Genomic DNA, 72,089 nt, shown 5'->3' with positions numbered 1-72,089 from the left:
CTAAGAATGAGTCTTGGGTTGTGAAGAAGATACCGGACACTAAGGTTTACCTTATGCAACAATAGGTCATTCAGGGCAATCTAACCACCAGGCTGATTGTGATGCAAGAAAGGGCGGGCTACTCAATCAATAAGATATACACATTACTTATGCCACAACACCCTAAGGTCAACTGGAAATGCTTACGTTACAATCCAATATCCACCCAAGATATGAGTTCAACCTACGATTAGCTGTACAGCAGAGGCTAGCCACTGTGGAAAGGCTCCAAAAGTTTGGAATCCATATGCCACTTGACTGTATTTTCTGTGGACAGGCAATGGAATCTTTTTCACCACTTTTTTTTACTGTAGGATCACGCATCATCTATGGGCAAGACTTGTTGTCTTTTTTCTATGTCCATTGCTTTGATCTGGGGAGAACGAAATGATGGTCGTTTCCAGCAAATAAAATTTAAAGCTGATAAAATATGCAGGGAAATTGAGAAGACAAGATTGCTAAGTAGAAGTAAGCACTACTTGAGCTCAAATCTTTTCCTCGAAGTAATTCTTAGCTACTATAAGTTTGGTGATTTTTACGGATGATTATCCTATTCTGTTTTGGTCAAATTGAGTTTTGGAGTTGCACTCCTGTAGCAATGTATAAAATAGGATAGGATTATGTTATGATTCGGACAAAATAAGCAAACCACAAGTAAAAGAAAACAAGAACAACACAAAGATTACATCGAAACCCTTGTGAGAAAAACCACGGGTAGAGGTAGAAGAGGTTTTACTATAATGGAAAGAGAGTACAATGTGGAGAAGGCTGAATTTTCTGAATAATAAAATAACCCACTAAATCACACTTATATATTACGTGCATACAAATAGGTCCTAGGCCTAAGAATATAAAGGTCCATCAACAAAATTTGGGTCACAACTCTAACAATCTCCACCTTGAAACGAATTCTAATTCAGAACTCAAATCCATTTCAAGACATAAACTCTCCATCTCTTCCACAAAGCCCTTAAGGGCATATCTTAACAACTAACACTAACCAAGTCCAAAGCAATGCTCAAACTTGGCACTTGGTAATATCTTGGTTATCATATCAACGGGATTATCATGAGTATTAATCTTGCTCACCACAAAATCACCACAAGCAATAATTTCACGCACAAAATAATACCTAACATTGATGTGCTTTGTCCTCTCGTGAAACATCTGATCTTTCGTAAGGAAGACAGCACTCTGACTGTCGCAAAAGATCGTAGTAATCTATAAGTCTTTGCTAAGTTCACCAAACAGACCCTTCAACCAAATAGCTTCCTTGAAAGCCTCTGTAATAGCTATGTACTCTGCCTCAGTAGTTGACAAAGCAACCGTAGTCTGTAAGGTAGCTTTCCAACTAATAGTACAACCACCAATGGTGAAAACATAGCCTGTAAGGGACCTCCCTTTATCATGATCTCCTACAAAATCAGAATTAACATACCCAATTACTCCATCTCTATTTTGCCTAAACTGCAAACAAACATCAGTAAATCCATACAAGTATCTAAAAATCCACTGAACTACTTTCCAATGTTCTTTGCTAGAATTTTCCATGTATCTGCTAACTGCACTGACGGTATAAGATAAATCTGGTCGAAAACACACCATCACATACATAAGAGACCCAATAATACTAGAGTATGGAACTTGAGACATATAGTCACGCTCATTATCTATTTTTAGAGATAAAGTGGCCGAGAGTTTGAAGTGAGTTGTCAATGGAGTACTTACAGGTTTGGTATTTTGCATATTGAACCTGTGAAGCACTTTCTCAATATATCTTTTCTGACTCAAATATAACTTACACTTTTCTCTATCCCGCATAATTTCTATGCCAAGGATCTTCTTTGCTGCTTCTAGATCCTTCATCTCAAACTCCTTACTGAGATGGGCTTTGACTTTTATTATCTCTCTCATATCTTTTGCTGCAATCAACATATCATCAATATACAAGAGAAGATACACAAATGAACAATCACTTACCTCCTTGAAGTAGACATAACGATTATAGCTGCTCCTCTAAAATATATGAGAGGTCATAAAAGAGTCAAACCTCTTATACTACTACCTGGGCGACTGTTTTAAGCCATAAAGAGACTTTTTCAACAAGCATACATAGTCCTCCTTTCCTGAGACTACAAAATCCTCTGGTTGCTGCATATAGATGTCCTCCTCAAGTTCTCCATATAAGAATGCAGTTTGATATCCAACTACTCAAGCTCAAGATCATGCATGGCCACAATACCAAGCGAGGCTCGAATTGAACTATGCTTTACAACTAGAGAAAACATATTGGTGAAGTCAACTCTCGGAACCTGACTGCATCCTTTAGCAACTAGTCTTGCTTTGTACCTAGCATCTTCAACTCCTGATGTTCCTTCTTCCTTTTTAAATACCCACTTGCAACGGATAATTTTCTTATTTTTAGGCAATCTCACCAAATCCCATATGCCATTCTTATGAAGTGATTTCATCTCCTCCTGCATAGCAATCATCCATCGGTCAGAATCATCATAACTAACTGCCTCTGAGTAAGAAGAAGGTTCTTTACCGAAATCAATACCTTCTGCTCTATTCAATTATAAGCAACCAAATCAGCTTCAACATACTTCTTAGAAGCTCTAATATCTCTTCTAGTCCTGTCTTTAGCAATAGAATATTGTGGCATCATTAGTGGTGAAGAAGAAATAGTACCACTCTGTATCTCCGGTCTAGACTGAGAAGTAGGCACTGGTGTAGTCTCTGCTCTAATCTGTAATTCAACATAGATGCTTGAATGTTGCTGATTCATGTCACTAAGCTCATTTGGAGGCAAAGTACTAGATTCGGAGGGAGCCCGAAGCATGGCAGTTTCATTAAACACAACATCCCTGCTAATTATAACCTTTCTGCTTTCTGGACACCTAAGCTTATAACCTTTAACACCAGGCTTATAACTCATAAATAAGCACTTGACAGATCTAGGTTCCAACTTTCCATTATCAACATGAGCATACACAGGACATCCAAATATCCTCAAATCAGAATAACTAGCAGGAGTACCAGACCATACCTCTTGTGGAGTCTTTTATCAATTCTAACTGAGGAAGTACGGTTAATAAGAAAACAATCCGTGGAAGCAGCTTCATCCTAAAAAGACTTGGTCAAACCAGTATTAGAGAGCATACAACGCACCTTCTCTATTATAGTTCTATTCATTCATTTGCCACACCATTTTTTGTGGAGTATGACGAACTGCCAAGTGCCTTACAATTCCTTCTGACTTGCACAAAGTATTAAATTCATTAGAACAGAACTCTAAAGTATTATCGGTCAGAAGGCATTTTACCTGCTTCCCTATCTACTTTTCAATCATAGTCTTCCACTTCTTGAAAGTAGGAAACACATCATTCTTTTGCTTCAGAAAGAACACCCAAACTTTTCTAGAATAGTCATCAATAATAGTCAATAAGTAATTAGCGCCTCCTGGAATAGGCACTACTTGAGCTCTTTGCTTGAAGAAATGCTTAGCTACTAGAAGTTCTGTGATTTTTACAGATGATTATCCTATTCTGTTTTGGTCAAATTGAGTTTTGGAGTTGCACTCCTGTAGCAATGTATAAAACAGGATAGGATTAGCTTATAGTCTTTTGATGTAGAGAAGTGGATGGTCCAATTCCACTCATGGTCTGTATTGTAAATACCAATTCGGTACTAACGAATGCTACTATTTAAGCAAAAATATCTATACCTATAATATATTAAAAGTGTGAAGACCCTTGAACTTTTTGTCCAACATTAAAAGACTTTTTTCATTATTTTCTTCAATTTATTATTTAATTAGTTTATTATATTAACCAAACTCCTAAATTATATGGAAGGAGAATCAATTAACATTTTCCTTTGTACTGATCAATTAAAACAAATACTCCTAAAATAGGATAGAAAATGCTACTAAAATAGGACTCTATTAAAAAATACTTCTATAAAGTGGGAAAAGTCATTACTCCATTCTTGTCTAAATAATAAAGTATTTCTTCTTTACCTTCCTATATGTTTTCTTTGACAATTAAAGTAACTATATTTGTTAATAATATAAAGACAGTGAACTGTTCTCTGGTAGATGTATGATCATTTGAATTCAAACCATGTTAACTCTTATGTCTTTTTTTTCTTTGTTTCACGTTTTCGTTTTGGTATCAGAGCCAAGGTTCTGTCTGAGTATGTTTTGTGGTTGCAGCACAGTGTGAAATTCCACATATGAAAAGAATTACTTTGGTTTTCTTCATTTTCAAATACTATTTGGAGTAGAAAAGGAAGAACAAGTAACGATGAGTTTCATGACGTTTAAAATTGATAAATTAAGTGCACACAACAATTTTAATTTTCTTCTTGTGTTACCAACAAGTCCAGAGCTGATCTTATTGAATGATACAACTTTTGTTACTTCAGAAGAGCAAATATACAATCATGTTTCACAAGGGAAGGCATATACTATACTATACTATATAATGGGAAAGTCATTACTCCATTCTTGTCTAAAGAATAAAGTATTACTTCTTTCCCTTCCTATATGTTTGCTTTATCAATTAAAGTAATTGCATTTGCCTTCAATTTTACTTATTCTATTCACCTTCTTTTTTACTTTTTCTTTTTGCCTTCTTTCAAAGTAGTGCTATAGATAAAGAAGAAACAATCAGTTTAATCTATCATAGCATTGTAATCAGAAACAATTGTTTTTTCTTTACCTTAAGAATTGTTCAATGGAAATACTTTTTAATGCAGTAGGTGGCTTTGTCGTTGAGGTGGGAAAGTTTGTATCTGAATGCATCTATCCTAACATACTCCAACTTCACAGGGTCCTATTACCCCCTAAACTCAATTTTAGCATATTTTGTCACCCTTTTGTGCTGATGTGACACCTATATTATATAAAATAGGGCCCACATCAAAGGAACCACGTCATCTAAAAAGGTTGTCAACGGTTGTAATACCTCGGGAAATTTTTTGTTGAAATTTTGTGCGTAAACGTGTTGGGTTCTATCTTATAGAATGAATTATAAATTTTTTCGTGCGGAATGTCTTAGATTATGACCCACCATTGTGTAGAGTATCGAATAAGCTTTACAATGATATATGGATCATCAAAAAGAACACCCGAGTGACGAGTAATGAATATTTCGATCGAACCGTGAATAGTCGTGAACAGTAAAACGTGCAGGAAAAAGTACTGAGGCCAAGCGTATTTTTGCTCCAAATTTAAAAGATCATAACTCCTTGTACATAATGATCTGGATGATATACTATATATCAACAGAAAGCTCTACGAATCCTCTTTCCAATGAAATTAGTTTTATCCAATTTTTCTATCAGAGCAAAAAGTTATGGTCGATCTAGTTCACCTTATCAAAAGTAAATTTTTGGATCAACTTCAAACGATCATAACTCCTCGTACACAATGATCTGGGTGAGATACTATATATCAACGTAAAGATATAAGAGTTCTATTTCTAATGAAATTGGTTTCATCCAGTTTGGATATTGAAGTAAAACGTGATGGTTGATCTACTTCAGACTATCAAAATAGTCCATCAAAGGACAGATTCGAGAATTATTTGATTTTTAGGGGCGTTTTGGTCATTCCTCCTCACCCAAAATCCGTCCAAACCCTATATTAAAGCCTATTAGAAGCATTATACATTATATTTCATTAAATTCCCTCAAAAAGAAAACCCTAAGCTCCTACATCCAACTTTAAGAACCTCCAAAGTTCACCATTAATTCTGCAAATTTATTCAAGATTTCAAGTTCCTAGTTCAAGAACTCCAATAACCATTATTCAAAGGTACGATTAACATCTCAAAAATAAGTATCGATCTAAAGTTCATCATTCAAGGTATGTGAAATTTTTCAACAAGAACTCTCTTTCGTTCTTGTGCCCAAAATTAATTTTCTTTACAAAGGCATGATTTTTATTTGATTTTTTACAAATTTGAAGCATGAACCCATATCTTATGATGATTATTATGAAATCTTGATGTTTATAATTTTGAAAGATGAATTTACATGTGTGGAGATATAAAGCATGAATCTTGAACGATGTTTATCATAATTTTGATATCTGGGTCGTGAATCCCCATTGGAAATTGTGTTTTTTTGAGAAAGTATTGTTATAAGCACGTTGATGTTGAATATTTGAGATATTTTGAATGATTTGACCTTTTGGTATTAATGGAGTTGTTTTGAACTCGAGTGTGAAAGAAATCCACAACGTGGTTGATTTTGATAGATGGGAAGCATGATGGCTCCCGATGTATATTTATATATTACTGAAATTGTTTTGTTGTGGATTGTCTTTGAAATGATCTGAGCTAAGTTCGGAAGAAATCTTTAGCACCGAGTGAGAGGTATAAAGATACCTTACTTTCCTAGAATTACGTGCCCCTGTAGGAGTGAGCCTGAGGCTGATTTATATAGTAATCACTAGTTTATGTGGATTTGATATCGATAGTCCTACTCTGATGGAAAGGATAGGACGGTTCTCCCCAACGTGGGTTGTACGTTGGACTCCATGTAGCTCACATGGTTTATGTCGGTTATAGGATCTCCCAGTATGTGTGTGTTTCCTTGTGTCTATGGTGAATGGTGAAGTGATTTGAAAGTGGAATTGTGAAAGTTATTCTTTTGAAAGATTTAAATGATATTTACATTATGAGAATTGATATTCTTGATGAACTGAAAGTGATTGACAAATTATATGATGACTCACATGTTTTATTGTACTTATTTCATCCTCTCATGATTATGATAATTTTCTTCGGGCTATGTGAGTCTTTCATACATCCTGCATATTTCTATAAATATTTATGATGATGATGTTTATACAACTGCATACACCCCCATATACTCGGTTCCTTTCCCTGGTATTAACCCACATCTTCGGATGTGGGTTGTATTTTCTTGAAATGTAGGTTCAGGTGCTCAGTTCCAGGTTCGACAGTGATTCTTCAGGCATGTTGTTCTACATCCTCTGTTGTGGTGATTCCTTATTTTTCGAGGACGTGATGTCTGATGTAGGTTTCATAGAATTATTTACATTTGATAACTGAGTATGAGTCAGTTGGGGCATGTCTCAATGGCTCGCTGGTTTTATTAATTTTCTTAGAGGCTTGTCAGACTAGTATAGATGTTGGGAGTTGACTAATAAGTTGTATTTTGTTATCTTTCTAAAATTCTTTTATTCTTGGATGATGATTACTCTGTTAGTATTTGAGGGTTATTTATGAAAACCCCATTGATTTGTGTTGAACTAAATGAAAATGGCTCAAAGGGTTAGCTTGGGGCTACTCGTAGCCTCAAGCACCGTGTGACGCTTCGGGACCTGTTTTCTGGGGCGTTACAACGGTGCCATGTCAGTTTTTTGTTTTCATTGCTCAACTGGGGGATATAATGTAGATTGTCATTTTTCAGTCCAACACTTCTAAATTTGATGGCAAAAACTCCAGGATCTACTTAAAACACATTTGAGGATCCTAATCCCGTTGTTAGCTAGCTTGGTTTTTGATCTACACCAGATTCTCTATATTATTCTTCTCCTACTTTAGTTATGAGAACAGAACTCAAGAAATAAAGATATGCTTGTAAGCAAAAGACTAAAGATAGAGTCAACTTACTGAAATTTAATGGAACTCTGTTGACTGTTATTCATAGTTTGTGGCTGCTGATTTTATAGGTAGCAAGATGTAACAAAATTAAACCATAAAGAGGGAATGAATAACTAGTATAACTCCTAAAAAACAGGAAACAAATTCATGATAAACTACTCTCCTAAAGACTAGGACAAAGCTGGAAACAGTACTTCATTTGCTTGATTTTATTTGCTAAAACTTTCAGGTTAACATTATCAAGTTGAAATCTTCCATCGTACCAATACCCAATGACCTCCTCAACTTTTGGAAAGGGAGAAACCTGAGAGATTTAGTAAAAATATTCGCCAACTGTTCTTCACTTCGTCAATATTGAAGCTCAATTGTTCCTTCATTGTTGAGATCTCGCAGGAAATAATACTTCACATCAATGTGCATTCTTCTTCCATGGTTCACAGGATTATTTGACAACTTGATTGAAGAATTGTTGTCACAAAATATTATAATATCTCTTTCCATCTTGAATTGCAGCTCTTTAAGGATGCTGCTAAGCCGAATTACTTGACAAGCACAAGCTATAGTAGCTACAAATTCAGCTTCTATACTTGATAATGTGACAACTGTTTGATTTTTGAAGGACCATGATACAGCCACAGTGCTCTTTCTACCATCTTGATCTCCTGCATAATCACTGTCAGTAAAGCCAATCAAATCTGCCTTTTTCTCTCTTCCTGTAGAAAATTCCAAAATCCTTGGTTCCTTGTAAGTAACGAAGAATTTTCTTCACAGCTAAGAGATGCATTTCAGTTGGGCACTCCATATATCTACTTACAAGACTAACAACATACATGATGTCTAGTCTTGTAGCAGTTAGGTACATCAAACTACCCACAATTTGCTTGTAAAAAGTGTTATCCATCTTCTTTCCGCTCCCAGATTTGGTTAGTTTCAAGCAAAACTCAACTGGAATTTTGGTTGAATTGTAATTCTGCATCTTAAACCTGTTTAAAATTTCTCGCATATACTTTTTTGGGGAAACAGATATGCCATCATCAGATTGCACTACTTCAAGAATTCCAGCCCCAAAGATTAAGAACTCATCCCTAAGATCAAGAATTCCAAGAAACATATCAAGATCCAGGTTGCATCTTTCAAAATAAATAGTCTAAGGTACGTGAGGTTATTGTAGAGAAGTATCAGGATTTTAGTTATTGTAGAGGAGTGGATGGCCAGGTTGCATCCAGGTTTAATGTCTTGCTCCTACATTAAACTTGCCTCTCTAACCTCCTCTACCTTAAAACGTCTACAATAACTAAAATCCCAACACTCCTCTGAGTGCTCCAGCTCCCCTAACCCAATAGCTCTATCCCCTTCTGATACGGGACAAATGGTCATCTTATCTTTTAATGACATTTTTGGAGGCCAACACATAGAGGCTCAATACTTGGTCACCTCGAGGATACAAGAACATGCATGGTGGACCCGTTTTGAGCATAACTTAAAGCAATCTCGCGTGTGGAAGATTGCTTGGAGAATTTAAGGTTGAGGACTCACGGTTTTAGACCTTAATTAAGGGTATTTTGGACATTACACATGGTGTATTTACACACCATTGCCGCCCCTCTCATTAAGGGCAAAGTGGTCTTTTTATCTTCATTTGTAATATATTATAAATAGGCCCCCTTAGTCTTATTTTTACTAGATTCGGAATGATGAAGAATTGAAAGACATATTTTCTCTCTTTTAAGAGTGTAACACCCTTAGTTGTAGGGCTTGGAAAATTCATCCTTAGCATAGGGCTTGGAAAAGCCAATATTGATCTTTGCTTAGAAACGGAAGATCTTGAGGTAAGTTCATTTCCTTGGTGGTCACCGTAAGAGTGTGGTTTTGATTGCTACATTCATTAGGGGTTAGTGTTGAAATACACTTGGTTCTTAATCTTGTAATAATCTTGGTCTCACTATCTATCTTTATTTTCTTGTAAATCGTGTATGTGTTGTGTAGTGGACTGTTTTGGGGTCTTCGTTGAATCCAAAACTTGTATTATTGTTGTTCATCACGTTTTGTAGTTGTTTTGGTGTTAAAATATACTCTTGTATCTTGTATTCTTATTGTTGGTAGCGAATCCGAGTGTGGTTTCCATCTTGGTCCTCGAATCCTTAAGATTAGTGGACTGATTTGGTGTTTGTTTCGTGCTTCCCTTGTCTTTCCCGTATCACCTTCGTCGATTGATCTTTAAATTAATGAGAGGGGGTCTTGCATGTTGATAATTGTTGAATGTATATAATTAAAGAATTGCATGGTTTGCCAAAAATTCATGACCACCACATGTTTGTTGAAATTATTGAAAAGAATGATCCTTGCCTAATTTAATAAATGTATTGAAGAATGAATCTTCTTGAATTATTTGAAATATGGTGGTCTGAACTTTATGTTTTGAAACAGAAAACTATGATATGATATTGTTTGGCTTAGAAACATGACTTGCAAGTCTTGGTATGACAATACCAATACAAAAAATGCCATAGTAATTCAGAGCAGAACAGAATTCAGATTTTTATTCAGATTTTCAGATTTTGAACATAGAATGATTCATGTTTAGAAAAGGATAAAATTGGGTTTAAAGAGATATAGGTGGTTACCCAAAGAAGGAACAAGTTCAGAAAACTCATTATTCGAAATCTTATTTTGCCGATACAGTTTATTATGTCCCCTAGAGGGATTATACGCTGGCCTAGTGCTCTGTGGTGTATCAGAATTAGAAACTCCAACCCTTACGGCAAACTTGGGTTGGGGGCTTGACTGCCGAGTTATGGACGGATTCCATTTAGCCCATGGACTGTTAGACTTGTAGGGTGGACCACCTAACTCAGAAGTAATACAAAGATCAGAACTGCATTGACAAGAATGTTTTATGATTTGTCAACTAAGTGCCCATGTGTTTTGAATTAAATCATGATGTTTTATGACCTGTTCTCATCTATTTTATAATATATATATATATATATATATATATATATATATATATATATATAAATGCATTATTTTAAATTTCTATGTACCAGTAAAACTGTATTGACCCCCTATCTTTCAGGGTCGAGACTCAGTCTAGAGGTCCTGTTAAGCCATAGATTTAATTCAGACATAAGTAAAGTGTGCAGTTGGTGAGACTTCTTTATTCCGTAAGGCCTATTTCCTTTCAGTCAGATGTTATTTATTTTAGTTTAGGTCCATTGAGGGCCTTGTCCCAAATTTCAGACAAGTTATTGATGTCTTATGTAGTAGGGATTTTGCAGACTGAGAAAGATGTTGTTTAGATGTTGATAAACTTATTTTTGTATTGTTGAACAGATTTTAGTATATGACCATGATTTCATCTATTTTATTTCCGCTTTCTTTCCTTTATTATTTGAGTATTATGCATGATTACCAGAAGTAGAAGGGCGCCCGGGCCTCCACGGTTCGGGATGCTAGTCACGGCCAGGGTCTTGGCTCAGGTCATGACAAAATTGGTAGCAGAGCATGGTTCGTGTTCCCAAGGTGTCTGCGGAATAGAGGCTTACTTATAGGTGTGTTGTGCACCACACTTATAATTAGGAGGCTACTGGTCATTTAGGAGTTATTTCTTATTCTTTCATACTCTAGTTTGTGCTATAGAGTTATCCATAAGAAAGCTATCTAAATTCATTCCTTCTTTACTCTAATTTCATGGTCCATGCCTCATTGTCGAGGCTATACAAGTCTAAGTGTTTAGCTCCCCCAGCGATGTGGTTCTTTCTAATTGAGTTGTCCATAAAATTATGAAATTGCACAAGGACTTTATAGGAGTCCATAAGTGCTCTAAAGTGTGTTAATTTAAGTGCATACCCCTATCTGTATCAGTTGTGCGGTTGAGCCTGAGATATAGAGTATATTCAGTCTTCTTTAAAAAAATTCTTGTTGGGGATGTGATGTATAAGGGTAATGATGTGTAGTAAAATGTTGAAACTGTATTTCCACCTGAGTAGTAATGTATATTAAAGTGTCATGGCCTATTGGTAGTGAGTTGGTCCAGAAGTTGGTGACATGAATAACAGTCAGAGTGAGGGTAACATTTGCATAAATAAATAGTTTTAGTTGTATAATCATGGATTGAGGAGTGGGTTGCCATTTTATAGTGATAGACTAATGTGGTAGCAATAATTGTAGATTGTATGGTAGTCTGTGAAGGAAGTGACTGGATATGATTATTATTTGTTCAAATAGAGAAGGAGCTCAAGTGGATAGTTATGGTGGTTGTAGAAATTATTTATAAGCGGTAAATAGAAAGGGATAGATTAGTTAATAAGTTGTAGGTGGAGGCTCATTAGTGTTTACTGAATTTTGAATATCATTGTGATGTATGATTAGGTAAGTAAGTATGATGTGAGGAATTGAAATATGTTGATAAGATTTAAATGGGTTATATTATAAGATTAAGATCGACTAATCCTATCATGTGACATTACCCCTTTGATGGTCCTTTCTTCAGTGGTAGTAAACTAGCACTTCAGGTGAGAAGGTATGTAGTGGATTTTGAGTTGTAATAGTGAGGTTATGGCAGGGTTGTGATTGTAGGTAGTAGTTAAGTGAAGTGAAGTATTTGGGATGACTTCCCAATTTGATGAACTAGTATAGTATATGGCATGCTTTACCGGCGGTATATAATTGAGGATAGACAACAGACTTGAACTTTAGATGTGGAGTTTAGGTATGGAGTGTAGTGGTGAGAATAATAGCTTAAGATTAATGATTCATGTTTTGTGGATTAATTAGTAGGCTTGATATGATGTGTGAAATGGACTAGGTTGGCAATTTATGAAAAAGGGAGTGGATAAATGGTGATATATATATATATATATATATATATATATATATATATATATACATACTTGAGTACTAGTGTTAAAAGCGATGAACTGTGGTTGAGTCATTAAGATGATAAGAGTGATAGTCTTATAAGAATAAGTTGAACCCAAGATAGAATGTTTCTAGATAAGGTTGTATGGTATAAGTGTCATGTGTACCCTACTTGTATTTTTGAATTTTGTAGTATGAAGAAGTCTGGGGAGTTGTTGTATAGTGTTCATTAAAGTTGAATTCAGGAAATGTAGGAAGGCAATATGCGCCTTTGGTATTGTTTTACAAATTTTGCTAAGTTGTAGGTTATGTGATTAGAGGTGTAATGATAGTATCCTAAGGAAATTGAAGATGGAGTGTTAAGTGTTTAGAAGCGTGGGTGTCTATGCACATGAAAATGTTTATCATAAGTTGATGACTTTGGGAATTAGAAAAAATTACAATTAGTGTCCTTGAAAAAAATTATCCTAGAAAATAATTTAGTTTCTTTGTAAGAGAGATTAATGAGAGGAGTTTGTGTTCATGTATATACTGATACCCCTTTTTATGATAAGGTGTGTGAATGCATAGGCTAATGAGAATGGGAGTTGTAGAGTGATGTCTAGAGAGACTACCGAAAGCTAAGAGTAGCATTTACGGAAAGCAAGGCCTTTGGAATATAGATCATCAGGGAGAGTTTAGAGTTTAGAGTTTAAGTATATGGTGATGTCTCATTGTGGAGAGTTGTGGTTATATATTTGATAAGGGGATATGTCCGTAAGTCTAGGATTGTGACTTTGATCTAAGGGGGAAATGGTGAATTAAGGGAGTTACCGAATGTTCTCAGTGTGACAAGTTATGGTGAGGAACCATGATGGACCTAATTCTACTCAAGCATAATCCTCCTACTTCAATTTAGGAGAGTATACTGCTAATGTCTTACGTCATCTGTTCAAGTCATGCCTATGCCTATGGTTCGAGTTCTCTATGGACTTATGTTTATGATCTGATCTCCAAATTAGAAGCAATTATGTCTCTCAGTAATCCAGTCTTTCAGGTATTTAAGCCATATGTTATGTTGTTCGTGATCCATGAAAATCTATGTCTCTCAGCATGCTTAGTCCAAAGGAAATATGTTTTATATGTCACCGATTCATCCTATGTCGGGTTTAGTCAAAGTGATAAAGTTTATGCAAACTCATGGCAAATCTCAGTTCCTTAAATGAGGAGCAATCGCTTCAAGCAAAAATATTTGCCTTAGTTGTAATGTAATACCCCGTAGCATTCTCGATTCAATACCACTCTTAGCTTCATGTATGGAGAGCTTACAACCTGAAAATTTTTCAAATTGTTAAAAGACTGAGTCATATTTATGAGATCTTAACTTCCATGACCTTCAAATTTATCTTCCCGATCTCGAGACGTAGATTTTTGAGTTGATTCATGATCAGGGGTGTATAGGGGGTGTCTCAGGAAAGTTTTGGATTTTTCAGACGATGTTTGAGGCATATTTGGATGATCAAAATAGTAGGCCAACACGATGTCAACACACTGCGCCAGGAATTGCGTTGGTAGGGACCGACGTGACGCGACGCTTAGTGCGTCGGGTGCCCAGTTCGTCTTACTGATTTCTGGAACCAAGAGGGTAATTTAGTCTCTTTCCCTCATTTTATCTTGATATGTGCACCAATGCGTTCTTACTGTGCTCTATCCTAAGAATTCATGTTGTATTGTGTTTCTTACGAACGACTCTCTACTTATGAACCAGACACCTGATATATGAAGCACTTCGTGTCTATTCTATCATATCTTCATTTTATGACCCTCCTTGTGTAGTTCAATAAGTACAAGTTATGGTCTAATAGTGTTACTTTCATTCATGACATTTATACTCGGGTCCCTTTATGTCCCTCCGTATGATAGTATAATGGTAGCTGTGGAAGCGTGGTGATGTTTTAGGTAGGGGAGTAGATGTTCTTGAAGGTGAAAATTTGATGTGATTCTTGGGCTAAGGTTATAGGTGAAAATGAAAGGAAGGAGATGCACTTTGGTTGTGTGAAATAGCTAAAAAGGAGGAATGTGGCAAAAATATTTGTGAGAGTGATTGAAATCGTTGGTCTTAGTGGGGAGATCCATATAGTGGGTATAGTAATGATTAGGCTTTAATGTTGTGGTTTCTGAAAACAGAAACCTGTGCGATATGTGGTTAGTACTCTCTAAATTAAAATCTCAATTATGTTTGATGATAGTGCTAAGGTGAAGAAATATTTTTAAAGGGATATAAAGTACAGGGTTCCATAGCTTAAGTTATCACCTTGTTACTCCGCGTTAGGCTTCATAATAAAAGTACTTTGTTGTGGGACTCAAACTCTTGTGGTTAGATGTGTGATGGGATAATTGTAAGTTGCAAAGTGTGAAGTATGCTATTATTTTTTTGGGGCATAGACGATAAGTGTCTCTAAGTTTAAGTCTATTCGTGGTACTTTGTAAAGTGGAGAATGCTTCTAATCCGATCTTCCGCGAAATTCTTATTTCATTATTAGTACCAATATAACTCAGGTCTATGATCATCAAATAAACCCCTGCCTTATTTTGTAATGATTATGATTCATAGAACCCACGTGCAAGATCATCCCTATGTAAAGTCTCATTATTCAATGTCTCGTGCTTTCAAGTTTCACTGGGGTTATCATGAAGCTCGTTTGATGCATTTGCATATTTTGTTAAGGAAACATGTTCAATACAAGGTTTCCTTCTTTATTCTACACTTTAATAACTTCAACAAGTCCTTACCTATCATTGGGGGATGAATGATCCCAAGGGGGAGATAATGTAAAGCCCCGCATTTTCGAGCTGGAAATAAGAACCGTCGTTCTTACATGTGTAAACTCTAATTTCATGGTTTATATTTAAATTCACGTGTCATGATCTTGCTCCTAGTATATGAAGTGACCATGAGGTGAAAAATATTCGTAGAAATGGCCTAAAGCAAAGTTAAGTTAAGAACCTTTCATTCATCCAAAATTGGATATTTAATTCTACAAGGGTCTACTTTGAATGTGTATAATTTTTGATACACAGAGAATTTCGCATCTCAAGACCCACCAAATTGTATATAATTGAATTAGCTTTCCAACGATACCATTTTTGTCAAAATTCGATAATCGGGCAAAAAGTTATGGCATTTTTCGTGTGAGACAGTAAGCGGACGCGATCTTGACGAGTCGCGTCGAATGCGCCCCGACACGAAACTTGACGTGTTATTTCAGTTTTCAATGGGTCTAGGGGCATTTTGGTCATTTTCACTCACCCAAAATCCGCCTGTAACATAGAATTTCAGCCCCAAGAAGCCAAATTTGCTTATTATTCACTCTTCCTCTCAAAATCAAAACCCAAACTCCATCCCCAAAGATTAAGAACTCATCCCTAAGATCAAGAACTCCAAGAAACGTATCAAGATCCAGGTTCCATCTTTCAAACTAAATAATTTAAGGTACATGGGGTTTTCCTAAAACTACATGGGCATAAAGAAATTGTTTCAACAATAATTAAACATTGTGAAATCATGAATTCTTGAAAGGTTTTGGAATTGTGCATTTTGAATTCATTAATGATATTATTGTTTTGGTCTTGAGGCCTTTCCCCCAAATTGATTTGTAATCGTATGTACATGTATGTATGTGTTTAAAGTTGATAATTGAATTGAGAGCATGACTATTTACGCGCCCTCTCATGTTGCAACACCTCTTGATTTTAGAATGTTATTTAAAAGTATGATATCTATGTTTTGACTATTGTTGAATGATTTAAGATTGATCTTTAAATTGATGAGAGGGGATCTCGCATTTTGATAATTGTTGAATGTATATAATGAAAGAATTGCTTGGTTTGCCAAAAATTCATGACCACCACATGTTTGTTGAAATGATTGAAAGGAATGATCCTTGCATAATTTGATAAATGTATTGAAGAATGAATCTTCTTGAATTATTTGAAATATGGTGGTCTGAACTTTATGTTTTGAAAGAGAAAACTGTGATATGATATTTTATGGCTTAGAAACATGACTTGCAAGTCTTGGTATGACGATACCAATACAGAAAATGTCATAGTAATTCAGAGCAGAACAGAATGCAGATTTTCATTCAGATTTTCAGATTTTGAACATAGAATGATTCATGTTTAGAAAAGGCTAAAAATGGGCTTAAAGAGATATAGGTGGTTACCCGAAGAAGGAACGAGTTCAGAAAACTCATTGCCCGAAATTGTGTTTTGCCGATACAGGTTATTATGTCCCCTAGAGGGATTATACGCTGGCCTAGTGCTCTGTGGTGTATCAGAATCAGAAACTCCAACCCTTGCGGCAAACTTGGGTTGGGGGCTTGACTGTCGAGTTATGGACGGATTTCATTTAGCCCATGGACTGTTAGACTTGTAGGGTGGACCACCTAACTCAAAAGTAATACAAAGATCAGAACTGCATTGACAAGAATGTTTTATGATTTGTCAACTAAGTGCCCATGTGTTTTGAATTAAATCATGCATGATGTTTTATGACCTGCTCTCATCTATTTTATATATATATAAATGAATTATTTTGGATTTCTCTGCGTACAAGTACAACTGTATTGACCCCCTATCTTTCACGATCTTAGGCTCAGTCTAGAGGTCCTGCTAAGCCATAGATTTAATTCAGACAGAAGTGAAGTGAGCAATTGGTGAGACTTCTTTATACCGGAAGGCCTATTTCCTTTCAGTCATGTTATTTATTTTGGTTTAGGTCCACTGGGTGCCTTGTCCCAGATTTCAGACAAGTTATTGATGTCTTATGTAGTAGAGATTTCGCAGATTAAGAAAGATGTTGTTTAGATGTTGATAAACTTATTTCCGCATTGTTGAACCGATTTCAGTATATGACCATGATTCTGTCTATTTTATTTCCGCTTTCTTTCCTTTATTATTTGAGTATTGTGCATGATTACCAGAAGTAGAAGGAAGCACGGGCCACCATGGTTCGGGATGCTCGTCGTAGCCAGGATCTCGGCTCGGTTAGTGACAAACTTGGTATCAAAGCATGGTTCATGGTCCCAGGATATCTGCGAAATCGTGTCCAGTAGAGGCTTGCTTATGGGTGTGTTGTGCACCACACTTATAATCAGGAGGCTACCGGGCATTTAGGAGTTATTCTTTTAAAACCAGAAGCAATACAAATTTATCACAGATAAACAATATGATCACACAACACGATTGAAACAAGATGTTAAATTACTTAGTATACAATAAAGCAATCAAACTATCAGACCAGTAAGTACAAACAAGTAACAGTTATTGACGTACAAAACTTAAGACATCTGACAGGAAATACATTACAACAACTTCGACTGATTAACTTCAGCTTGTAACTCTGGGGCTCTCCAGTGCAGGAATTTCCTTCCTCGGTTTTTCTACTTCCCTGAATGAAGCAACAAAAAGTCAAGCTCTGTACAATGTTTATCTTTCATGAAAAACATTTTCCATCATATCGAATACATTATATGTGTTCATCTTTCTTGGAAAATAATTTGAGCACTTAATCCAAAACATTAAAGCTACAGGTGAAATAACCATGAACATTATAAACCTTTTTATAAGAAGAACATTATAATACCATCAACAATTGAAAATATGAAAGTTAATTGGCACATCACCTGAGATGCAGCGGAAGCAACGGTCAACTTTGATCCTTCTGTCGTCAGTTATACCTTTCTTTTTAACAATGCTCTAAATTTGACTTGAAGTTGCCATCATCCCATTCCAGTTGGCTCCACCATTCTGATGTTCCTTTTATTATTTTGATGTTTTTGGAGGTTTGAATAGAGAGAGGCAACTTCCTTAATCCGTCACAATCGCTCACTATGAGTTCTTCCAAGTGTTCCCACATACTCTGTGGCTGCCCCAACGTTCTTAGTTCTGCTAAGTCGTACAACGTTAACTTCCTAACTCTTGGAATTTCTGAGTTGATAAGTGTCGCTTGATCACTTGAGTTGCATTGCACAAACAAGTCTACCAGATCTCTACAATATCTAATTGTAATTTCTTCCAAGTGCTTGGGTACAGAACAAGCTCCACCATCATTGAAAAGACATGTTAAACTTGCACATTGAGAGATATCCAGCTGGTGTAATTTAGAAAATCTTAGACCCAAATATTGACCAAAATCAGAAACACTCTTTAAATTTTTTACGAAATGGAGGTCGAGATATTCCAGATTTGGCAAAGGGTCAAATTGTCCACTTCCTCCTTCCACTGGTCCGAAAGAACAAGAACAGCTCTGTATGTTTAGTGATTTTAATCCATTAAAAGTGTTGTATGAAATCAACTTCCTGAGACCCATGCATTAGTTCAAGTACAGATCTGAAGCAAACTGCAACATGCCTGAGAGCTCTCCGTTACTGAAAATTTCACACTTGTAGACATTTATGGCCCTCATTGACTTGTTGTATGGTACATAAATTAAAGTTTCCCCAACTTCAATGAGAAATCCTTTCAATCTAGTCATCCAGGTGTAATCTCTATTGGAAAAATATGAGCTATCCACTTTAATAGAAAGATAAGTCAGGTTCTGTAGAGATGATATCTCTTCAAAAGAAGTCGCTCCAACAGCGCTATACGACAGATCTAACATTTCAATGCTTGGCAATTTGAGGAAAAATCCTTTGTTGGTGCTCTTCAAATCAACAAGAAGCATATTTAATAGCCTCAGATTTGTCAAATTGTCCATTCCTTGTGGCAGACAACGTAACACTGTATTATCACAATCGAGCACTTGCAAATTATGAAGATTAGCAACAGGTGGTAACTCTTTCAACGCAAAGCAACTTTGTAGTATTAGAGTACGTAGTTGACATAAACTATTGATGGAAGAAGGTAGTTCTGTAATGCTAGTTAGACTCAGATTCAGAACTCTTAGAGCTGGAAATGCCAAAAAGAATTCCTGGGATATTTTCTTAAGGGGTTCATTGTCTTGTAAAAGTAAAGATGTTATCTTTGGACATTTCGTGAAGCAATCAGGTAGATATTCAATTTCGTTGCTTACGAAAGATATTCTCTTGACAGAAGCTGATATTTTAATATGTGATATCTCAGTCAACCTAATTCCAGCTTGAATAACAGAAGTGTGTTCATCCCCAAAGGTACTAGCTATCCATATAGCAACATCACGAACCACGTCATGCATCTTCACACAATCCACAACCTTCGCTGTAAAAATCTCCATCGTATCGGCTTCTAGCAAGCAGGCATCTTTTAGACTCTCAATCAACGTGATTCCCCTGTTGTAGGCTTGTTCATATGTGTCATGTTCACCGAGGATCCCCTCTGCCCACCAGCAAAGTATGAGATCATCTATCGGAATAGCCGCCGGATACAAGGAGCAATATAAGAAACAACTTTGAATATCGCCTCTCTTTTTGTTCACATTTTTGCTTCTTTGCTCTGAAGCTAATTCAATATCCTGAGATTCTAAAGAATCCAAACTCCACTTGATGACCATGTAAACTTTTTTCTCGACATCTTTGTTATGAGGTTCGGACATTCTAAGTGATTTCAAAGCATCCTCCCAGAGCTCAACCCTTGTCTTCCCTCTCATAGATGATCCAATAACAGTGATGGCTAAAGGTAAACCACCACACTCTCTTGCAATTTCCTTTGCCAATTGTTTAATATACTCCAGATTGGCAACATCTCCGGCATTTTTGACCAAAAGTTGCCAAATCTTCATCCTCTTTCAGTGTGAATATGTTCATTTCTGTGTCTGTTTTCATTTGTTTACAAACACCCAAAAAACGAGAAGTTAATATTACCTTGCGTATGGCTGGATATTCAGGTTGGGGCACACCTACATCATCCAAATTTACAGCTTCCCAAACATCATCTAGTATGAGAAGAAAACTCGTTTCTTTCTTGAGCCTTTGATAGATTTTGCCAGCAATGCTTTCTACACTGGCCTCGTTATCTACCTGTAGGTTTAATCTACTGGCAATTTGTGCTTGGATCTTTCTTATGTCAATTGGTGGTTTGGGCACTGTAACCCATACCACAACACCAAAAGACAGTTTGGAACTTGACACATTCTTTAGGAGCTCATTGTTCAGATTCTTCACCAATGTAGTTTTCCCAACTCCTCCGGTACGCCACACACCGATGATGCTTACCTGAGAGGATTCAAGTGAAAGATGCAACAATGGTCACATAGAAGAAATATAGAAAACTAGAGAAACAAAGACGTAGGAGGCTTTGATCATTTAGTCATAATTTCTTGATCTCAAATTTGTTAAATTAATTGTAACGCCTCGTAAGTTTCTAGGCTCACAATTTCGGAAAATAACGGGCTTAAAAGTGTAATTAAGATGCTTCAAGGGATATCAGGACCAACATGTCTTAAGTGATGTACTTGGAATTAATATGAATCAAAAGTGTTTGAACTGCAATATGAGAAGAAGAAGAAAAAGAGTAATAAAGAAAGGATGTTAGTGCTTGACAACGGGAACAACTCTCTACAACTGAATCCTATTTGTTTGAACTCTTACTTCTGTTTTGAATAAAGTTATGCTTTGGCACTATAGGCTTGGACATCCAAGTTTTAATTATTTAAGACATTTGTTACCTCAGTTATTTAGAAATAAAAGTCCATACTTATTCCACTATGAATTCTGTGAAATGGCTAAGCATCACCGATTTTTTTTCCCTGTCAAAAGTGTCAGGCTTCAAAGACTTGTATGGTGATTTATAGTAATGTTTGGGGACCGTCTAGAATTTCAACAATGTATGAAAAACGATGGTTTTTAAATTTTATTGACGACCATACTAGACTGAGTTGGGTTTTTTATTGATGGACAAATCTGAGGTTAAAAATGCGTTTGATACTTTCTATGTCATGGTGGAAATGCAATTTAATGAGAAAATTAAGATTTTACAAAGCGACAATGGTCGTGAATTCTTTAATGAACCATTAGGAAATTTTTTTAGAAAAACAGGGATAGTACACCAAAGTTCTTATATTGATACACCTCAACAAAATGGCATCACAAAAAGAAAAAATAGGCACTTTTTAGAGGTTGTAAAGAATGGATCTTAGGCCAAACTCAACCTCAAAAGCTAGCTCATGAGGGGAGGATTGTCCAAGTTCATATAAGGAGACCAAGTACCCATCCTTCTTTCGATGTGGGACTCTTAACACTCCCCTACACGCCCAGATCTTGTTAACTGGAGCATGAACAGTACAATATGGGGGCCCAACATCGGTGAACAAAGAATTTGGATTGGTCTGGCTCTGATACCATGTAAAGAATGGATCTTGGGCCTAACTCAACCTCAAAAGCTAGCTCATGAGGGGAGGATTATCCAAGTCCATAGAAGGAGACCAAGTACCCATCCTTCTTCCGATGTGGGACTCATAACACTCCCCCGCACGCCCAGACCTTGTTAATTGGAGCATGAACAATATAATATGGGAGCCCAACATTGATGAACAAAGAATTTAGATGGGTCTGGCTCTGATACCATGTAAAGAATGGATCTTGGGCCTAACCCAACCTCAAAAGCTAGCTCATGAGAGGAGGATTGTCCAAGTCCATATAAGGAGACCAAGAACTCATCCTTCTTCCGACGTGGGACTCTTCACAAAGGTAACTAGGGCTTTAATATTTACTATTAAAGTTCCACAGTACCTTTGGGGAGAGGCTCTGTTGACTGTTACTTACCTTATTAATAGGATGACATCCCTTTCTTTCAAATTTAAAACACCTTTTCAGAGAGAGTTTTCCTAATTCTAGGTTACCAGCAGATTTGCCACTAAAAGTTTTTGGTTGTACAACATTTGTTCATGTTCATAATTGTAGTTAGCTTGAACCGTAGGTTAAGAAATGTGTTTTTTTAGGATATGCTCCAAGTCAAAAGGGATATAAGTGTTGTGATCCACATGCTAAGAGGATAATTGTCAGAATGGATCTAACTTTCTTTGAGTCCCAACTCCATTTTACTACTCATCTTCATGGAGTGTATCACATAGAAGATTCGCTTTTTGGGATATTAAGGAAAGTGGACATCAGGAAAATGAGGAGCTAGATATTACAATAAATACCTATGTGAGGGATCTAGGAGAAGATATGAATAAGTGTGATACAAATGATGAAAAAGGGAAGCGATATGAGATATGATATTGACCTAAATGACTTAAATGATAGAAACTCAGATATTGATCCTGTAGAGCCTTCTAATGGCAAAAATAAAAATGGAAACAGAGAACAAACAAAAGAAATACAGGTGTACTAGATAAGGAACCGAACTCAAGACAAAAAGACCGACGATTTCAACACTGCCAAAAGTCAATTCCACAAGACCTTACTAGAATTCAAGGCAATCTTCCAACTTATTCCATTTCTAGTTCCTTCTCTGATCTGGACCTACCTCGTGCAAAACGCAAAGGTGTTAGAAATGCTCCTAAATATCCTATTTCTATGTTTGTGTCCCATAAAAAGTAGTCGTCTAGTTACTCAGCCTTTACTTCACAACTTTCTAGTGTGGAGATTCCAAAAAATGTGCAGGATGCTCTACGAGTTCTCGGGTGGAAGGAGGCTATTTTGCAGGAATTGCAAGCTCAAAAAAATGAGATATAGGAATTGGTTGATCTACCCAAGGGAAAGAAACCAGTGGGCTGCAAAGGGGTGTTCACCACCAAATTCAAATTAGATGGAGCCTTGGAGAGGTATAAGGCCCGCCTAGTAGCTATGGGATTCACACAGACATATGGCATTGACTATCTTGAGGTGTTTGCTCCAGTAGCAAAGCTAAACTCAATTAGAGTTCTGTTGACAATTGTGGTAAACCTTGACTGGTCGCTTCAACAGTTGAATGTGAAGAATGCTTTCTTGAATGGGCAACTAGAGGAAGAAGTCTACATGGATTCTCCACCAGGTTTTGAAGAGAAATACAAGTCAATAATATGAAGACTTAAAAGATCTCTTTATGATCTAAAACAGTCTCCAAGGACTTGGTTCGAAAGATTTAATTAATTTGTGAAGAAGCAAGGATATGTGCAAGGATAAGTAGATCACATAATGTTTACGCGACATTCACTAGAAGGAAAAGTTGCAGTTCTTATAGTGTATGTCGATGATATCATCCTCACAGGAGATGATGTGGTTGAAATAGAAAAACTAAAGGAGTATCTTGCCTCAGAATTTAAGATAAAGGACTTAGGCGCGCTGGAGTATTTTCTCGACATGGAGGTTGCACAATCGAAGAAAGGAATTATAGTGATACAAAGGAAGTATGTTCTTGATCTATTAAAAGAAATAGACTAGCTGAAGCTCTAATTGATCTGAATCTAAAGTTCGCAAAGGAAGGAAAATTTACTTATAGGGCCAATAACTGAGATTGGTAGGCAAGTTGATTTACTTATCACATACTAGACCAGATATTTCCTTTGTTGTGAGCCTAGTTAGTCAGTTCATGCGTTCTCCATGAGATGAACACCAAGAAGTTGTGTATCGAATCCTAATCACATACTAGATCAGATATTTCCTTTGTTGTGAGCCTAGTTAGTCAGTTCATGCGTTCTCCATGAGATGAACACCAAGAAGTTGTGTATCGAATCCTAAGGTATCTAAAGAGTTCTCCTGGGAAAAGGTTGTTCTTCAAAAAGAATGAGCAAAGAAGTGTTGAGGCTTATGTGGATGCGGACTGAGCTGGTTCATCTATTGATGGAAGATCTACATCTGGATATCGTACATTTATTTGGGGAAATTTAGTGACATGGAGAAGTAAAAAGCAAAACGTGGTGGAAGAACTAAGAAGACCTGTGAGTTTACCAATGAAGTTGTATTGTGACAATATAGCTTCCATAAGCATTGCTCATAATTCAGTTCAACATGACAGAACAAAACATGCTGAAGTGGACAGGCGCTTCATTAAGGAGAAGATTGAAAATGAAAGTGGGCGCATCCCTTTTGTTCCAACAGCTGAACAAGTTGCAGATATTTTCACAAAAGGTCTTTTTAGAACTACTTTTGAGTCCTTTCTGAGCAAGTTAGGCATGTTCTATATTTACATGCCAACTTGAGGGGGAGTGTCGAATGAATTGGCAGATTTAGGCATAATCTGCTCCACTGATGAGCTGACAGGTTTGATTATAATCTTCTCCAAAATAAGTTGGCAGATATGATTGCAATCTGCTGCCGTAGATATAGATAGCATATATTGTTATTCTAGGAAAATTGATTAGAGGAAATCTCTTGATTCATGTATCTCCTAAGAATTAGGGATTGATTAGATTATTTGATCTTCTTGTTCACCTATAAATATTGTATAACTCTGTGAATAAAGACATACTTTTGCAACATCCAAACTTTCAGAAATGATTGCTAATACCGACCTAATGAGGTCTAAAAGATTTAAGTCCTTTAAAGGGCTATAAGTAACCCTATTATATCACCACAATTGGACATAAGAAAAGCCCAGTCTATTAGAACAACCTAAAAGAGCGAATTAATGAACTAAGCTATAAGTTTCGGTGATTGTTTTTGTACTTCACAGTTTTAATATTCATTTATCCTTCACCAGGAAATCTGTGTCTTGTGCACTCCCTTTATATTTAATGAATTATTTGGAGTAGAGTATTCGATCAAAAGGTTAAGTTATTTATGTTAACTGCAAGTTGGTTATGTGATATTATCAGTTAGAACAGTCAAGATGGTTTGTTGGATCAAGTTAAGGTACCAGATGTCAATCACGGTTTGACTAAAAAACAGGTCGAGACATTAATCTCCATTTAACCTCCTTAAGAAGCGCAATAGTAACACCATATTTGTAATAGAAAAAAATTATAATTTCAACTACAAACCATTTGGACTATAAAATCTGATTAGACATGAGTTAGTGAAATTAACAACTATCAAAATATAAAATATTAGAATTAAATCTTGCATTAGTTTCAACATTACCTCATCATCTTCCAATAGTCGTAGGAGTTTGTTGAGATTCCTTGTTGCTGCAGATTGGCCTTCTATTGATGTTCCAGGTATGAACTCAACTTTTTTCATCTGATAATTTTCTACCACCAAATTGGATCCAAAGTTTTGTCCGACCTCTATAAGACTGCACAGTTGATCTCGGATGTTGTGTGATTGAGTGGAGATTTCTGAGCGAAGGCTGCATTTTGGACAACATTTATATGAAAGCGTCTTAGCCGCTGCAATGCTTTCTTGCATAGACTCCCATTCTTTCTCCAGCTCGTGAACATCTTCGATCCACTTGATAACATCTGGTTTTGGCTTATATCCTTCTCCCTCGGCTCCTTCCACCTTCTCTTTGATATCGTCTCTAAACTTTGTTAGCTTCTCCATTTCCTTCCTCAGATTTTCAATTTTTGACGAGAAACGGACAATATTTTCAATCTTAGGATAGATGCATTTCGATACAAACTTTCCCACCTCAACAATAATGCCACCTACAGCATTAACAACTATTTCCATCGAAAAACTGCTGAAGTGAAGAAAGAAAAAAGTGTTTCTGATCAGAATGCTAGACTTTCAAAGATTATCAAGTGAAGCTAAACTGAATACTTCTTCCTTGTTTAAGGCACTACTTAAGCAAAATCATTAATCAGTTTTACATTATTGTTGTGGAGCCCCTTAAATCTTGCTCAGAAGGGAGAATATGATTCCTGTTAGAACTATTATAAACTTTCGATCAGTGTTGCTCGGACTCTTCAAAAATATCATCACGTGCGTGTTGGATCCTTTAAAAGTAGTGCTTTTTAGGAGGATCCGACACAGGTGCAACAACATTTTTGGAGGGTCCGAGCAACTTAGCTTTCGATAACCATTCTTTTCCACTATAAAGTTAAAAATATTTGTTGATCCATCCACTTTTAACTAGAGATATTGGGTCCGAGTCCTTAAATAGAGAAACTCCTGGTAGAAAACACCGTACATATCGGATGGTTGGGATTAAAAAGAAGAATAATTTCACCTATGATGAAGTGCAAGATAAATACTTTGCACAGTAACTTTATATTTTATTTACTTCTTTATTAAAGAAGAATTCCAAGAAAATCTTAAATAAGTTTTTAACAGTTGTTGTGGAACCTCTTCATTCTTGTGCAGATAGGAGAAGAATGATTCCTATTATTTTAATATAAGTGCTTTGGACAACCTTTCTTTTTCCAACTATTTAATTGACAAAGAAAAAGTATAGGAAGGAAAAGAAGAAAAGGAATGTTACCAGCAAAAGAGTTTCAGATTATATAAATGATACTTGTGCAATTCCTTTATTCTTGAGAAATGAGTGAAGCAAAGAGTTCTCCATATTTTATACTCCCTCTGTTTCAAAAAGAATGACCCGTTTTGACTTAGCACAAAGTTTAAGAAAATTGCAAGATAGAGTTTGACTTGCTCAACGAACTCGATTTCCTTTATGTCTTTCTCTACCAGGCCCCATTCGGGCAAGTACCTCTCGCTTCTCGAAAAAGAAATCCATAAAGTCCTCGGTAGGATTGGCAGCATCCCCTCTCAAGGCACAATTCCGAGACAAAATCTGTTGAAAGAGAAAAAAACAGGAATATTTTCTCTCCCTGATTTGCAGATCTTTGTTTTTGAAACACAGTAACCTGTAATACTCTTTCTGAGAGCCACAATTGTGGAGTGTGGTCTTCACTTCTGACCAATACTTTTGTATCGTGTGATCTTAAATTTTCCACGTGGAAAGTTTAAATTAAAGTGTTGCCAAAAAAGTAGGGCATTCTTTTTTAGACGGAGGGATTACATCTCTTCCATTGCTGAAATGCTTGTGTTTTTTTCAATCTTCTGTTTTGATTATTTCATTCTAAACTTTTTGAATAGAATTATGTCATTATGTTTGTCTTCTCTACAACACAAACTGTACTATCCTATAAGATTTCAGCGCTAAGAACCTGAAATGTTAGAACCCATCAGATTCAAATCTTGGTTCCGTCTCTGATTTGAATTAATGAAGATAGCCTAAAGTCGTCAGAATGAAATGACAGAAGCTGAGAAATTTTCTAAACATTGATGTTGGATGTCAACTGGAAGAGCATATCAGATCTAAATGAAACCATGGTGTGCCTCATAGAACCATATCAGTCTCTGACCTTTTCGCAAAGGCTTCTTATTCAATTACATGTAAAAGAATCTACGCTTCATGACTCAAATAACGGAAAGAACCAATCACGTAGCATCAAATCTGATTCGATGTGTTGTCGTATCACATGAAAATGGCTTCCCCGGCTTCGTCAAAGCAACCCGATCAATTTAATAGGCCATCAAGGGACCTCTCGAGAAATTTCACCCAAAATATTTTCCGGAGCTCGATCCCACCCCCCGAACCATGGACTAACACTCACTGAAAATCACAAAAAAAATTGCAATTTCTGCCATTTCACCGGTTTGACTGGGAAAATGGCTCCCCCAGCCCCGTCAAACTAACCCAATCCATTTAATAGGCCGTCAAACGAGCCCCTGAGAAGTTTCACCTAAAATTTTTCCTTGAGACCGCGCCCACCCCTGCACAGTGGGCTAATACTCACCCAAAGTCGCAAAAACCTCGCAATTCCTGTCGTTTTGCCCGATCGACTTGAAAAATGGACCCTCCGGCCCCGCCAAAGCAATCCAATACAATTAATTAATAGGCCAACAGGGTATCGCTCAAGAAGTTTCGCCCAAAATGTTCCTCAGATCCCGAGCCCACCAATCAAATCGTGGGCTAACACTCATCGAAAGTTGCAAAAAAAACACAATAGTTGTTGTTTCGCCTGCTTGACTTAGATAATGGCGCCCCCAGTTGTAACACCCCGCACTTTCGAGCTAAAGTTTGAACCGTCTTTTCCACGCATATAGACCCAAACCCAATAGTTGTTAGTTAATAAATGTGTGATGATCAATCCTATAGTTTGTGAATACCTTTGAATGTGAATTGAAGTCACAAAAATCCCCTAGCTCAAAGACGAGTTGAAAACTTTCCGATCGCTTAAGTTTTAGTGAATGTCTAAACTTGGGTCAAATTTCATCGATCCTAACTTCTTGTATATAATGAGTTAGAGGTCCTACTATATATCAAATGAAAGGTCTTTGAGTCAGCTTTCCGACGATACAAATTTCGCCTTAATCCGATATTCGAGCGAAAAGTTATAGCCATTTTCGTAAGAGAGGCAGTAAGGTCGCGCGATTAGCGTGCGACACACGCTCCACTTCACCCCTAGTTTTCAGTTGTTGATTCTGCATTTTTAAGGGCTTTTTAGTCTTTTCTTCCCTTATAACTCCCGAACCATGCCTGATAACCCTAAAGGGGTGATATTTTCCTCCTATTTCATCAATTAAACATCTCAAATCCTCTCAAAAACATAACCCTAGCTCGTCCGTTTGGATCAACAATTCAAGCCTTTCAATTCAAGATTCTCAAGAAAGGTTTCAAGATTAGGTTTCCAATCTTCAGACTAATCAATATAAGGTACATGGGGTTTTCCTAAACTACTTGGGTATGGTGAAATTATTTTATTAAGTTTTTAAGGTTTAGAAATCATATATTCATGAAGGGTTTTGAGATCAATTTGAAGAATATGCATTGTGAATCCTTTTCAATGATGTAATGTTTTGGTCTTGAGGCCTCCCCCTTAAATTGATTTTGTTCATATATATATACATGTATGTGTTTGGAATTTTGAAAGATGAATTGAGAGCATGAATATTTGTTGTGAATCCTTTTCAATGATGTAATGTTTTGGTCTTAAGGCCTCCCCCTTAAATTGATTTTGTTCGTATATATATACATGTATTTGTTTGGAATTTTGAAAGATGAATTGAGAGCATCAATATTTGTACTCCCTCTCTAGTTATAAACCTTTTGATTTTCACATGTTACGAATTGATAAATTTCACCTTTTGAAGTATGTATAAATGTTTCTTGGCTATTGCTAAATGATTTGAGATTGATGGTGAATTAAAGAGAGGGTGTTTTATTTGTTGATAAATGATGAAGATATCTATTGAAAGAATTTCATGATTTACTACAGAGTAAGTGAGCACCATATGTTTAAGAATTGAAAAGAGAGAATCTTTGAATGGTTTCACACATGTTTTGAAATATGAATCCCCTTATACTGCTTGAATGATTTGGTGGTCCAAACATTATGTTTTGGATGAAATATTTTTAGATGATATTTTATGGCTTAGATATATGACTTGCAAGTCTTGGTATGACGATACCAAAAGGGATAATGCCATGATAATTCAGAACAGAACAGAATGCAGATTTTACTTCAGGTTTTTAGATTTTGAAATTTAGAATGATACATGTTTAGAAAGAATTAAAAAATGGGCTTAAAGAGAGTTAGGTGGTTACCCGAAGAAGGCATGAGTCCAGAAAACTCATTGTCTGAAACCGTGTTTTGCCGATACAGGTTATTATGTTACCCGAAAGGGAAATTGTACGCTGGCGACGACCCTGTGGCGTAGTATATAAGCAGATACTCCAACCTTTGCGGCAAACTTGGTTTGGGGACTTGACCACCGAGTCAAGGGCGGATTTCATATATCCCGCGGGATTGTAGAATTGTAGGGTGTACCACCTAGCTCAGAAGTTAGATAAAGAGTGAGTCATGATTTCAAGGAAATGTTTCAAAGTTTTTAAGTATGCCAATGTGTTTTTATATATCGTATGTAAAATGTTTTATGAATTGCTCTCACTTATGTTGCATAACAGTTCATTATTTTGGATTGCTCTGCGTACCAGTACATCTGTATTGACCCCCATATATTTCAGGATCTGAGGCACACTATCGAGGTCCGGCTAAGCTGTAGATTGTTTGTCCGAAGTTGCAGTTAGTAAGTCTCCCTTGTTTCGGAAGGTTTTGGTTATTGGACATTACTATTTTGTTTTGGTTCATGGTCCGACTAGGGGCTTTGTCCCAGATTTTAGATGTATACTGACTCTTGTATTGTTAGAGATTTCGCAGACTGGTGTCGTATGCTTTTGAATATTTTGAATTAAATTTCAAACAGTTCAGTTGAATTAAGTGATTGACCATGTTTCCGTCTTTATTATCTTTTCCACATTTCTTTATAGTATATGAATGGCGTGCATGACTGCCAGATAGAGAAGGGCGCTCGGGCCTTCATGGTTCGGGATGCTCGTCGCGGCCAGGGCTTCGGCTCGAGTCGTGACACCAGTCCCGCCAAGCAACTTGATCCATTTAATAGGCTGTCAGGGGACCGTCGGAGAAGTTTCGTCCAAAAAATTTCATGGATCCAGAGCTCACCCCCGAAACATGTGCTAACACCTACCGAAAGTCGCAAAAAACCCCGCAATTATTGTCGTTTCGCCCGATTGACTTGGAAAATATCTACCTCAGCCCCGTCAAAACAACCTGATCCATTTAATAAACATCACGAGAAGTTTCACACAATTTTTTCCAGAGCCCGACCCCACCCCTTGAATCGTGAGCTAACTCCCATTGAAAGTTGCAAAAAACCCTCAATTCCTGCCATTTCACTCGTTTGACTTGAAAAATGGCTCTCTCGATCACACCAAAGCAACCTGATTTATTGATAGGTCGTCAAAGGACCGCCCGAGAAGTTTCGTCCAAAAATTTTCACAAAAACCCAGCCCACCCCATGAATTGTGGGCTAACACCCAACGAAAATCGTAAAAGACCCGCAATTCCAACCGTTTGGTCCGTTTGACTAGGAAAATGGCTCCCTCGACCTAGCCAAAGCAACCCAATTCATTTAATAGGCTGTTAGGGAACCGCTCGAGATATTTTCTCCAAAATTTTTCCCTAAGCCCGAGCCCACCGCCCGAACCGCGGGCTAACACCCACCGAAAGTCGTAAGAAACAAAATTCCTATCGACTCGCTCACTTGACTTGGAAAATAACTTCCCCGACCCCGCCAAGGCAAACTGATCGATTTAATAGGCTGTCAAGGAACCCCCCGAAATGTTCCGCCACAAATTTTTCCATGAACTCGAGCCCACCCCATGAACCGTGGGCTAACACATACCGAAAGTCGCAAAAAATCTACAATTCTTGTCATTTTGCCTATTTGACTTGGAAAATGGCTCCCTCGGCCCCGCCAAATCAACCTGATCCATTTAATCGGCAGTTAGGGGATCGCCCGAAAAGTTTTCCCCAAAAATTTTCCCGAAAACTTATCCCACCCCATGAACCGTAGGATAACACCCACCAAAAGTCGCAAAAAATCGGCAATTCCTACTGTTTCGCTCGTTTGACTAGAAAAATGGCTCTCTCGGCCACGACAAAGCAACCCGATCCATCTAATACACCTTCAGGATAGTGCTCGAGAAGTTTCGCCTAAAAACTTTCTCGGAGCTCGAGCCCACCCATCGAACCATGGGCTAACACCCATTGAAAGTCGCAAAAAAAACTGCAGTTCCATCTGTTTCGCCTGTTTAACTCGGAAAATGGCTCCCCCTCCAAACCAACCCGATCCATTAAATAGGCGTCAGAGGACCGCCCAAGAAGTTTCGCCCATTTTACTTGGAAAATGGCTCCCCCAATCCGGTCAAAGCAACCCGATCGATTTAATAGGCCATCAAGTTACCACCCGAGAATTTTGCCCAATATTTATTTAAACTCGATCCCACATCTCGAATCGTGGGCCAACATCCACCGAAAGATGCAAATAATTTATAATTCCTATCGTTTCGCCCGTTTGACTAGAAAAATGACTCTCCCAGTTCGGCCAAAGCAACCTGATCGATTTAATAGGCCATCAGGAGACCGCCCGAGAAGTTTTACGGAAAAATTTTCCTAGAGCCCAAGCCCACCCCCGAACCTTGGGCTAACACCCATCAAAAGTCGTAAAAAATCTGCAATTCCTGCCATTTCTACCGTTTGACTTGGTAAATGGCTCCACGGCCCCGCCAAAGCAACCCGATCCATTTAATAAGCTGTCAGGGGACCGCCTGAGAAGTTTTGCCCAAAAATTTTCCCGAAGCCCGATCCCACCAATGTCAAATTGTGAAAACCATTTTCCTTTTATTTCCACCAGGTAGGAGATCTCTTTTCCAGTTCTTTTCATTTTTGAAAATGATAGTGCCCAAACCAGCTTGCATGCATTAATTCACGACTACCTGATACATCCTACCAGTGCAGGTACTTAGTAACCAACATTTGTAGATATTCCATAGACCTTTCAAAAACTACAAAAACAAAAGACGGAAGAAAGATCTGCAGAAGCTTGTAGACAGCAGTCCATTCAGGGACGAATATATTGTACGGGCTGCCTGCAATCAATGTCATCGATTTGACGTATAAATAGTTGAATAATTCCTAAAAGTATATGTTTAAACAATGTTCAAACTAATTGCTAAGCAACGGGTATGTGTTCCTTGAGCATCTACCCTACAGAAACATGAATGTCCATGCTGAGTGATGGGCATATCATGGAACAAGTGGCTTTACTATCCCAGGCCTCCCTTGCTCCAACCAAATCAGGGGGGGTATGTCTTTGCTAACACTTAAACTTGTGCAGAAAATGACTTGCTTTCGTGTTCACTTTCACTTAGCTGACGAACAATTAGGTTCCATCTTTTTTCGAAAAACTCTTCAGGCCTCTATGCAGCTTGTGTCCAGTTCAAGAAGGGAAGGAAATAGAAAATCTAAGTCAGCTTGAGAAAATGCAAGATTGGATAAAACTGCAAAACGTTTACCTAACGAGTAAAGGATACTAACTCAATCCCAAAAGCTAGCTCATGAAGCATTCAAAATTTAGCACATGAACATGATTTTTCATGTAGCACTTCTATGAAAACAGTACAACCAGGAAGTGAAGGGGCCATCTCATCTTATATGCATCATCGCAGTTGCATATTAACAGAACAAAATGAACTCTTGACAGATAATTTTATGGTCTGAACTTTGTGTGAATGTGAATCTAGGGCGAGTTTTATATGCCCACTGTGTTTTCCTCGAGCTTTGTGTACATAAGCACAGAGAGAAATTAATGCATCCATAAAACAAGATAATACTCGTTCTCGGGCTCTATATTTTCGCCTCTGGTAGCGTATAGGCCAGTATCAACTGTCAAAGCTCATTAAATTCTAATTGACATTAATCTACTCCAAACTATCAGCTCAGTCACAACTCATCTATGAAGACATAACATCCACAACAAAGAGAAGCAAAAACATTTTGAAAACTATGTCACTTGGAAAGAATATATATATATCTGCAGTGACGTTGCTAGGATTTTCACTGAGAGGGTTCAAAATAAAGAAATAAACATACGAAGAAACCAAAAGGGATTTAACATCTGTTATATATACGTTAAAAAGATAGCAACTCACATGTAACATCAACTGACAAGTAAACACTCTAATTGTAAGACTGCACATCTAGACACTTCAACTCGTCCCCACTATGTCTCGTCGACACTTGATGATGGCGTGTCACATAATTTTTAAAGGTGTCTAAATGATTAAAATTTGAATGTTCGTCTAACACAGTGGAGACGAGATAATTAGATGAAGTGTCTACATGTGCATCTTCAATGTTTTGGTTGTTAGTTGTGAACAAATTAAAGTGTCTATGCATTATGCATTATACTCACGAGGTAACACAAGAAAATTCTTGTATGTATCACTTCTATGAAAACAGTACAACTCAGGAAGTAAAGAAAGAGGCCATCTCATCTTATACGCATCATCCCAGATGCCAGATGCATATTAACTGTTTTTGAGCTTATATGCATATACAAAAATGAATTCTTAACAGATAATTTTATGATCTGAACTACGAGTTTTATGAGCTCAACTGAACTCACTGTTTTTGACTCGAACTATGTGTACATAAACAAAGAAAGAAGATAAAGATCATACTCATTTCTCTGGCTCTACATCTTCGCCTCTGGGCAAACGCAGAAAGTGTGTGTGTACGTCAGTATAAACTTTCAAAGCTCAGTTAACTCATTCACAATCATCTACTCGAAACTATCAGGCTCAGTCACAACTTATCTATGAAGCACGACATCCCCGACAAATGACTGTTGTAGAATGTGGAAAATGTTCAGTTATCTTGAACTTTCTTCTCACTTCACTTTATTCTTCCTCTATTTATTTTTTCCTCCGTTTGTTTCTTCTCCATGCTCTCCCCTTCATCCTTCTTTCTTTCTCAAAGTAACTCTGTTGCTTGCATGACATCATAGAGATACGCCGACCATTTCAACACCAGCACACTTCAGTAGTTTCAAAAACATCAAACTTGAGATCATTTCAAGTAGTAGTTCAGTATGTCGGAAATCTGTGAAATGCTAGCCATGATGTTTGGGCAAAAGTTCAAACGCGATTTCTTTTTCCCTACAAACAACAACAACATCATATTCGATTCGGAGTTGGATTCCAAATTTGGAGTGCTCCAGCTCCAAGCCTGTTTTTCAACTCGATCTTCATAAATTCCAAATAAAATGTTCTCCTCTCTCCGTTGCAAAATGCATAACCAAACCAATTCCATCTTTAACTCCAAACTCATAGATTCCAAATAAAGTGAAAAATATTTGGAATCTCCCCAAATGCCCACTAAGAGAACTGAACCAGCTGCAGCTCTTGAAAAGGTTTTTGTATATCGACATCCGAATTGACAAGCTCTAGCCTCTAAACGTCATAAATCCAAATCCAATAGACCACCAAATTGAAAAAACTAGAACTCGAGGAATTATAATATTTGTGATACTTGAAGCTGATTGAGCCTGCTAAACCAAATTGAATGCAAAATCATATGGAATAGATCAAATCTAGTCGGTGTTGAGTTCCAAAGAAAATGCTTCTGCACCATCTTGACGTTATTTTGCATGGCCTGGTAATGTCTCAGAGGTATACTTGATAAAATGTCCTTTAGCCTAGGAATATCTTTCTCAGAAACAACCACAGAAAAGGCAGTCCAGTTAAGAACTTCACTAAATGGAAGGGCGAAATTATCAGCGATGATAACAGGCACACACTCATAATATATTGCCTCAACAATCCTCGGGCTGTTCACTTCATAACCCATTGGACAAAGGCAGTACTTGCTTGATTTCATGTGTTCGGAATAAGACATGACTTTTGAGACTCTATGGGGTAAAGGCCCATAAATTCTTATGGATTCATCTTTGTTTCTCCAATGCTTGAGGAGTTTCGGACGTACCGGACCATGCATATTTCCAGCAAAAAAGGCAAGAATCGGGCGTTGTGACACTCTTTTTCCACCGAGGTTTCTAAGAGGCCTCCTGGGATTACTTATAGTGGTCTCAGGAAGGGAAACGTCCTTCCCAGAGACAAATATTCCTTCAGATATATCTGCATTGCAGAGAGCTTTTATAGTGTTTCTACTTAGCTCCTCATGGTCCTTTAGAGTGTAAGGTCCCTGTAAGAATTAGTTAAAACATGAGAGTAGTAAGAAAACGTAAAATACTCATCAATCGAAAACGCATAACGTTCCAAATCAATAACCAGAAAAGAGTTCAACACATAATAATTGCAAAAAAAAAGTTTTCTTATTTGTACTATATACTCCCACCGATTCATTTTATGTTCCTTTATCTGACTGACATAAAGTTTAAGAAAAAAAAAGCAAATTCTAAAGCTTGTGTGTAAAAGATATGATAGATATTTGTGTTGGGCTATAAATCATCTCACTATAGGTAAAATGAGAATTTTACAGTTAAATTGTTAGTAAATATAGAAAGGCGATATTCTTTTTGGAACAAACTAAAAGGAAAGAGTGTCAAATAAATTGGGACGGATAGAGTAGCTTCTTATGCAGGAAAAAAACCTTTATTTTATAACAAACACCACCCCCAACCCCCAACCCTGAGGGGGAAGATCATTGATGCACGGTTCGAAACTCGATGGATAATAGATCCGCTCCTCTAACCTTGGCATGCATCTAATCCACACATTTTGAGCTCTCACAACTAGATCAGTCTACTCTTTTCTTGTATAAAAGTAAGTCCAACTCCCCTTGCGTAACATGCGAATTTACAAGTTAAGGTCCACAGAAGAATGCTTATGGAAGAAATAACTAATTTAGCAGACAATAATGATAAGCATGCATACCCAATCATGGCAAGCAACAAGAAAATGATCTGACCCACGTGTGCGGTTCCAGAAAGAATACTTTGCAGCTAGCATGTTCACATAGTTCCGTAGGAACACTGATAACGGCTTAAGATTATGTGAATTAGGCACATATCGTGCCCTTTGCAACTGACGTGCACTATATGGCAGATAGAACAGGTGAGCCTTTTGTGGATCCCTTGTCACGAACTGGTGACTGTCCTCCATCAGCTTCATGAACCATCCCTCAGATGAATAAATTCCTCTAAGATAAGGTTGATGAAAAATCGGCCTTTTCCCTTCTTTGTAGATGTAAACTTTGAGTATAAGCTCCATCAACTCGTAGCTCCTGGAATGTCAACCTAATTGTGTTTAAAGAAAAAGCTAATTTTGAAACACAAATAGATGACAAAGATATGCATAACAGAAAAAGATTCAATAACCAATGGTTGCTCAACACTCTGCAGCTTGGACTAGGGGCGGACCTATGGGGGTACCCTTGGACTCAAAGAAATTAGCTATCCAACATTTTATGCCCCTATTGAGAAGATAACAAGGAAAATAGGGGGTACCCTTGGACTCAAAGAAATTAGCTATCCAACATTTTATGCCCCTATTGAGAAGATAACAAGGAAAATAACACGCTGCACTGCAAAACTCCTCTCATGTGCTGGGAGATAACAATTGATTAAATCGGTCCTCCTCGGAATTCAGACATACTGGGCTCAGATTTTCATGTTTCCCAAGAAAGTGTTGAAGCTAATTAATACAAATTGGGGTTCGCGATTGGTACGCTCCCCTTCAAATATTTGGGTGGTACCCTTGGACTCGGAGAAATTAGCTATCCACCATTTTATGCCCCTTATTGAGAAGATCACTGGGAAAATAACATGCTGGACTGCAAAACTCCTCATGTGCTGGGCAAGAACAATTGATTAAATTGGTCCTCCTCGCAATTCAGACATAATGGGATCAGATTTTCATGTTTCCCAAGAAAGCGTTGAAGTTAATTAATTAATACAATTCTCAGAACCTTCCTATGGACTGGAAATGTGACTATTTCTAAGAAGGCTCTAGTGTCGTGGGATATAGTGTGTCGGCCAAAGACTTCAGGGTGTCTTAACATCTTGAACTTAACTCTATGGAACAAAGCTGCAATCTTAAAGCTACTGCGGGTTATATGTAGAAAGAAGGACCTTCTTTGGATTCAATGGATCCATAGCTACTACGTTAAAATGGAGGAGTTGGAAAATATGCCTACACCTAAGAAAGCCTCTTGGGCATTCAGGGCAATCTAATAACCAGGGTGATTGCAATGCAAGGAAGGAAGGGCTACTCAATCAACAAGATGTACACATTACTTATGCCACAACACCCTAAGGTCGACTGGAAATGCATTACGTTGCAAGCCAGTATCCACCCAAGATAGTTCAACCTACGGTTAGCTGTGCAGCAGAGGCTAGCCGCTGTGGAAGGGCTCCTAAAGTTTGGAATCCATATGCCACTTGACTGTATTTTCCATGGACGGGCAGTGGAAACTTTTTCACCACTTATTTTTTGACTGCAGGATCACGCATTATCTATGGGCAAGACTTGCTGTGTTTTTTCTATGGTAACTGCTCTGATCCGGAAAGAAAGAAATGCTGGTCGTTGCCAGCAAACAAAATTCGAAGCTGATCAAATATGCAGGGAAATTGTGCTACATCTACTTATTCGAGGAGACAAGGTTACTAAGTGGAAGCAAGCACTACTTGAGCTCAATTCCTTTCCTTGAGGTAATGCTTAGCTACTAGAAATTCGGTGATTTTACAGATGATTATCCTATTCTGTTTTGGTCAAATTGAGTTTTGGAATTGCACTCAGCAATGTATAAAATAGGATAGGATTAGCTTATAGTCTTTTGATGTAGAGAAGTGGATGGTCCAATTCCACTCATGGTCCGTATTGTAAATACCTTTTTGTTACTAACGAAAGCTACTGTTTAAGCCAAAAAGGAAAAAAACATTTAACCAGATATCCACAGAGGCATATTATCCTAGATTTATAGCTTGTTTGGCCAAGTTTCTAAAATCAAGTTATTTTGAAAAGTGCTTATTCCAAAAGTGCTTTTCAAAAAGAGCACTTCTGGTGAGAAGCAATTTGTGTTTAACCAATAAATGTAAAAAGCATTTTTGAGCAATAATTAATGTTTGGTCAAGCTTTTTAAAGTGCTTTTTTAATTAAGTGTATTTTATTCAAAAGTGTTTTTCAAATAAGTGCTTATAGGAAGAAGCTAGTGTTAGAAAACGAGTAGGAATAGGAATAGCATATAGAATCCTACTTGGAAAGGATTGTAATGTAGTATCCTATTAGCAAAAGGATTGGAATGTAATGTCTATAAATAGGGCCTCAATGTAATAATGTAGTTATAACAATTCAATAATATTCTTCTCTTATATTTTCTCACATGGTATCAGAGCTTCCACGATCTTGGTAAAGAATCAAAGAGTTTCCGCTGCCGGCGGGCGGCTATAATCCATATATGCCGCCCGTCCAGCCAATGATCATGTTAGCAAAAGTTAGGCCACCACACTTCTTTCCCCTACTTTCTCATATCTTTGCGTAGCACCATGCATCTGTCCGGTGACTACTTTTTCATATCTATTTTTTTCTAAGCACCATGCTTCTTTTCGGTGACTATTTTCTCATATCTGATTTGCGTAGCACCGTGCATCTTTCCGGACTACTTTGTCATATCTGAGTTGCATAGCAACGTGCATCTTTCTGGTGACTCCTCAGATCTAATTTATGTAGTTCCGTACGTCTTTTCGGTGACTCCTCAGATCTAATTTATGTGGGGTCGTGCTATCATTCCGACCCTACCCATATAATTTCTCTTTTTCAGTAGGGTTGTGCCATCATTCCGACCCTGCCCATATAATTTCTCTTTTCTAGTAGGATCGTGCCGTCATTCCGACCCTACACATATAATTTTTGTTTCTCAATAGGGTCGTGCCGTCATTCCGACCCTACTCATATTTCTCTTTCTCAGTAGGGTCGTGTCATCATTCCAACCCTACCCATATATTTTTTTCCCTCAGATTGTAGTCACTTTTCAGTCATCAAATCTAGTAATCCGGCGTATGAGCATGTTTCGGCTAAGTTTTCAGTGACTTTCTTATGCAAGATCTACTCGTCTCTTGATTTCGAGATGATTCATATTCTATACCAGTTTCCAATAAATTTGTAGTGACAAATCGACTTTCTAGCGATGTTTACTACTTTTTGGATCACTTTTTTGTTTGTTCCTTTTCAATTGAGGTTTCCCAGACGTCCAGAGCAGTCCTTATGAGTTTTCTTGCAGATATCTTTACCAAGTCCCTCAACCATCCTAGTGTTAATTACATTCATAACAAGCTTGGTACATATGTCTTCTATGCACCAGCTTGAGGGGGAGTGTTAGAATATGAGTAGGAATTGAAATAGCATATAGAATCCTACTTGGAAAAGAATTGTAATGTAGTATCCTATTAGCAAAAGGATTAGAATGTAATGTCTATAAATAGGGCCTCAATGTAATAATGTAGTTACAATAATTCAATAATATTCTTCTCTTATATTTCTTCACAGCTAGTATTTTTGGTTTTTGAAAAACAACTTCAGCTACTCCGTAGAAGCACTTATTTCCCTGAAATGCTTGGTCAAACACCTCACTTTTTAAAAATAAGCACTTCTGAAAAAAATAAGCTTGCCCAAACAGGCTATTAATATACACACAATCACCCTTCTGAACTATTAATTTCTTTTTCTTTTTTTTCTCTTTTTCAAGTTATACTAAGGCGCAGATTTAGCGACAATTATCCTAAAGGCTTTATGGATCAGACTTATAAACACTACACTCTATTTGAATGGGAGCCTTGGAGTAACTGGTAAAGTTGCTGCCATGTGACCAGGAGGTCACGGGTTCAAGCCTTGGAAACAGCCTCCGACAGAAATGCAAGGTAAGACTGCGTACGATACACCATTGTGGTTGGGCCCTTCCCCGGACATCGCACATAGCGGTAGCTTTAGTGCACCGAACTGGCCTTTTTTTACTCTATTTGGAGTCAAAAATATGTCCCTATTAGATATCAAAAGAAGCAATCTATTCTAATAGTCAGTTAGTGAGTTACAACGTCAACCTCAAAACTACAAGAAAGTTCTTCTCCGCACACAAATCAGTGCATATGTATTTGCTCAAGCCCCAATCATTACTCCTAATACTCCTGAACCAATCTTCTAACTTCTGTTTTCTAGTAACCGAGAAATCCCTTAGATCAATGGCGCAAGGTTCAAAACTCAGTGGATTATGGATATGGGCCGCAGTTGTGGGATTACACTGGGTATGCTGTTGTTGTTGTTTGTCGTTTGCCCGTCTTTCTACCCTTCTCCACTTACATACGTGATTTTTGTCTATCACAGGATTCAAACCCTTACGGTGCCTAACCCCACACATTGGGTTGCACTACCAAAGCCCTGGGGCCAATCTTCTAGCTTCTGCTATGACCTTCCGGTTACTAAATAAGACTCTTCATTAGAGTATATCATCATAAATCATCCGAAAAATAAGCTACTAAAATCAAATAGCTACCTTTTAAAGATAGATACATTCCTGAATAGAGGAGTATACAAGTCCTGAACATCGGTAACTAGTGGGGCATTCTCGATCTCTCTTTTGGCATATGCAAGTGCCTCGTCTGGAGTCAAAGATGCTATGTATCTCTGGAATATTAATATAATTAAAAAAATATAGTAAGAAGGCAAATGAATTCAGTAATATTCTTAAATCTTAAGGAATATATGCACAATGAAAGACTTACCAGCATATGGTTGGACACGTTTCTAACAGGTGAAGAAGCGGAAATAACTTTATCTACTGCATTCACATGCTTCCTATGTTTCTGCTGTGTCGAAACTTGCTCTCGTCTTTCCAGAACTTGCAGTCTTTGACTCAGTCCGTCTGTAGAGTTGAGTGAAACAACTACAGGGGCATGCTGACTAATGCTAAACCGGTAATCTCGACTCACTGGAAGTTCCCTTAAGTTCTTTTCATGATTCAAACTTTGGGAAGATGAAATCTCCGATGATGGGAAGAGGATCCATTCAGTAAGAGGATAAGGAAGTGAAGAAATTTGAAACATTACCCTAAATACTGTCAAAATAGCACCAACGAAAAACATTTTCTTCCAGTCAATTCTGAATAACAGAAAAACAATTATTTTCCGCAACGATTTCCTCATCTTCATCCTGTTGCTAAAAACAGAGATGCTTTTGCACATCCATTTCAGTCCCTTAGGCAGCGTAAAAAGTCCATTTCAAACAGGGAGATCTGTGAACGAAAGTTTAATTTTAAACAAAATCTCAGATGCTTTATTGATGTGAAGTAGTAACACGCTCAACCAGGGACAAAGAACAAATATGAATACATTGTTTATGTAGATGCATGTCAGTTCACAGTTTTATAGTAACAACAACAACAGACCCAGTATATTCTCACAAAGTGGGGACTAGGGAGGGAAAGTGTACGCAATCCATACCACTACCTCAGAATGAAGTAGGGAGGTTGTTTCCGATAGACCCCTAGATCAAGACAAAAATAGTATAATAAACATCATAAAACGAAAAACAAACAACAAAATGGAATAACACCCAATAGGTCATATCAGAAACAAGACACCCACCGAGTACTACTATAAATTACCTATCCGAAATCACAAACATCACCAACATACCACGAACAAGAAACTACAAGACACACGCATAGCACTACGACTAACGGTACAGCTACAAACAAAGCATCCCACCCTACTAGCAAGGTTGCACTCCCACCTACTAACCTTCTACCAAATATGTGTTCTCCACACCTTCATATCTAAGGTCACGTCCTCAGTAGTGGCAGAGCCACATTGAATTCAGGGGTTCATAACTATACTATTTTTACATGGTCAAAAATACTTTTTATGTATATATAATGTTGAACCCTAGTGGCGAAGCCAGAGATTTGGCGAAGGGTGTACAAATTTATTCTTAGCAGTGTTAAGGGTGTGCAAATTAAATATACACTCGTAATAGCTAACATTTAAGCTCTATTCATCAGATAACTTTCCGATGAACGGTGTGCATCTGACCCCGCTTTGCTAAAGGTGGCTCCGCCACTGTTGAACCCCCTTCGACTGGTCCATATATTTACCTATGAATCCCCTCAATGAAAATTCTGGCTTCGCCACTGGTCCTTAATAAGTTGTAGCTGCTCCATATCATGTCTAATCACCTCCCTCCAATATTTTTTCGACCTATCTCTACCTCGCCTACAACCATCCATAGCCAACCTCTCACACCTCCGAACTAAGACATCCGCGCCACATTTAAAACTTATGGCCAAACAAAATAACAAACGCTGAAAGAAAATTGTTTTTAGTTAATTTATTAGATTTTGTTGATAAATTTAGTATTTATAATATCAGTTACAGTTACGATACAGTACCATACTGTCAAACCAAACAATAATGGTTATTAAACAACAGTGAACGAAACATTCTATCCAAACGTAGTATTATACTATATTATACAGTACTATACCATAACATAGTGTACCGTAAATTATGAAACCATGCCAAACCACCATCTAACCACAGTGTAAGTCACAATAATTGAGAAAATTATGGCAATATGAATCTCGAAATCCAAAAAGTGACACATAAATTGGAAAGGAGGAAGTGTGTGTGTGTATATATATATATATATATATATACACACATACACATAGGACAATCAGTGGCGGATCTATATGCATTCCAGGGGAAAATTATACTATTTTTACATGATAAATTTTTTTTTTATGTATAAATAGTAGAGTCCATATATGTACTACCATGCCCTCACTGAAAATCCTACATACGCCCCTGAGGACAATTACATACCTTTTTTGTTAGTGTGTACGATGCTTAAATGGATGGCGGAGCAAATTAACAAGCCTTGGGTTATTGAAGGTTAGAAATTGAGGGAAAATTAATTTGGCGTTGTGGAGAAGAGAAAGGTGATTGGATTGGGTAGGAAGTACTGTAAAGGTAAAGTGCAAAAAGTGAACGAATGAGGCATGTTGAAGGTGACCTTTTTCTCTTTCTTTTTTTTTTTTTTGGTAATTGGCAGTTTGGTGGTTAGTTAGTAGTACCAGTTGTCAACTTGGACCCATTTTTAATATATAACAAAACTACTCCCTCGGGTGTGCATCGATCGATTCGGTTCGATTTTATATGTTATTAGCTCAATTTATCAATTTTTTATTTTTAAATATGTAAAACCAATAACCAACCAATAAGATATTTTCTTATCGGTTTTTGATCCTTAATGATTCGCTTTTCTGTTTAACTAATAAGAAAATACTCATCAAATAGAAATAGTAACAACTAACATAAAAAAATGAAATCTTAGTTACCGCCAAAATCCTATGCAATACATTTTAATTTACAAGAATTTTTAAACTTGAACTGAATGTTAGTTCGGAAAAAAAAACTGAATCCTAATTGTTGAAAACTACTAAATGCTTCAAGTTTTCCAATACAATAATACCCGAACTTTATATTGTGCCTTTGTTGCCTTGAATAGGTTAATACTTTGTGAATCACTGAATTGAAATCAAATAGTGCATAATATATATATATATATAACATAAATAAGGACAAAATAATAACTTAGTGTATCCTTATTAGGTTATCGGTTAAACGGATAATCCAATAAGCTAAAATTATACTTAAGAAATAAGAAAAGACTTCATAATTTCTATCAAATTATACTTTATTAGAAAATATATTAGTACTGCTTTAATCATTAAGTGGCAACTTATAAGTGAGACGAGAACCTTACAAGTAAAATTGTGTCTTTATATCTGAAATATCATCATAGTTGAGGTAGGAAAATTGTTTGATTGATCGAAGTGTATTTTTTATATATAGTTTGTGATAGTTCAGGTAGAAAAAGTGAATAATTGATAGTTAAGGTGTGCTTCGATGAATAATTAATAATATAATTCAAGTAGAAAATGCAAGCATTTGATTGTTCAAATATGAAAAAAAAAAAAAAAAAAACTGAAGATATTTTAAGTGTATTTTTTATTGTAAACTCTTAATTATACTCTTGTATTGTTGATCGTTAACTCTTCATTATACTCTTTCAAGCATAGTCGATGTTTTCTAAATAGTTCAAATATATTTCTTTCATATTAAGGTTGAAATTAATCTAATCTTAAATTTAATTTTGAAAATTGATCAAATTGACTCTTATCGAGCGAAAGATAAATGGAAAAACATAAATATCATTCATTTAATGAGTAATAAATTTGCTTTTTAGAAGTGTCAATTTGGAAATATAATTTATTTTAATGAATTTTCTATTAAAAGATAAATTAAAAAATGAAAATGGGAAAATCTCTCTCTTCTTGAATTTACATGAAAATACTACTGGCCTGATATATACTTTGGCTGTTGCACATAATATTAAAAATTTAGAATCTTGTTCTAAGTATTTATTTAATTGAATTCTTAAATAATCTTTACTCAAGATGTTCTTATATGTCATGTTCATATCCTATAAAAATTGACAGTGATGTATTTGTAAAAAATTGGCATTTACAAATTAGACAATTTTATATTATTAGGCAACTTATTTATAGAGAATCTTTTTGTATAAATATAAAAATATTTCTCTAATAATAATATTTATCGATGCAACAACAATAATAAATGACCTCGAGCTTTTGAAAATCCACGTATTGTCACAAGAAGGATGATTCATAATTTACGTTAACAAGAAAATTCTTTTTTATTTATTTATATTATTTATAATACTATACTTACATTTTATCAATACTTAAAGAATCTTTATCAATAAATTTAATTGGAGAAAATGATCAAAATAGTCCCCCCGTTTTGGTTAGAGATAAGACACCAAAAATATTGAAAATGAGCCATTTATGTCATACATTAAAAGTTTGGTTCATTTATACTATTGTCTTTAAAAATTTAGCTGATTTATATAAATGTCGTTACAGAAAAGTTCATTCGTTCAATTATTTTGTAACGATGTTTTTTACAAAATTATTTTTGTCATGTGACCTCTTATTAAAGGTCCACTTACCAAATCCAACTCAATAAGAGATCATGTAAAAAAAATAATTTTGTAAAATTATCATTGTAAAATAATGAGACAAATAAATTTTTCTGCAATGGCAATAATATTAATGGGCTAAAATTTTAAAATCGATAATATAAATAAGTTAAACTTATAACACAAGATATAAATAAGTCGTTTTTAATAGTTTAATTACACATTTACGCTTTTTCCCTTTTCAGTTATTTTCACTTTCAAAAGCCAATCAAAAAAAAAAAAAAAAAATAGCCAGTAAGCAATAGTCAACAATTGACAGGTTGGATAAGCGAGACCACGTCGATGCAGATATTTTAACCAATAAGAAAACGCCATGTCATCAACATATGACGTAATAAATAATGCTACAGAAATAGATATACTCAATTGACTAAAATACCGCTAATGCTTATTCAACTAGCTAATGTCTTAAAATACCAAATCAAATGAAAATCAAGGGTATTTATGGAATAATAATAATTGTCGTTTATAACCTCGTTAAATTAATCCCATCTTCTAATCGAACCAAAAAAGAACAATGTAAATATTTATTTATACCAAAAAAAAAAAAAAAGAGAAAAAAGCATAAAAAAGAAAATTATAATCGGAAAATTGAACTTCCGGCGATCTGAAAATTGATTTGAAAATCGATCAATGGCTGCTCCATTTTTCTCTACGCCTTTTCAACCATTTGTTTATCAGGTATTCCTACGTTTTTTGTTTTTAATAATCGTGCTTCGACTAAATTCAGGAGATAGGTTACTGTTGGAATTTAAACAGGAGACCCTGTTTTTTTTATTTTTAAATTGGAACCGTCACCAATAAAAGGTGAAAGTTCGAATAGCTAATTAACTAAGCTACTAAAATTTTTCGAGGTTTTTTTTTATTTTCGGGGAGATGGATCCATCGCTATTTTTTATTTATTTTTTGGTGATATAAGTATGATTTATGAATTTTATAAATTTGAGAAAAAATTGAATTTGTATAATTCAATTGTGGAGTATCATGAGGTGTTAGGTTTAATTGGAATAGAGATAAAATACTAGGTAATTTGTTCTTATCTGTTGTTCTAGTCTCGGTGGATGGAGTTACCTGGTATTCGTTGCTGTTGGGATGTGCTAGGTATCTGGTGGAATTAATTTGAGGTGCTTGCGAGCTGTCCCGGACACCACTGGTGGGAGGTGCTAGGCATTTCGTGGAATTAGTCGAGGTGCTTGCAAGCTGTCCCGGACACAACTGGTGGGAGGTGCTCGGTATCTTGTGGAATTAGTCGAGGTGCTTGCAAACTGTCCTGGACACAACTTGTAGGAGGTGCTGGGTATCTTGTGGAATTAGTCGAGGTGCTTGCAAGCTGTCCTGGACTGGTGGGAGGTGCTGGGTATCTGGTGGAATTAGTTGAGGTGCCTGCAAGCTGTTCCGGACACCACTGGTGTAAGGTGTTAGGTATCTCTTGGAATTAGTCGAGGTTCTTGCAAGCTGTCCCGGACCCCACTGGTGGGAGGTGCTGGGTACGACATGGAATTAGTTGATGTGCTTGCAAACTGTCCTGGATACCACTGGTGGGAGGTGCTAGGTATCTTGTGGAATTAGTCGAGGTGCTTGCAAGCTGTTCCGGACACAATTGGTGGGAGGTGCTAGGCATTTCGTGTAATTAGTCGAGGTGCTTGCAGGCTATCCCAGACATAACTGGTCGGAGGTGCTAGGTATATCGTGTAATTAGTGGAGGTGCTTGCAAGCTGTGGTGCAAACCACTGGTGGGAGGTGCTAGTTATCTCGTGGAATTAGCCGAGCTGCGTACAAGTTGTCCCGGACGCCACGGTTATCAAAAGACAAAAGAAAAATCTAGTTGTATATATTTGGAGCCCAAGTGTAGGTGGGGCACCGGGTACATTCGAGTGTTCTGAGTTTTGTTGGAAATGGAGGGGGGGGGGGGGGGGGGAGAGAGGGGTTTATATGAAAGAATTAAGAATGGACAATGTGCATAATAATGTTACGTATTGGCTTTTTTAGTTGGGAAAAAGGGTTAAAAGAATGGAACCTTACCTCTTGGGTATTCACATTACGGGGAGAAATTATGAATTTGGTGTTTCAAAGAGTTTCAGGGAAATGCTAATGTTTGTTGAAGTGTACTTTATTTGGTGCAATTAATTTTGCATGTATAATAATTTTGTTTGATGAGAGTTCGAAAATTTGTGGTACAACTCTTTTGTCATTTTTAATTTTATGTGTAAAGGTATATTTCCATCTAAAAGATCTATAAATCTGTAGTATTAGAATGAATATGACGTATATGGAGGATTCGTGATGCTTAATTGATCGATTGATATGTTAAAACTTAAATGTGTCCTAATGTCCTGATAGAATCCCATTTTATTTGCAATGCTAGTTGTCTCACCGTACCAACTGTCCCTAGTTAAAGTTCTGAATCAGCTTTGGGAAGTGAAGTTATTAACTTGGGAGCTATAGGTTCAGGTTGTTGGTTACAAATTTAGCAGCTTATATGAAAGAATCAAGAATTGACAATGTGCGTAATAGTGTTGTTTGCATTTTAGTTGGGAAAAGGGTTAAAAGAACGGAACTTTACATCTTGGCAAATCACATTAAGGGGAGAATTAATGAATTTGGTGCTTTAAAGAGTTTTATGGGAAATGCTAATATTTGTTGAAGTGCTCTGTACCTTATTTGGTGCAATTCTTTGTTCACTGATGTTGCTCCCCATATTATATCACCCATGCTCCACTTAACTAGACCTGGACGTGCAGAGGAGTGTTAGAAGTCCCACGTTAGTAGTGGAATGTATAATTGGTCAGTTTATATGGTCTTAGACAATCTTCCCCTATGAGCTAGCTTTAGTGGATGAGTTAGGTCCAATGTCCATTTCTTATCATGGTATCTGTGTGGGACCCATCCCAATTCTCATTTCCGATACGGGCTCCTATTTTAAATTGCGCACGCATCAGCTGTCCAGCCCTCCCCTAGGCGTGAGGATGTGTGAAGAGTCCCATATCGACCCTTTAAGTTATCGATGGTCTCTTTAATATTAATATGACTTGGGCAATCCTCACCTCTTGAGTTAGCTTTTGGGGTTGAGTTAGGTATCCATAACATAAATCATGTACTAACTCGCGCTTCCTCTGTCTACACAAAGCTAGTATCCTGACCATTGCATTATGTTTGTGCTGTAGAGTCCGCAAGATGCTGTAACGCCTTTCCAAATTCTGGGCGGTGAAGCTCAGATCGTTCAGGTAACCTCACATGCAGTTTGTCTTATCTATACGAGGGAAACTTATTTAGTTGACCTGATTATATTTCTTTCTCTTTCCTGTATATATATATGTTTCAGATTATGTTGAAGCCACAAGAAAAAATTATTGCAAAGCCTGGTATGTTGCTAATCATATTCTTTATGTATTGCGATTTTGCATCCTCTGGATGCCTTTATTAGTGAAATTACTTTACTTGATCAAAACAAAATATTCTTTATAAAGGAGGCCTCTTGCTTATCAAACTATTTATGCATATGATTCGCTCATGAGAAGTTGCACTTGTTTGCTTGAGTTTAGTCTTCTTTTTTTTTTAAAAAAAAAAAAAACGTAACTGAGGTGTTCTGGCTAGAGTCTGCGCACACTTCGACTGCTTGAGTTAGCCTTATGCTGAATGCAATGTAAAATTTCTTCATTTTGCCTGGTAGAGTGAAATTAAAGAATGCATGTCGGTTTGGTTGTAAAGTCTTCAACTTGACCAACTAGTTGAGCGGATATGCCTCAACTCTCAAGGGTGTATAAGTATGTGTGGAGTACTTAGAAATTGTTGACTCACACTTGCGAACTATTTTTTGGGATAGAAACATTTACTGTCTAACTTGGAAGGTTACATTACACAGTTTCCACAGCGTATGCAAAAAAACGAGCGTTGCGTGAAACGTAAAATTTTGATCTAACATGTGTCACGTAAGGAATATGCTTGCTTCTAGAAGGTTGTCATGTTGAACCACTCCCCCCTAGACCCTAGCGAATGGTAAGCTGTCTGTATATTGTGTCAATGCTTATGCTGCTATCTATTTATCATAGTAATAAGGTCCCCTCACCCACTAATGCTTGTCGTATTTACTGATTTGTCTTCAATGCTTAACAATTTGCCTGGTGTATATAGCTGGTCTTTTTTCTTTTTGGTCTTTCATTTTCTTTCCTTGGCCTTGGGGAGTGGGGGTGGGGGGTTCTTTTTATTTTCTTGCGTCAGAAAAATGTTAAGTTGCCATTTTATACATAGAGCACTGTTTCTTATCAGGTCATATACTTACTCTCAAGGATATTTCCTATAACTTATCAAAATACCCTCAAATCATTTTTACTAAGTCTTAACTGATGGGAATCTTCGAATGCTTTACAGGGTCTATGTGCTATATGTCTGGTTCCATCCAGATGGAAAATGTCTATGCCGCTGAAAACGAAGCAGGCATCTGGCAATGGCTTTTTGGAAAGAACACTACAAGCATAGTTCTTCACAATACAGGTACAACTGATGGATTTGTCGGAATTGCTGCTCCTTCTCTGGCAAGGATCCTCCCGGTTCGTTCATATCCAAACTATAGCTTCATCTTGTTTGGTTATTTGGTCTTCACTAGTTATTGTGTGCATGCCTGTGTGTGTACAATCCTGAAATCGGGATAAAATCTCCTTTGTTCTTGCTGTAGGCGCCTAGTACACAATTGTTAGCATAGATGATTCCATTTACATATACTATTACTAGATTAATTGTGGTTTGTTGCTTCTAATTCGTTGTTTCCCTACAGATTGATTTGGCAAAGTTTGGAGGTGAAATCTTATGCCAGGTAAAAATAATTCTTTATCTCTACTTCCCTTTTGCAAATAGGTTCTCTTCCTTGAAAGCATCCCTCCTGTTTGTTTACGTGCTACCGGTTAAGTATGTTCTCTATCTTGACATATGACTTCAAGATATTATTTTGTAGCCAGATGCATTCCTCTGCTCCATTAATGATGTGAAAGTCAGTAATACCATTGACCAAAGGCCACGTAACCTAGTCGTAAGTGCAGAGGTGAGATGACAGAATTATCATTACTTAAATGTCTGGGCATGCTATTCAGCCTTACTGATGTTAATTGCTACAAGCATGTTGAGCCTTTGACTGATATGCTTGTAACATTTCCAGGGATTCTTAAGGCAGAAGATATCGGGCCAGGGGCTTGCCTTTGTAGTCGGGGGTGGTTCTGGTATGATTTTGAATCTCACTTCAATTGTAAACTTGGAGTTTTATGGAAAATTTATTAAAGATTGCATGCCAAGAACAGATGGAGGCTATTCACTTTCATCTACTGTTTTATATGTGTTTGTCTGTGCCAGCACCCTGCACCATTTGAGAGAATGGAGAAAATGTGGAGGGTCTAATAACCTGTAGAATTATCTGACACCATTCAATGAAATTTTATATTGATCTATATAGGTGACACCAATAAGATGCGAATATGTTTGTCATATTAGTATGTTTACTTAGGTCCTATGCTTTTGTCTTTTTTGTCACGCCCCAAATCCACGTGACATGCACTCAGAACTTTACTTGATCCGAGCAAACCAACCCATCTAATAATCCATACTTATGCACCTAGATTCATGAATGCGGAAACGTTTTGGAAAATCTCATTCCTTTAAGTATCGAAAACCATGCATGAATACAACTGTCAAATCAACCGCACTTCATTTTCAAATGAAGTAGTCATAAAAGTAATAAACTCTCATGCATGCATTCCATATGAAAAATCATAAATTACCACCCGAAAGAACTACTACCATATATGGAACCTCAATGACAAGGATTTAGCTATTCCATTGAGATTGACCCTAGTGACTCAAAGAATATCACACTCGTAAGCAACACAAGAAGTAAATTTGAGTCTCACCAATAGTATTCGATTGGAAGAGGTGTAGCACATGGCTCGGGATGATCAACACATGATTCTGAAATCAAAAGTTGAATGGCACCCAAGGGTGTGACCTAGTGATAAATGAAATGGGTTGAGAACCTGAGGACTCAAGTTCAAATAGAGGCAAATAACACTAGGTGATTCTTCCCATCTATCCTAGCCTTAGTAGATAGAGTTACCTGGTATCTGTTGCTGGTGGGAGCTGGCAGGTATCCTGTGGATTTAGTCGAGGTGCGCTTGGCCGGGACACCACAGTTATCAAGAAAAAAAAATCTGAATTTGAATGGCCAAAATGTCTAAGCTCCACATGCCTTGTCTGTATCATACAACCATTTCCCCGACAAGTGAGACAAGATTCAAAGAAATCAAGTGATATGTATATATCCTTGAGTTGAGGGTCTATCAAAAATAGCCTCTACCTCCAAGGTAGGGGTAAGGTCTGCATACTCTCTACCTTCAATAGATAGCTGTTAAACTGTTTCAATACAAGTAATGGTGCAACTTCACCCTGCTTGCCCCGCACAAGCTAGGGTTCACATTAGACCACTTTTGGTTTTCAATTCAACAATATGAATTTTGGGGACAAACTTCAAGAGGTAGTAAATTTCAACATACCTCAACGATGCCAATGATTCCCAATCTACATATACGAATTCAGATATATCAATGGCGCGTCGCAACAAGACCAACTAGGCTACTAACTGTCCAAAGCTTAGGCCCGACTTCTCAAGTGTAGTATAAATCCATATTCTCACCATAGAAGTTGATTCTTGATTTTTAACTCTAAATATCTCATGTCATACTCAACATATAATATTCAACAATTGAGATCCTTCCAATATTCGAAGGAATAACATTTAACTCATTTTCACCAAATCGACACTACTCATCGTCTTCTTCCCTTAACCAAATCATGGTGAAAAATCATACATTCTAGGTCTTACTCAATTTATTAAATACTTGGCATTTCTAGCTAAAGAACACATTAATAGTACCAACGACAACATACCCAGTATAGTCCCACATGTGGGGTCTAGGGAGGGGAAAGTATACGCAGACCTTTCCTCTACCTTGTCAGATATGAAAGGTTGTTTCCAAAAGATCCTCGGCTAAATAAAAGCAAAACCACGACATTCATGAAGACATAAGAAATACCAGGATAGAATGAAAGTAGAGGCATCCGAGACAAGTAAAAGAAGAATAATAAAATATGAAAATAGTAAAATAATAATGTACCAATAATAATAATAATAATAATAATAATAAGTCTGACCAGAGAAACCAGCCGCAAAACTATCTACTACTAAACTTCTACCCAAATTCTCGACCTTTACGGCCCCCTATCAAGAGTTATGTCCTCGGTAAGCTGAAGGCTTGCCATGTCTTTCTTGAGCACCTCTTCCCCGTGCCTTTTCGGCTACCCCCTATGTTGCTCGGACTTTTCAAAGTTATCAATAGGTGCATGTCAAATTTTTCAAAAGTAGCATATGTTTGGAGATTAATCTGACACGGGTGCGGCACTGAAAGTGGAGAGTCCGCACAACTTAGCCTACCACTACCTCTCCTCAGACCCTCCAATGCCAACCTCTCACACCTTCTCACCGAAGCGACCGGGGCGTCTGCGCATCTCCTTCTGACATGCCCCAACTATGTTAGTCTAGACTCCCCCATTTTTCCACCTCGGAGGCCACTTCCGCCTTGGCCTAAATATCTTCATTTCTGTCTATATCTTTCCTAGTAAGCCCACACATCCATCTTAATATCCTCATTTCCGTAGCTTCATCTTTTGGACATGAGAGTTCAACACTGGCACATCAATAATACCCTTTTCATCAATAAAATGGAACAAGAGGTCAAGAAAGAATTTACCTTGTTGATGTTCCTCCTCTTGTGTCCTAGAGCAATTTTCTCGTTGAATCTAAAAGGCATAATACATAAACAGGACCTTTAACTTGACACCAAATTATAATTATGACCTTTAACTTTGTCAGTGCACAAGTAGACCCTTTAACTATATAAAAGTTGAACAAAAACACACTCTAATTCTGCAACTTACACGCGTGAAACTCAATCGCTCCTACGTGGATTAGTAATCCACTCAGATGCTGCCACTTAATAAAAAATACACATTATAAGTGTGACCTTTAACTTTGTCAGTGCACAAACAGGCCCTTTAACTATATAAAAGCTAACAAAAAAACACTCCAATTCTAACTCTGACGCGCGTGGTTTTGAGTGTATACACGCATTTTTCTAGGTAGAATTAGAGTGTTTTTTTGTTCAACTTTTGTATAGTTAAAGGGCCTACTTGTGCATTGGTAAAGTTAAAGGTCATAGTTATAATTTTGTGTCAAAAGGTCCTGTTTATATATTATGCCAATCTGAAATTCAATGATGATTTGGTGTTATAGCTAGTATTTATAGTTGAATTCCATCCATAAATGCATAAAGAAACTCTTCATAAATGGTATTTAATACCCTAGCCGGCGTCCTTCTAGAACTCCCAAAGAGTAAATGAATTTTGGTCCACTTTTCCACTCCTTGATTCACTATTTATAGACTCAACAACAAAAATTAATACTTTTGCGTTGAACTCACAGACTTATCCAGAAATGATCTCCGCCTCGGCACGATATCTGGGCGACGCCCAACTTTGGGTGTCAACGTGCAAGCGATGTTTCCATTTCTCTATAATCCTTAGCTCACAAATTGTCATCTTTACTTATTGCCATGTATGAGATCATTGGTTTCAAATTTGGTTGACTTTGCATTTCATTTTGTTAATTAATTCATTCTCTCATTATGACTTCAATGATTTTCACTCATTGGTCAATCATTACTAATTAATGATCCCAAACAACTTAATAACATGGATTTTTTAAAATCAATCCCAATAGTTATATCACGGAGTTGTAATTTATTCCAAGCTATATCAATGTTAGATACAAGCATTCTCATGACTTTGTTATACTCGTGTGCGTCCTGTGTGATCCAAGTTTGATTAAATTGCATCCTTAAGCTCGAGATTGACACTTTTAGCACTATCAAAGATTTTTACGCCCATCAAAATATATATTAAACTTCTAGTATTTATTATTCATTTGTAACATGTTGGCCCGAGATAAAATTAAATGGAGAAACATGGTAAGTGTGGATTCATATAGCTTACTTGACTTGTTTGTAGCTGAGGGTTGCTATTGTTTAATGAACTATTGATCATCCCACACACAAATGTGATTCTGTTTTGGAAAATCTTTCTTGCCTTCTTGTGATTCAGAAACGTGATGTGTCTTCACTGAGCTAGTACTGGATTCTTGGGGGAATTAGATGTTTAAATAAGAAGAATGCTTGGACTACTTTCGTACTTTGAGTTATATAAGATTAAGGAGTATTAAAATGTCAAATTTCTGTCTTCTGATTCCTTTCTTTGTACAAAACATGTGTTTTTTTTCCTCAGTTGTACAGAAAAATCTTGAGGTGGGTGAGGTTCTCGCTGTTGATGTGTCAAGTGTCGTTGCATTATCATCAACCGTCAATGTTCAAGTAAAATACAATGGACCCATGAGAAGGGTGGTATTTGGGGTATGTTTTCACATGTTTGTTTCGTTTGATTCCTCCTCTTCATTCATCCTATTTGTTTCTTTGCTGTTATTCGTCAAATTTGTGAATCTGTATTTTTAATATAGTTATATACAGATGTATCTACTTTCGTTTTGATGCAGCATGTGTAGAAGCTATTTGCTTTTTTAAGCACATTACGGAATATGTAACTGTTCCTAGCTGTACATAGTCTCAGCATTTTCTTAATGTTGGCAATCTAAACTATCATTTACTGATCAGCGTTTTCATCAAATTAATGTTTCAAGAATATCAATGCATGTGAATGTAATACTTGTGCTGGCAACAATGTTTTTGTGTTTTTTTGTTCGTATGTCTATGACTTGATGTGGTAGAGTGTTGGTGGAGGACGGTCACATTAAGAAGAGTTGGCAGTCGTACTTTGATAGGGACTTTGATAGGTTACTGAATGATGAAAGGGATAGGGTTATTGTGTTAGGGGAGTTGGAGCACTCAGAGGAGTGTCGTGACTTTAGTTATTATAGACATTTTAAGGTAGAGGAGGTCAGAGAGGCCGTTCGCAGGATGCGTATGGGTAGGGCGATGGGGCCTGATGAGATTTCTGTGGATTTCTGGAAGTTTTCTGGCGAGGCTGGCTTAAGGTGGTTGACCGAATTGTTTAACGCCATTTTCAAGTCGGCGAAAATGCCCGAGGCTTGGAGATGGAGTACTATGATCCCTCTAATATAAGAACAAGGGTGGCATTCAAAGTTGTAACAACTATAGGGGAATTAAGTTATTGAGCCACACTATGAAGATTTGGGATAGAGTGGTCGAGTTGAGGTTGAAGAGGATAGTGTCTATCTTGGAGAACCAGTTTGGATTTATGCCCGGGCGCTCGACAACGGAGGCAATTCACCTGGTGCGGTGACTGGTGGAACAGTATAGGGAAAGGAAGAAGGATCTACACATGGTGTTTATCGACTTGGAGAAGACGTACAACGAAGTCCCTAGGGAGGTTTTGTGGAGATGCTTGGAGGCGATAGGGTCCCGGTGGCGTATAGCAGAGCAATCAAGGACATGTATGATGGAGCTAAGACCCAGGTGAGGACGGCGGGAGGAGATTCAGAGCATTTCCCTGTCTTGACAGGGTTGCACCAGGGATCTACTCTTAGCCCGTTTTTGTTTGCTTTGGTAATGGATGTGTTGACACGGCGTATGCAAGGAGAAGTGCCTTGGTGTATGCTTTTTGCAGATGATGTAGTTTTGATCGATGAGACGCGGGGAGGTATGAATGATAAATTAGAGGTGTGAAGACAGACCCTTGAGTCTAAAAGGTTCAGGTTGAGTAGAAGCAAGACAGAGTATTTGGAATGCAAGTTTAATGACTTGAGACAGGAAAACGAGATGGTAGCAAGGTTGGACTCCCAGGTGGTATGTAAGAGGGATAGTTTCAAGTATCTTGGGTCCATGATCCAGGGGAATGGTGAGATTGACGAGGATGTCTCCCACCGTATTGGGGCGGGATGGATGAAGTGGAAGATTGCCTCGGGAGTGTTGTGTGATAAGAAGGTGTCGCCCAAGCTTAAAGGCAAATTCTACAGGGTGGCAGTCCGTCCGGCCATATTGTATGGAGCGGAATGTTGGCCAATCAAGAACTCTCACATTCAAAAAATGAGGGTGGAGGAAATGCGGATGTTGCGTTGGATGTGTGGGCTTACTAAGGGTGATAGAGTTCGGAATGAGACTATTCGGGAAAAGGTTAGAGTGGCTTCGGTGGAGGACAAGATGTGGGAAGTTCGATTGAGATGGTTCGGTCACGTGATGAGGAGGGGCACGGATGCGCCGATTCGTAGGTGTGAGAGGCTAACTTTGGATGGTTTCAGGCGCGGCAAGGGTAGGCCGAAGAAATATTGGAGAGGTGATTAGGTGGGACATGGAGCAGTTACAGCTCACTGAAGACATGACCCTAGATAGGAAGATCTGGAGGATGCGAATTAGGATAGAAGGCTAGTGCCAGTTTGGGTCGTTGGGGTAGGGCACTACTTGGTAGGTGTATTATTCTTGTTATGCCATCTTGTTGCATGCTTTATTACGAATTTATTTACTATTCCTTATATTTTTCCTTGTGGGTGGCGTTTGTTCCATGCTTTATTACGGATTTGCTTATTATTCCTTGTCTTGAGTCAGGGGTCAATCGGAAACAACCTTTCTACTTCTCCGGAGGTAGTGGTATGGACTGCGTACATCTTACACTCCCTAGACCCCACTATGTGGGAATACACTGGGTTTGTTGTTGTTGATGTCTATGACTTGATGAACTGAGTTACTCACCTGGACCGGTGGAGAGGTTAGTCGAGATGCATCTAATTTAAACCTGTCGCCATTGTTATCACCTAAAAATAGTAGGAAATTAAAGCTAGATATAATCTCTTCCATAAGCAACATTTGAACCCACGAAACCTGCTAGGTGTAAAGTATGAACATTACCCGAGCTTTCTCTATTTCAGGATTAATCTTTCCCTCGGTGTGTGTGCGCATGCCGGAGATTGAGTGCATTTGACATGCATTTTTATTCTTAGAAATTTAAAAAGGAAAGAGAAGGATGAAAGGAAAAATCTAGTTCAAAATTTTATTAGGTGTTTCTATTTGTATCTGTAAAGTAAACTCATTAAGCCTATCCTTGCAGGTTTTTTTATCTGGTTACAGTGAACTTACTTGAGCTCTCTTTATTACTAATGACATGAATTAATCTGACTTGTGAATGTTGATTATCTATGAAAATATATGTTTTGCTTTCTGCTTCAAGGAACTAATTGAACTTACGTTTGCTGTTGTCATCTTCTGATTTGGTTTTGGAGGCAGATGATCCTAAGTCCTAACTATATCTGTACCGTTGCAGAATGATAATCTGGTGACTGCTGTCCTAACAGGGCCTGGTATTGTGTTTATCCAAAGTATGCCTTTTCATCGGCTTTCCCAACGCATTGCTAGGTATTTCTCCCATCCCTATCAGACAAAACCATTTGAACTTGTGTTAATTTATATGGTGCTTTCTGCCAACCAAATTGACAATGTCAATGTTTCATTGTTGCAGGGCAGTAACGTCTCCAAACATGAGGGACAATCCAAAGTTCTTCATTCAGATTGCGCTTTTCTTCTTTCTGGCTTATGTTGTTGTTGTGTCCTCATTGATCTTGACAGATATTTGATCCCTTTCTCATTTTCACAAAATTCTATAGATTGCTCGTCGTGATCTCTAGGCCTTTTTGGATCGACGTGCAATATGAATGTTAATTATAGGATATAGAGTTACAGTAAGCAGGCTCTGCAGGATTATGCTTATGACTGTCTCTCATTGGTGGCATAGTTTGGTATAGAAACTGTAATAGCAAATGGAAAGTAGTCAGTTGTATCATGTATTGGAAACTTCCAATTGTAGCTGGGAATGGTTTTTCTGGTATGAAACAGCAGAATTTGTTTTTGTTGAGTTTAGTGTACTGTGGCTAACTGATAGTATTTTTTTCAATGTCCCCCTTTTCCCTTTCCATCTAAAATTATGAGTAACGTGTAATTCCACTAGTGGAGTTGGGGAGGGTGGTGGATGGTCTTACACCTATCTTGCGAAGATGGAGAGGTTTGCCCTGAGCAGGTGGTGGAATATATATATTTGGGACTGTGTATTCGTGTTGGAAGGGGAGGCTTGGGGTAACTGGTAAAGTTGTTACCATGTGAACCAAAGGTCACGGGTTTAAGTTGTGGAAATAGCCTCTCGTAGAAATACAAGGTAAGACTGCGTACAACAAACTCTTGTGGTTCAACGCATAGCGGAAGCTTTAATGCATTGGGCTGTCCACTATTTGTTACTGTTATGCACTCTCTGGGGGGTTGTGTTGGTGCAGAAATTGCATATAACAATTTGGGGGAATATTAGTTTTCACGGGAACAATGTCGTGTTATGCTATTCTAGAGTTTGCTTGTTTGAGAACTTTTGCTTTAGCCAATAAACAACCTACGCAGGGTAATTTCACAAGTAGAGTTTGAGGAAGGTGGCGTGTATGTGGCGTTATTACTTACCTTGTGAAGATGTATCTCCCTCTATTGCAATAGGAATCGAGAATGGTTGTTTATAGTTGGAAATTCCAACTCAAATGCCCTAGTAATACCGACTTTGCAGCAAATTAAATTGAAGCCTTTTTTCGTCGTTCCTTTTCAGAGGTCTTATTCCTCACCTTGGAAATGTCAATCAGCTACGTGGCACTGTCCTTTATTCCTCTTCCTTTCCTTTTAGATCTGAGGTAGTACTAATTAATGCCTGTCCTTTATTCCTCTTCCTTTCCTTTTAGATCTGAGGTAGTACTAATTAATGCTTGAATTGATCCTATTAGAAATAGGGCTAATCTTGATTCTTGGGTACAAAAGAAGGATAGAGAGATTATTTCAAATAGACCTTTGGGTCAAGTAAAACATTATAAAATCAAGTATGTAAAGGAAAATACTAGCCCTGCTAAACATAATGGAAAAGAGAACGGTAGTAACAACACATCATACCAACAACATACCCAGTATATTTCTACATAGTGAGGTCTGAAGAGGGTAAAATGTATGTAGTATTGAGGTATAGAGGTTGTCTCCGATAGACCCCGGTTCGAGACCAAACAACGTAGGAAAAGACATAATATAAGAGCAAGAAACAAACGATAGTACAAAACAACATACAGTAACAAAACAACAAAATTATCGCCAAATAATACTAACACATAATACCATGTCTATTTATTTACAAAACTCACAAAGTCCCCCAAAAATGGTTTTATTCCCAATTTAATAAGCTAAAACGGCACGAGAGATCAAGAACCTTATCAGAATCAGACATTCAAGAACACCACTTGCATTTTAGTAGTTATCTCAATGGACCATTTTCTTTAGTCCAAGATTTCCAGATGGATTCAAAACTTCATGTCACAGTGTTGATGTTAGATGAAATATATCGAGTAAATCATACTAATAATCTAAAGACTTCCACCAATATAGTTTTCCTTAAGGTTCTGCAGAGCTTCTCTTAAAGAATCTTCATCCTGATCAGAATATTTCAAGCACATTAACCGTTGAGCCACACGGTAAGTCAATTTTATGTCCTCATATTGTCTGCAATTAACTTCCATTCTCTTCATTTCCTATATGAACACGAAAAAGAAACACTACCTGATCAAGCATACTTGGCGGAGCCAGGATTTTCATTAAGGGCTTCAAAAGTAAATATGTTAACTAACCAAAGGGGGTTTAACATCTACAATATCTACGTAAAAAAATATTTTTAACTATATATAATTAGTATAGTTTTCCGCCGAAGGGAGTTCTCGAATGAACCCCTGGACTAAGGGTAGCTCCGCCCCTTTCTTGAAGTTAAGCAAATTGAAGCATTAAATGCAGTGAAGAAATGCAAATGGATCGAAAATCTCTACCTATGCGAGTTTCACAATGTGTAGTTGGTCCCTAGCTCAGGATAAACGAGTAGGATAGCGATATGTTGAGAGCCAAATTTAAAATAGTCCAAGACTTACGATGCTAGGATGAGATAGTTACACTATGATGCACCAAGGGTGTAACCTAGTGGTCAACGAAATAAATTAAGAATCATGAGGTTTCAGATTCAAATTCCAGCAGAAGCAAAAAGTACTAGGAAATATCTTCCTATTTGTTCAAGTCCTTGGAGGACCGTGTTACACCTGGTTTGAACAACACGGTTATTTTCAAAAAATAACGGTACTATGCTTTCAGCTTTTCTGTTTGGAAGAGAATCAGGGTGAGGGTGGGGGGGAGGAATGGTACCTTCTCTGTGATCCTAGATGTGATTTTTTTGGCAGCCTCGACCACTGAACATGGTAATCCAGCTACCCCTGCTAACATGAGGCCATAATGTGGCACATGACGTGACCCATCCTTCAGCAGAAACTAAGCAGAAAACACGAGAGGAAATGAATACGCAGGTATGAATTGGCTATAAAGCATTGAATGATTCAGCGATATACCTTGAAATCCATGCGGTTATTTCTCACATCGACATCAAAATGAAGAATTTTCACATTTGGATACATGGTGGATAGTGCTGATAGACTTTCCATATGTGTAGCAAATATTGAGTACCTGAAAAACAGATTAAATAGTTTCACAGCTTGGAAATAGTAAGTGTTCACTAATAGGTCTTCTACAACCGAAGAGAAGAAATTGGAGGCATTGGATTTGGATTATGAACCTTGGCTGTATATATTATGTTCTGCAACAAAATAAAATACATCCAACAGCAAGAGACAGTTCTTTATTGAACACTTAAAAGAGTGACAACGTACAATACAAGAAGCTCACAATGCATCCATAATGATATGTGTTAGAGTTTGTGACCCGAATTTTGTTGATCCGGCCCTGAAAAGTTCGCGGTGCGACCCATGTTTGAGATTTTTTGGGGGGTCTGTGGTGGTAGCAGAGGGATCAAGCCAATCCCCCCGCGGTATGGACCTGTATATTTTTGGGCTGAGGATTTATTTGTACCCAGGTATTATATAAGTGCGATTTAGTGGGTTGTTTTTGGACGTTTTTAAATACAACATTGAGACTTACGTCTCCTCCTTGTATTCCTCTCCATTATAGTGAATTTCCTCCTCATCTGCCCGTAGTTTTTCCCATCAAAGCTTTCCACGTAAATCTGTGTGTTTTCTTCTTGTTTTCTTTCGCTTTGTGGTTTTGCTTATTCCTGTCCGTTCAATAACAATATGGAATTTGACATTGTTACTTGGGTCCCATGTCTAAGAGTTGATTAATCACAATATTTCAGTGCTCCAAACACCTCCTAGTCAATTCTCTGTCAATTTTCTAAGCAGAACTTTGAAGATGACATCTGGGAAGTTACAAGATGGAGAATTGTATTAGCCTTCTCCATGAAGCAAATGAAGAAATCTTTTAGGATGATATCTTTCTCTATAGTGTAAAGAAACTACAGCTGAACAGAGTAAAGAAACTACTGATGCTACAGCTGAACAGAGAGCAGAAGATTGATATCAGAAGATATTATGTTTATTCATCAGTTGATGGTTAATATATAGGCTCTAATAGAGCAGCACAAGTACCTAAAGCAATACAACAGCTAAGTACACTCCTAAAGTGATAATAAAGTAAATCAACAACTAAGCACACTCCTAAAGTAATACAACAGCTAAGTACAATCCTAAAGTGATATTAAAGTAATACAACAGCTAAGTACACTCCTAAAGTGATACAATAACTAATAAAAGCTGTACAAGTAGATAAGTAATGATACAATTACAAATTATTCTCATATATCTCTTTTATAGTGAACTTCAAAACTAGTGTTCATGAGAGGCTCAGTTTAACAATCCTATATGTGTCCGCAGATGAATGCTAAAGGCCTTTCTCTTCTTACAGAAATATGTAAACGACAAAACAAAGTCCATTCCCTGATTCAAGGTCCAGTGTAGTTTTTATTATCTAACCCCCACATTCGAATAACAGATAAAAGAAAATTTTCAAACATGGTGTTCACATGATGTTCACTAAAAGTCTTGATTGGTTTCTAAATCTTTCGTTCCTTATACGAATTCTGCTCTTAGAATCCCAGAATTGGGGCCCATATCCTTTATAGCATCCAGATAAAAGCAGTAGTTTTAGCAGGCTGCAAGTACCGAAATATTCCTTCAACTTAAAAATGGCAGTTCGGTGCCTAAAGCTCCTGCTATGCGCAGGGTCCGGAGAAGGGCCCCACCACAAGGGTGTATTGTACGCAGCCTTGCCTTGCATTTTTGACAAAGGCTGTTTCTAAGAAAATATTCCTTTAGCTTATGAAGTGAAATTAAAGCCTAACTTCCGAACTTTGTTGCAGTTCATACGATGTAAAATATAAGCTACCTATAGGTTTAGCTATGAAATACATGCTTGGGCTAATCAATACTTGAACCAAATTGCATTTAAGATTGAAATACAAAGAGAGATTTGAGATTACGCTTTAAGTGCTAATAGATGCTCACAACAGCTCCACGCGATTGCGAATCCATCAGATGATGAAGTCGCCCTCCCCAATTCATCCATAACAATCAGACTTCTGTGTCCAACAAAGGAAGTTCAAAATTTTAAACTCTGTGTGGACAAAACCTCATGCCAATTCTGTGGAAACATTTTGAGAAATGATATACCTATCGGAAACGTTTTGCATTATAAAAGCCGTCTCCTTCATCTCTGTCATGAACTGCACAGACCATAGTTACATGAAATACTGGTGATTTCTATGTTGATGTGAAAGGATGGATCAACTATAAAGAGAACATTTGCAAGTTGAAGAGGTCAAACTGCATGCTAAGCTTTTTCATAAGTAACTACGCATAAATATATGAACATAATCAATGATCTTCTAAAATATAGAACTTCCATACAAGAATATACTGTTCACAAGAAGAAATTGTACCGTGCTAGAATTTGATTCGAGACTGTCCATTGTTCCCATCCTTGTAAAAATACGATCGACCACCCTCAAAGTGGCAAATCGAGCAGGAATATAGCAACCAATTTGAGCAAGGATTACCAGTAAGCAAACTTGCTGAAGATAAGTACTTTTTCCACTCCTACAACAACATGCAGGAGTTATCAGTAGAGAAATGGGAAAACCAAAACTTAACGTAGAAACTGTCTCAGAGTTCAATGACACTCCGACCACTGTGAGGCAGAAAAAACTTGTTTAAGATGCATGTGAGGGGTCAGAGAGGTAACTTGGTTTTGAGTCCTCATCTCCATCATCTTACTTTGCTCAGTGATTCAAATAAAAGACCAGAAAGAAAGAAACTTATGCTGTAGTTTCCCAATAAATATATGTTCAAGCATAACATCTTTATCAGGAGAAGAAGGTTCTCATCCCTTCCTAAATTTTTGTAAGTTTTGAAGGGTTCAGCTGGATGTGAAGAGACATGGTGTCACCTATACTCAATGTTGTGATTCTGACGGACGAACAAACTTCCATCAGCAGTTTGATGCTATTAAGGAATAAGGTTCCTTACATGTTTGGGCCCATTACAATAGCCATATTTGATGCTTCGGAAAGAAAGACACTATTTGGCTGCAAGAGAGAATTAATCACCACTTCCAAATTCAGAATTTCTAGTATCAAATTAGAAAAGCCATTAACTTGTTATGTGGAGAGAAATTTCAAACTTGACTAAGATCATTAGAAGAAAACAACATACAATGAAATCATTGTGTATGCTTTCCAGAATAGGGTGCCTTCCGGAATCAATTGCCAATGGGCCATCACCTATGAGGGGAGAAAAGTTACAACAACAACAAAGCACTCAATTTATTCACAATGTTGGCATCAAGCAAGTATGGAGAGCTAAGACTGAATACTCACACGTAAAACGAGCTCTAGTATATCTATCAACTGGTTTCGTTGATATTGTGTGAGCAAATGAATTTACCATCATGTCTAAAAGGCACAACACTTCTGAAAGAACAGTAAGCACCAAGACATCCTCTCGTATTGCATCCATTAATGCTGCATGTTAGCATGACAGGGCAAATATTTTAAGTAGGGATAGTTCTCAAATAACAATAGGGTGAACAGAATGAAGAGTATGCCACTTGCTGAAGATATTATAAGCCAATACAGGTTAACAGATGCATCTTTCATGTGTTCAGCAGAACTGGTCAGAGATGTAAGAAAACCCATATTAGTATAGAAACACTAAGCATGAGATGGGGAGTAATCTGCCGAGTATATAGAAAGAAAGGCAAAGAACATCAACAAGAGCTGCCATCCAATTTCCATATGAATAGTCCCTATCTTCTAATCAGCATGTTGTTACGGGTGAATTTTAGTAGTAAACCCAGTCAAAGACTATTTTTCCTAGCCAGAAGGACCGCCACCATTAATCGGTTAACTGACAAACCTATACTATGTGCAAGTGCAGAGTACTTCAGTAATGTTACTCTTGCAGTCTTGCTAAGCATCTCTACCAATATAATGAAGGGTACGCCCGTGTCTGGAGTTATGCCACTTACAATCATTAAGATGACGGAAAATACTACTCAGATCTCTATCAGAGACCAGGAGAGGCAATGAGAAATAAAAACATTATTGGAAGCTTTTATCAAAAATTTTGACCTCTGCTGCCATAGCCCATAGGTAAAAGCTCTCTTCAAAAAGCCAGTAGACTTGCAGAGTGAATCCAAAAGCACTAGCCCTGCCCCACCCATAAGCTAAACATATGCAGTGATCTTGAAATATTCTCTCATTGCAATCAAGTCTGGTAGGCCATCCAGGCATGGCAAATCTCTAATAGGATTTTAATGCAGAATGCAAGAGGAAGATAAGATGTCAAATATCATTGTTTCTACTTTACCAAAGCTCTAAAGATGTCATAATGATTTTATCTTTCTAAATTTAGGTTTTAACATTAAGCTGATCTGCTGACGAATTTTAAGTTAAATTATCATATTCTTGAATCAAGGACATTTTGTAACAAGGTATTTTGTATTGAGTTCGCAGGAAAAGTACCCTACTATACTCTGCATTTTTTCAGCAATAAAACGAACTAAGAATCAGCCCTAGATTTTCCACTCTTAATTTATATTTATGTTCCTGATCTCTAAATTCTCCTCAATCAACTTTACCCTTTGACATGACCAAAAAGAAAAAATCAAAGCTTCATGAAGCAAATGCCTTAGTTATGAAGTCACCGGCAGTTTTGTCATTCTGAGCAGGCAAGCATTTGATTAGGTAGACAAGAGATTCAATAGTAGCAGTAGAAAAAAGGTGTGCATATGATCTGCCGATTTACCTTCCAGACAAAGTGCAGTCCTCAACCAGCATTCTTTAGCTGCAGACTTGTTCCTCACATTCAACTGTGAATGAAGAAAAAACACCTCATTTATGAGCAAAGATAAGGATAACCTGAATATTTGCACTTACTTTCTAGTTACTTTGACCGTCTAAAAGTTTTCAAAAGTATTTTGCACCACATTATAGAAAACCAATTTATGTATTTGATGAGTTTAACTCATTCTCCACTACATTAGTCACCGTCCTTGCTTAAGCATTAACACATTCCCCAATCTGTAAAACTATTACTGAACAGTGTTTCCTGACCTACCTTTCGCAATTATTGCAAATTGAAAACATTTTACACCGATCCAGTAACTGGATTCCCATAAAAATTATCAAGAGGGATATCTTATGGAATATGTTTTGCATCCAACCAAAGGAAGCCTATCGTGGATGTCCAGTAATACTCACTGAAGCAAGTTCACGACTCGAGCAGTGGACATTGTTTCCATGTTTCACAACCTGATTATGTAAAATTTGTTAGAGGAAATGAAATAGGATGCTTAAGGACAGTTTATTTTATAACATAGCATAACAACCTGGATGAACTTGCTGGGCAGTTTTCCCTGTATGTCCTTCTGTGGAATGCTGAAGTAAAACCCTTGTCTGTTATTGAATGGGATCTTCAAGTTCGGCAGCTTAAAATCTTGACGATACTTATTTGCGAGACTGTGTATAGCTATGAATTCAGGGTGTTAGCAACTAAGAAATACACTTAGAAGACATTAAATCATGTAACAGAAAACTTCCAATCTCATTGCTTCCTTCACTCGTCTCTGTTGCATCCCAATTTTACAAAGTCCCGAAATTTCCAGGCAATTCCAAAAAAGAAACTAAATCATGTAATATAGTAGAAAAACCTTCACTGGTGTCACAGAATGATCTCCGAGCCATATCAAGAAGCCCATCTGCTCCAGCCTTAACAGCAAAACACTGCTGTGTACGTGCAACAAAAGGAACTCGTGTATGAAGGACATCTTCATCCATCACCTCTCCAATTCTGAGAAAACAAATATCACATGGATAAAATAAATATATGAACTGCTGAATGAACATTAGTGACATGATTATCGTCATCTAGGAATTATCATATAATAATTGGAAAACTATAATAGACATCACCACTCAGTAGAATGTAATTAACCGCAGCCCACATCAGAGCATCTTAATCCTTTCATAATGAAATTTATTTTGATATTTTAATTCGTTAATTAAGTGAAACTAATTTTCAAAGTAACAAAAACAGTATTCATCAAATATTCTAAATCGTCATACTAGAACTGTATAGCAGCTAAAAGGATTGAGCAGACACAGGAATAATTAGCTCATGGATGTTAGACAAAATTGAGGAACAGGAATCCTCTCTTTCGGCAGAACAAGAATGGAAAAAGAAGAAGATCCTCCTAGAGGGGATTGAGGTGGAGATGATTCAACATCCATTAACAATGAAGAAAAGGAACTGTCTGAATTCTGAAGAGGGCTCTGAACATGGAGGGAATTGGAGGAAACCGTAGAAGATCTAAGAAAATTTGAAGTTTACCTTTCCCTTATTGAAGCATATGTTTCATTCTCACATATGGTCTTGTAAACATTTCCTAGCAGACAACTCTTGGCTTCTTTAAGCACCTGAATCACGAGCTAGTTATTGTACCAGATAAGATCCAGAAAAATGTAAACCCCTGAACCCAACAATGGTGCTGCACCTTGGAGAGCAACGGTAACGCATCAAGGGCTGTTTTGAGAAGAATAATGCTGGATATCATAATTTGGCTCCTTCTTCCATTATCCGACGCCAAGACCTCATTAGTAACTTTCTTTGGCTTGAAACAAAAGTGACAAAGGACCCTATCTAGATGGAAAAGCATACTTCAACTTCCTGAAATGGGAACAAACTATATAGAATATGAGCGAGAATCCACCTCCTTTCTGTTACATGGTTACCTGTTTCTTTAGGAAACTTACGAAGGGCCTCAGACAAGCCAAAGAATAGCTGCTCATTGCTCATCAACTCATCCTGGAGATAGATTGAGAGAAGTGTCAACATTGTAACTTGTTTAAAGTATGAGATTTCAATAAAGGATACACCAAAAAAGAAGACAAACAAAGTAGTGAGCTGAATGTCAATACTGAGAAGATGAAAAGCCATCTTTTATCCAACTTGATATGCAGTAGAACTAAGTTTAGTGGCATTGACTTTGGTTGAGATACTAAGGCAGATGTATTTTAGAAAAAGTTCAAAAAGGGGAAAAGCAAACCAGTAATCCATTTTGCATTAGCAAAAGACCAGGAGAAATATATATCAGGCCTCACAGGAAAAGTAATAATGCTTTCAAAAGCTATAAAGCATGATAATGCAAAAATCTGTAAAGAAACAGTTTTAACACTTTTGCTTGAAGATAGCATGTACTCAAAGTTTTTGGCTGGTCAAATTATATCCTGAAATGTGCGGCATAAACTATGAGATCATAACACTCAGAAAGCAGCTGTAGGCTTGTTAAAGTTTACTGCAACACCCAATCAAGTTATGACTAATGTGATTGCATAATCTAGCAGCTGTAGTCAAACAGCTCATCCCTCAGTGTCCAAAACTTCTATTTTGCTTGGGAACGCTTTAGACCAGCTAGTAATTTAGAGCAACTTCAATCTCCTCCTTCCTGCTTTGACACCCAAAGCAATACTAACATATTATAAAATAAAGCCTTTTACGGAGAAGGCTTCTTCTCAATAAAATAATTCTTCTGGAGGAGATATAACCGACAATAACTACACCTCAGTCCCAAACAAGTTGACATCAGCTCTATGAATCCTCAGTATTCAATTTAAGCTCAACTCATGCCATCTTGGAGGAGATATAATAAAACCACAATAGATAAACTCCTATAACAGAAAAATACTGACCAAAGTAAATGAAAACATTAACTTTTTCAGGAAGGACGGCAGCAAATTCTGTTATCATAACAACAGAGCAATTTATATGTTCTATATTCTTCTGTATCATGCAATACATTTTAAATTTACCAGGCAATCAAGACGTGTGTTAATTGTCTCTATGTCTTTCAATGGCTGCAAAAGATTTGCCCTCAGAAGTCTAGTCCTGCAGTGGAGTGTAATGAAGCAAATTCAGCATTATGCTGCAGGAGCACAACATACTGAAAAGACAGATTACGGAATTTTCAAACCCGAGCACAAATTTGTCAAAAGAACTATGACGTTGGCTCAAGTGTGGGGGCTTTGTATGTAAATGTATCACACTTTTAATCACAGTGACAAGAGGAATCATTAAGCACATATCTGACTGTCTCTTTATATACAGTTCGATGCTCCATATAGCAGGTTAACATTGTTGACAACATATTTATGCAGTATTACTTATCAATCACTATATCATTTCTAGTAATTAAGGGCATTAGTTTTGCAGAAACAAGTTAAACGCTTCATCAATCACAGTTCTGCACATCCAAAAACACAGTAAAAAAGGGTAGCCCGGAGCACTAAGGTCCCGTTATTCGCAGGGTCCGGGGAAGGGCCCGACCACAAGGATCCAAAACACAGTCTAGGTAAAAACTGAAACATAATGTCTACCACCCAAGCTTATTATATGAAACAAGAGGCACACTGAGTAGAAGCTTCCAGACATTTACAACCATGAAGTGAAAAATATAATACCAGCTTATCAATGCAATTGTTTCCATACCCTCCAATAGTTCGAGTTGTTTTAAGCATGTGGAATAAACTCTTCTTTTTGCTGTTTGTGCCCAATAGAGAAGAGTGCATAGGCTCAATTATCTCCAAGTTCTGAACACTGTCATCAAAGACGAAGTATAAAATTTACAGCATCTACAAAGTCATACAGTAAATTCTAAACTTATTCTAAACACATTCCTTGAGGATATTTTGAAAGTAATTTGCTGATGATGTTAGCTGAAAAAAAAAAACTCAGTAGCCACTATGAATAGTAAGTGATAGACACAAGTTGATATGCAACTGTCACTAATTTGGTATGAGGAGACTACCTGGTGGAATCAATGTTCATGTGGTCAAAAGATCCATTGAAAGTTACCTGTGGAAAGAGAAGACAACTTTGAATCCTCAATACTACTTTTAATTACTCAAGTTCTATGAAATACTTAGATGTGCCATTACCCACATTCCGCCATAGTGGCACATTTTATAGAACAAATTAATCAATATACTAACTTTTAAAGAGATAAAAGTAATGCCATATCAGTATGTCTCTAAGAAACAGGATATGTTTAGCTAACTCACCAACCCCCACAGCCTCATCCGCCAAAAATTGAAATAAATAGAGAGAAATTTTTCATCATTGCACCCACGAGTGTGGCCTAGTGGTTCAATGAAGTTGGGTTGAGCACCATGAGGTCTTAGGTTCAATTTCCAACAGAGACAAACACTAGGTGATTTCCTCCCATCTGTTCTAGCCTTGGTGAACAGAGTTACCTGGTACCTCTTCCTGGTGGGAGGTGGCAGGTATCCCGTGGAATTAGTCAAGGTGCGCGCAAGCTGGCCCGAACACCATTGTTATAAAAAAAAAAAATTACAGCATATTGATGTTCTAGTTCTATACAGAAAAGCTGGACATAGTGTGTATCAATTAACACAAATGTGGAACTCCCAGACTTACTAGGACAAATCAATCTTGACAATAATATGCAAAAACATGACCTACCTGTGACATCCTTCTTTGTTATTATTATCTATTGGCTGTGCTGCAACTACAATAATCACAATCGAATCATGTGATATTGGTGGACAGGAACTAGTTCCTGCTTCTTTCAAATTATTGCACTTAACTGTGGTGCAACTTTGATGGTCAAAATAATTAAAAACAATAGCTGTACTATACGAAGGTTTAACCATTCTGCATGGCAAAATCAATCTTGCGGTACATAAACTCAATAAATTGAAGTGCTCGCTGCTTGTTTTCTACTGCTATTTGATTCTTTCATGCATGAGAAGTTGACATACCAGCAAAGAGTGATTTGTTATAATTACACCTTTCTCTGCTTCGGTCCTGCACATTAATGTACTTGGCATTTGTATCAAATCTGAAAAATTATCAAGTGAAACAAGAGGCAGTTTTCTGCTAAATCTAAATATGCTGAAAATAATCATTTTTTGCTTCACATATTGGTAATATAGCTCATAGCTTACAAAATCCATTGGGAGGCCTAAATGATGAAAAAGCGACAAACAATATATTTCCTTTAAAGTTAAGAATAGCATAAAATGACATTACAAGTATTATAAGGGTCTACGATTGTAGCTGATACAAATCGAAGAGAACCTGAAGATCTGATGCAAGTAATGTGCAATAAAATGTAAGTGCAGCAACAAAGCGATCATGCTATGAGGTGACTTCTTTGTTACAACTCTCACCAGACACCAGGCATTGGATTGTGTTAGTTTATCATAAAGTCTAATGACTGGCAATCTTCAGATTAATCAAGGTACTCAGTATTCAATAAAGTAACATACTAACATGATGAAATTTGGATGTTTAAAGAGCTAAGGCTGTGATCACAAAGTCTTATGTCGATTGTACAACACCACAATGTTACTCATGTGTGGACAATATATTTAGCTCCCTGCAAAGTGATTTGAGGGCATAACAGATGACTTGGACTTGCTCTTTGAGATTTTGACAATTTAAGCCCAAGTAATACCTAACTGAGATCTATACTAACTTTCCATTCATGAACTTACTAGCTCAAATTGTAAATTTAGGTATCAGAAAGAGTGTTGGTGAGACTCTTGGACAGAAGCCTATTCAGTGTTTGTACCTAGCAGACATGGATATTAGTGTTGTTGCAAACTGTTCTATAATAACTCTCAAAACATGACAAAGAATTTGAAGTTATCACCTACATGCAAGAAGAGCAGATGAAGTATTTCAACAAGACGTCCAAC

General features: G+C 37.2%; 3 protein-coding genes and 1 pseudogene across 6 annotated transcripts in view; 1 reads left to right on the top strand and 3 right to left on the bottom strand.

Moving 5' to 3' along the window:
* Positions 1 to 17,765: 17,765 nt before the first annotated feature.
* LOC107851020 lies at positions 17,766 to 34,547 on the bottom strand (annotated as a pseudogene).
* Positions 34,146 to 43,830, bottom strand: LOC107851028 (probable glycosyltransferase At5g03795). Its single transcript, XM_016695921.2, has 5 exons — positions 43,562 to 43,830; positions 41,462 to 41,970; positions 41,233 to 41,363; positions 36,624 to 36,972; positions 34,146 to 35,931 (listed from the first exon to the last, which is right to left on the bottom strand). Exons 2-5 carry the CDS (start codon positions 41,918 to 41,920, stop codon positions 35,242 to 35,244), a joined length of 1,629 nt encoding a protein of 542 aa, XP_016551407.1. The 5' UTR covers positions 41,921 to 41,970; positions 43,562 to 43,830; the 3' UTR covers positions 34,146 to 35,241.
* Positions 43,831 to 46,213: 2,383 nt separating this feature from the next.
* On the top strand, positions 46,214 to 58,769 carry LOC107851043. The gene is made up of 10 exons (XM_047401881.1): positions 46,214 to 46,484; positions 48,968 to 49,027; positions 49,126 to 49,165; positions 50,172 to 50,350; positions 50,575 to 50,613; positions 50,752 to 50,838; positions 50,953 to 51,013; positions 55,179 to 55,303; positions 58,182 to 58,273; positions 58,377 to 58,769. Exons 1-10 carry the CDS (start codon positions 46,437 to 46,439, stop codon positions 58,489 to 58,491), a joined length of 846 nt encoding a protein of 281 aa, XP_047257837.1. The 5' UTR covers positions 46,214 to 46,436; the 3' UTR covers positions 58,492 to 58,769.
* A 1,253-nt stretch (positions 58,770 to 60,022) lies between these two features.
* The window catches only part of LOC107852884 (DNA mismatch repair protein MSH4), a 16,242-nt gene continuing 4,175 nt past the window's right edge, over positions 60,023 to 72,089 (bottom strand). For 2 of the 4 annotated variants that reach the window (XM_047401867.1, XM_047401870.1), the window contains 21 exons: positions 72,048 to 72,089; positions 71,148 to 71,193; positions 70,175 to 70,221; positions 69,856 to 69,963; positions 69,180 to 69,255; positions 68,103 to 68,175; positions 67,865 to 68,010; positions 67,702 to 67,787; positions 67,022 to 67,161; positions 66,701 to 66,840; positions 66,573 to 66,623; positions 66,118 to 66,181; positions 64,689 to 64,832; positions 64,525 to 64,592; positions 64,339 to 64,397; positions 63,753 to 63,909; positions 63,484 to 63,536; positions 63,294 to 63,392; positions 61,312 to 61,426; positions 61,112 to 61,234; positions 60,023 to 60,456 (listed from right to left, as the gene is read on the bottom strand). The exon at positions 72,048 to 72,089 is cut by the window's right edge and continues 140 nt beyond it. In XM_047401867.1, coding sequence (XP_047257823.1) covers positions 60,292 to 60,456; positions 61,112 to 61,234; positions 61,312 to 61,426; positions 63,294 to 63,392; positions 63,484 to 63,536; positions 63,753 to 63,909; positions 64,339 to 64,397; positions 64,525 to 64,592; positions 64,689 to 64,832; positions 66,118 to 66,181; positions 66,573 to 66,623; positions 66,701 to 66,840; positions 67,022 to 67,161; positions 67,702 to 67,787; positions 67,865 to 68,010; positions 68,103 to 68,175; positions 69,180 to 69,255; positions 69,856 to 69,963; positions 70,175 to 70,221; positions 71,148 to 71,193; positions 72,048 to 72,089 — 2,002 coding nt within the window. In that variant the 3' untranslated portion in view covers positions 60,023 to 60,291. Of the gene's footprint in view, positions 60,457 to 61,111; positions 61,235 to 61,311; positions 61,427 to 61,673; positions 62,175 to 63,293; positions 63,393 to 63,483; positions 63,537 to 63,752; positions 63,910 to 64,338; positions 64,398 to 64,524; positions 64,593 to 64,688; positions 64,833 to 66,117; positions 66,182 to 66,572; positions 66,624 to 66,700; positions 66,841 to 67,021; positions 67,162 to 67,701; positions 67,788 to 67,864; positions 68,011 to 68,102; positions 68,176 to 69,179; positions 69,256 to 69,855; positions 69,964 to 70,174; positions 70,222 to 71,147; positions 71,194 to 72,047 lie in introns of those variants that run through there. The other 2 variants (XM_047401873.1, XM_047401877.1) reach the window with 2 other exon arrangements.

The sequence above is a fragment of the Capsicum annuum genome, chromosome 1, assembly GCF_002878395.1.
Source record: "Capsicum annuum cultivar UCD-10X-F1 chromosome 1, UCD10Xv1.1, whole genome shotgun sequence".
NCBI lineage: Eukaryota > Viridiplantae > Streptophyta > Magnoliopsida > Solanales > Solanaceae > Capsicum > Capsicum annuum.
Note: the sequence above shows the minus strand (reverse complement) of the source record. Positions and strands in the feature narration are given on the sequence as shown.

Excerpts from the sequence above, each read along its gene's own strand:
- LOC107851028 (XM_016695921.2), bottom strand. The coding sequence starts at position 41,920 with ATGTGCAAAAGCATCTCTGTTTTTAGCAACAGGATGAAGATGAGGAAA. Across the intron at positions 36,973-41,232 it reads AATGTATCTATCTTTAAAAG|GAGCTACGAGTTGATGGAGC; the intron begins GTAGCTATTTGA and ends TTGACATTCCAG. Across the intron at positions 35,932-36,623 it reads TTGTTGCTTGCCATGATTGG|GGACCTTACACTCTAAAGGA; the intron begins GTATGCATGCTT and ends TAATTCTTACAG.
- LOC107851043 (XM_047401881.1), top strand. The coding sequence starts at position 46,437 with ATGGCTGCTCCATTTTTCTCTACGCCTTTTCAACCATTTGTTTATCAG. Across the intron at positions 49,028-49,125 it reads GTGAAGCTCAGATCGTTCAG|ATTATGTTGAAGCCACAAGA; the intron begins GTAACCTCACAT and ends TATATGTTTCAG. Across the intron at positions 51,014-55,178 it reads TGTAGTCGGGGGTGGTTCTG|TTGTACAGAAAAATCTTGAG; the intron begins GTATGATTTTGA and ends TTTTTTCCTCAG.